The sequence below is a fragment of the Zingiber officinale genome, chromosome 8B, assembly GCF_018446385.1.
Source record: "Zingiber officinale cultivar Zhangliang chromosome 8B, Zo_v1.1, whole genome shotgun sequence".
NCBI classification, from domain to species: domain Eukaryota; kingdom Viridiplantae; phylum Streptophyta; class Magnoliopsida; order Zingiberales; family Zingiberaceae; genus Zingiber; species Zingiber officinale.
The window spans coordinates 47,113,691-47,185,779 of record NC_056001.1 but is presented as its reverse complement, the minus strand read 5'-3'; the positions used below and the strand labels follow the sequence as shown (position 1 = coordinate 47,185,779).

The 72,089-nt window shown below is 38.5% G+C and overlaps 1 protein-coding gene and 1 non-coding gene across 2 annotated transcripts; both read right to left on the bottom strand.

Moving 5' to 3' along the window:
* Window positions 1-22,343: 22,343 nt before the first annotated feature.
* Window positions 22,344-22,449, bottom strand: LOC122018243. Its single transcript, XR_006121671.1, has one exon. It is a non-coding gene; the product is annotated as a small nucleolar RNA R71 (small nucleolar RNA).
* Window positions 22,450-49,385: 26,936 nt separating this feature from the next.
* On the bottom strand, window positions 49,386-50,546 carry LOC122015886 (probable glutathione S-transferase GSTF1). Its single transcript, XM_042572968.1, has 3 exons — window positions 50,336-50,546; window positions 50,202-50,250; window positions 49,386-49,994 (listed from the first exon to the last, which is right to left on the bottom strand). The coding sequence occupies exons 1-3, from the start codon at window positions 50,483-50,485 to the stop codon at window positions 49,534-49,536; spliced, it is 660 nt and encodes a 219-aa protein (XP_042428902.1). The 5' UTR covers window positions 50,486-50,546; the 3' UTR covers window positions 49,386-49,533.
* Between the last annotated feature and the right edge of the window lie 21,543 nt (window positions 50,547-72,089).

Here is a 72,089-nt window from a genome sequence, read left to right as displayed (position 1 = left end):
AGGTAAATTAACCAAGCTAGGGCAGCAAAAAGGAAATTAACCAACAAAGGTGAATTATCACTGATAACCTAAATTCGAATCTGTTCTTCATGCTTACTGCCTAGAACAACAAAAGACCGAAATCCAGCTACAAAGCTTAAGGTAACTACCCACATACTTGAACTTACCACTCATGATCCTTCTGTGAAACTCACGGCAGCAAACCCAGCACCATATCTTTCACAGAAAAATTCGAAATCAAGAACAAGCACAGTCCAAAATCTAATCCAATCAAAAACCCCTTCCATCTTCCTTAACAACTCATGGCAGCAACTCAAGGACACCCTCATAGTGGCATATATCAAAGAAAACAACAAAAAGAAGAAAGAATTCGAGAGCTATCCTTACCGCAGGTGAGTAAGCGACTTACCTCGGTTCCTTGGACTCACAGCCGAAGAGGGAGAGATCTAGGGTTCGGGTGAAGCTTCAAATCTCGGCTCTTCTTCGTGCTCACAGCTTCTCCTTGACAAGAAGTGGAGAAAACCCCTCGGAGAACTTTGGCTGGCCGCCGGAAAACAAAGCCCTAACCTTGCTGCGTTTCCGCCCGAGACCGTCGCGCGCCGTCGCGAGCGTGAGAAAGAGGAGAAAAGGGTTTCGGGTCGGGAGAAAAAACCTAAACCCTTTTCTTATGACTAGGGTTTTTTATTAATTACTACACCTTAAATATTATTCACTCTTTCCTTAATTAACAAAACTCTTGCAGAACAGTTGGTTAACCTCGATTTGACCGAGTCAAAAGTAGTGGTTTCGAATCCTCAGCCGAGCGTTTTATTCCCCTTTTATTTTAACTATTCCTAACTACTGCTTAAATGTATTTCATTCCATATTCATTTACAAACATTTGCAGCATAGTTGCCTGGCTGGATTTGGTTAAGGCTCAGTTCAGGTCCGAGGTCCACGATTCGAATCTCGGCTTGGACGTTATTTTTTTGTCAAAACTTCTTTCGTTTAGTAAAAATACCAAACGACCTCCAAAAATTACATAAAAATACTCTAAAAATTTCTAGAATATTTTAAAAGCATTTCCAAATATTTTTAAGGACATTTAGAAATTGAAATAGGGAAAATTGGGTCGTTACAATTTCTCTTTTGGTCTCTTACTTTGTCGGTATTGCTTTAATTTTTCATTGGCATTTCTCTGTACTTAGTTTGTAATAACTTTCAAATTATTAGTGAATTGCCCATCGAAAGCACCCTTGTGTGAGGGCCTTGGAGTAGGAGTCGACACAGGCTCCGAACCAAGTAAAAAGACCTGTGTTAGCATTGGTTTTACGTTTCCGCTGCGTACTTTACTCAATAATTTTTTGGTATCGATATTCACCCCCCCCTCTATCGATTCCTCACGATCCAACAAGTGGTATTAGAGTGGGTACCGCTCTGACTTGGTGCAACCACCAGTCAGACAAGGGGGTGACATTTCTTTCCATTTTTTTCTTCCGGATTTTCAGTTTCTTTTCGCATAATTCCAAACTGGTATTATTACCTTTTTGGGAAGTTGTTTTCATTGCAATTAAATCTAAATTGGTGCAACACCAATTTGGTTCTTTTTTTATTAATTTTTCCCGCACTACTAATCCAAGACCAAGTCTTGGGATTGTGTTTGTTGCTGCTTTATTGTGTGCAAGGTCATCATGTCTCAGATCGAAGGTTTTAGTACGGTGCGTCCTACCCTATTCAACGGAGACGACTTTCCGTACTGGAAGAAAAGGATGGAGGTTTACTTGAAGACGGATTTCGACCAGTGGCTCAGCATCACGAAAGCCTACAAAACACCCGTTGACAGCTCCGGGGTTCCGCTAGACCCGAAACAGTGGACTTTGGACTTGAAGAAGAAAGCGTCGACGGAGAATAAAGCGATCAACACGTTGCAATGTGGACTAACAAGGGAAGAGCTGAACCGGGTAGGACCGAACCAGAACGCTAAAGAGCTATGGGACAAGTTGATCGAGCTGCATTAAGGGACAAGTGACGCAAAGGTAACGAAACGAGATTTACTATTAAATAGAATATTTAATATAAAAATGTAGGAAGGAGAAACGACGAGTCAGCTTCACGCGAGGATCAAGGACATCCTCAACGGGCTCCACAGGATAGGCCACCAGATGGATAACAAAGACTTGATAAGGTACGCGTTAAACGCATTTCCACGCAATAGTTTGTGGGCATCCATCGTGGATGCCTACAAAATTTCTAAAAACTTATCTAAACTAAAATTAGATGAACTTTTTTGTGAATTAGAACTACACGAACAAACTAATGCTAGATCCGAGAAAGGTATAGCTTTGTTTGCAGGTTCCTCCAAGGAAAAGAAGAACAAGCCGGAACCTAAAGAAGATTTTGACCAAAACTCCGAAGATGAAGAACACCTGGTGAACCTGGTAAGGAAGATGTTCACCAGGAATAAAAGGAGCTTCATCAAGAAGGATCTTAAGAAGATCAACACTCCAACCGAATCGAGGAACGCGACGTGCTTCGGATGCAACAAAAAGGGGCACTACAAGAATGAGTGTCCGAGATCGAAGAATGACAAAATGAAGCCGACCAAAAAGATGGCCCTCAAAGTAACGTGGGACGACTCATCTTCGGAAGAATCGGAGGACGAAGACCAGAAGAACCAGAGATACCTCGCACTGATGGCCCACGAAGTAGAGTCGGAGGACGAATCGGAAGATGGGTCCGAACCCGAATCGAGCCACGAGTCCGTACTCGTTTTCGAAGGTTCTGAAGAGGTATACTTTAATTTGAACAAAAAGTTTCTTAAAATTATTTCATGTTTAAATAATAAATTAATGAAAATTGAAAAAGAAAATAAATTGCTCCTTGAGGAAAATCAAAACCTCAAGGAACAAATCACAAATAACAAACCAACTCAAGATCTAACACTTGAGGAGGAGAATTCATCATTAAAATTAGAAATTAACAATTTAAAAGGTATGTTAGAAAAATTTACTACAAGATTAAAAAATTTAGACTTAATCTTAAATAATCAAAAAGAAAGTTACAACAAAAATGGATTTGGCTATAAGTCAAGTTCAAATAAAACATTTAATTCATTAATAACCCAATACAAACCAACAAGAAAAGCTTGGGTTCCGAAAGCGTGCTTAACCACGCAAGTAGAACTTAACCAATACTACATACCTAAAAATAAAATATATTACGTAAAGTCAAATAAACCAAATCAAAAACCAGAATACAAACCTAGACAAAAAAACTCAAAATCTAAATATTCTAAAACTCACCAAAAATTAGACTATCATCAAGTAAATTATAACTATAAAAGAAATAGACATAAAGCTAGAATGAAAAATTAAGGCCAATAATTCAGGGGGAGACTCCAAAATAGCTGGCATTTCCAAAACTAATCTACTCGGCAGGGTACTTAGGACCAATTAGGAAGGGGACTCAAGTTTAATTTGAAAAATGGTACTGGTGAAATTTTGGATGATAATATGTTAGGGAAGCTTAGTCTATGCATGTCTAGGAAGATATGGCTTCGACCTGGTGCATTTGGCTAAGTGGAACTGACCGAAACTACCCTTTATGGATCCTAACCAGTTAGACCAAGGTTTTGTACTAAGTCTAGTTGATAGGACTATTTAGAAAACCTCGAAGGCATGCTTACTCTAATGATGTCCAAGTGACTCACCATAGCCCAGAAGATTATCCAGAGAATGTCTATTTGTTGAACCCAAAGCTAAACCTAAATCTAACACAAGTTAAAACCAAACCGTAAAATTGAATCTAATTCATCTCACAAAATTATAGGATTCCCTGATTGAAAACATAGATTAGGTGAGATGGGTAAGGAATTAAAATTAAAATTAAAATTAAATTAAATTAAATTAAAATTTAATTAAAATTTAATTAAATTAAATTAAAATTTAATTAAATTTAATTAAAATTAAATTAAATTCAAATTCAAATTCAAATTCAAATTAAATTAAATTCAAATTAAATTAAAATTAAATTAAATTAAATTAAAATTTAATAAAATTAAAATTAAAATTAACTTAAAATTAAACTAAATTAAAATTAAATTTATTTTAAAAATTAAACTTATTTTAAACTTAAAAATGTATTTTAAACTTAAAAATTTATTTTAAAAATTAAACATAATTTTAAAAATAAAACTTAATTTTAAAAATTAAACATAATTATAAAATTAAACTTAAAAATTTATTTTAAAAATTAAACTTATTTTAAAAATTAAAATTAAAATGTATTTTAAACTTAAAAATTTATTTTAAAAATTAAACTTACTTTAAACTTAAAAATGTATTTTAAACTTAAAAATTTATTTTAAAAAATTAAACTTACTTTAAACTTAAAAATGTATTTTAAATTTAAAAATTTATTTTAAAAAATTAAACTTAAAAATGTATTTGAAACCTAAAAATTTATTTTAAAAATTAAACTTACTTTAAACTTTAAAATGTATTTTAATTTTTAAACTTAAAAATCTATTTTAAAAATTAAAGTTAATTTTAAAAATTAAACTTAAAAATTTATTTTAAAAATTAAACTTATTTTAAAAATTAAATTAAAAAATGTATTTTAAACTTAAAAATTTATTTTAAAAATTAAACTTAAAAAATATATTTTAAAAATTAAACTTAAAAATGTATTTTAAACTTAAAAATTTATTTTAAAAATTAAACTTACTTTAAACTTAAAAATGTATTTTAAACTTAAAAATTTATTTTAAAAAATTAAACTTAATTGTAAAAATTAAACTTAATTTTAAAAATTAAACTTAAAAATTTATTTTAAAAATTAAACTTATTTTAAAACTGAAACTTAAAAATGTATTTTAAACTTAAAAAATTATTTTAAAAATTAAACATACTTTAAACTTAAAAATGTATTTTAAACTTAAAAATTAATTTTAAAAATTAAACTTAATTTTTAAAGTTAAACTTAAAAATTTATTTTAAAAATTGAACTTATTTTAAAAATTAAACTTAAAAATGTATTTTAAACTTAAAAATTTATTTTAAAAATTAAACTTACTTTAAACTTAAAAATGTATTTTAAACTCAAATATTTATTTTCAAACTTAAATTCCTTTTACTTAAAAATTTATTTCAAAATTAAACTTAAATTTAATTTAAAAAAAGGAAGGAAAATCTGAAGTCAAAAACCAGGGGCGGGCGCCCCTGGTATTCCCTTCCGGGGCGCCCGGAAGGGACTCCGGACGCCCCACCCCAATTAACCCCGAGCGCCCGGGAACAGTCTGGGTGCCCGGAGCCCCCCATAAATAGGGGGGCAGGGGCGCCCTCAGCCTTTGCACCACCTCCCCTCACTCTTGTTAAGGCTCGTTTTGAGCTTTACCGCGAGAGTGATCAAATTTAAAATTTTACTCTACGGCTATTCCGTTGTTGCGAATCAACCGAGGTCGTCATCTCTAAAAATTCTTGTCACGATGCCTCGGTTAAACCTTTTTCTCCTAAGCCTTTAAATATTTCGTTGAGTTATGCTTATTATATTTTCTTCTTAATTATTATGGTAGAAAATGTTCTAGATCTGGTGCTGAGCCCTCGACTGACAGTATAGACCCTAGGTTCCCCACTGATGAACTAAGGGTTAAGTTTGAGTCAACCATTTACATAGCTATTAGGACTAAGTGTCGAGATAGAGCGTTCTTCTTACGTTCTTGTGTTTCAGTTATAGAGGTTATTAGCCACTATAACTTACGGAACCTTGTTTACTGTACCAATTTAGTAAATATAGACTTATGTGCTGAATTCTATAATAACTTAGTTAGGGTAGATGATCTCACTTATGTTACTAGGGTAGCCGGTACAGATATGACACTATCCCCTACCATGATCTAGGACTTTTTAGGACTACGACCATCTACATGTCGTTTTCAGTGTTACCCCCTAGGGATCTACCATTTGATGATCCCTACTCACACATCACCCTGGATACGATTTATTTGTATTTTTTCGGAGGGGAGCGTGTACCCACCTTCACTATGTTTAGGTCAGTTGGCCTTCGAGTTCATGACTATGCACTCTATAGGGTCTTAGTTTACTGCATATTACTACTATCCACTCGGGACATAGCGATGATGCGTCCATTCCACTCCTTTCTATTGTACACACTTTCCCATAGATTAGATATAGATATTAGTCTACATATATTCCAGACCATTATCTACGCAGCTGGATATGTCACCAGTGCTAGAGTTCATATGTCGTACTGTCATATTTTGACGGCATATTTTGCTCACTACCAGATTAACGTCACCCGAGGTAATATTCGGGCCATGACCGAGTTCAACGTCATAGGATCTAGGAGCTTCACATTAGCGGGTGTCCACATAGATGAGCATGATGGCATCATGTCTTGGCGGAGGGGGCCACAACATCGGCCAGACCCAGATGCCCAGGAGGCAGCAAAGCATGATGAGTTCATGATTGCGTTGTTCGGCGACGACGCTCCAACTCCGACACCAGCTCCACCTCCAGACCGAGCACCCCATCCTGCACATCGCACCATAGGTGATCGAGTTACTAGACTTGAGCTATCCATGACGAGTCTTCGGCAGGAGGTTTCGGATCTAAGATGAGATGTATCCAGTTCCCGAGAGGATGCCCGGACACGTCACGCTGAGTTGATTGAGATGTTCCATTCCCTTGGAGCTAGACCACCCGGATCACACCCCTCCTCCTCATCCTGACAGACATCCTCACCACTATGTACATTTTATCATGACTATTGTACCTTGACTATCAATTGAGTTATGACATTATGGACTACATCCACTTAAGTATACAGTAACTTTGGAAATTAGGGATGTGCCTAATAGATTATGAATTTTAAAATTGTTTTCAAAAAGGCTTACTTTCAAATTCTAAGATAAAATACGTGTATGTTTTCAAAATTTCCTATTTTTAGAATTTCAAAAATAGTTTAGCCTTAGACTAGAAAATTTCCTAGAAATCATGTTCCCCTAGGGCTAGCATTTGAGCATCTCACCAACACCCTAGGTTTACCTTGCTTGTGCTTGACAAACATAGAAAGGGGTGAGATGCATAGGCCAATTGCCTGGACTTAAGATGCTTATTTCAGTGCATCGACGTAAGTCTGGGCGTTAAATACCAAACATATATTAATCAAATTAAGTCATTCAGTGTAGCCAAACACTAACTAATACTTAGACTTAACTTGACTAACCAAGTGAAAGCTGCTATCCTCTGAATAGTCAGTAAGTAACTAACTGGTTAGACAGATTTTGTATATCAAGTTCAGGGGGAGAAATTATTTTTTTTTAAAAAAAATTCTTAAAAATATTTTTTTAAACTAACTTTTACAAAACTTAGTTCGTTTCTTTTAATCTTAAAAGTTTTTTTTTGTTTTAGAAAAAAAAATTAAACTTGAAAATTGGATCTACCTTAGTTAAATTTTGCGTTGAAAATTAAATTTTACGAACTATGTTTTTGGAAATTGAAATTTAAAGATTACTTTTAACTTAGGGTTTGAAAATTGGAATTGAAAATAGAATATTGAAAATTTGGTTTAAAAGCTAAAATTTTACAAAGTTAGTTTTTTTATAAAAAAAAATAGATTTTTCAAAACCTGATTTTACTTAGTTGGATCCTGTAAACTTGAGTTTAAATTTACAAACTAAGTTTTCTTTCAAAATACTTTTCCTTAAAACTAGAATCGTGTCAACCTACAAAATTATTTTGAAAATTAATAAACTCATGTTTTAAAGGTTTTGAAAATTTGGTTAACTTTTTAAATTTTATCTTTAAAAAAAATATATTATAAAAAGTTACTAAATTATCTTTTTAACTTAACCATTTTTAACATTTTTTTTAACTTAGCTATTTTTGAAAAGGTTAAGAGATACTTTTAGAGTAAAATATTTAATTAAACTCTTCTGAGTCAATCTAATTTGTGTTTGCATCCTTTTTGCAAAATTTTTGCATTTATGTTTATTTCATCCATGTTTACATTTGATGAATGCCAAAGGAGGAGGGTTACGTGGTTAAGTTAGCTAAAACAAATTGAAAAATGAAAACTAACTTAAAAACCTGTTAATGCTTGTTTTAACTTGCATTTTACACTAACTTAACCAAGTTGTCATTCCATCAAAAAGGGGGAGATTGTTGGTGCGGTTAGCACTAACGGTCTAACCCAGGTTTTGATGAATGACAAAATAGGTTAAGTTAGTTTTGTTGTTAATCTAACACTCTGACCGAGTGTGCAGGAGAAGCCCAGACAGGTCGACGGGCTGACCGGATGTCTGATACGAAGCCCAGCTAGGTCAACGGGTCGACCGGATAGTTGGCACGAAGTCCAAACGGGTCAACAGGCTGACCGGACGTTTGGCACGAAGGCCAGCTAGGTCGACGGGTTGACCGGATAGCTGGTGAGAAGTCTAAACCGGTCAAAGGGCTGACCGGACGTTTGGCAGGTAAGTAAAGGTAAGTCACTGCAGGGGAGTGGCTGTGAAGACGCGTTCTCGGGAAGGGAACTTAGGCGTTGATCCAACTTAGATCCATTTCGGAAATCTAAGTTGAGATCGTGACTAGATTCCGGTCTCGGAAAGACGGAATCTAAGTCATACTCATTTCTATTAAACAATGAATTGTGATAATAATCTGTTTTGCAGGGTATAATTGCCTCAGACTAACGTGTTTCTTGCAGGAAGGTGTCTGCTGGAAAACGTGGGTCCGGGCGCTCGGGAGGTACCCGAGCACCCGGAGGTAAAATTTTATCCCCTTCGCGTCAACGCCACATGGAGGCTCCTGGTTGGGTTAGCTACGTCACACCGGGGCACCCTGAAGGTTCTAGGCACCCCCAAACCTCCTGTATAAGGAAGGTCAAGGCTGAAGCTCCAATACAACTAAGAATTCGCTCTCCTATGTCCCTGCGACGCTACGAAGCTCCGACAAACACGCTGTTTCTCTTTTGGTCTCTTACTTTGTCGGTATTGCTTTAATTTTTCATTGACATTTCTCTGTACTTAGTTTGTAATAACTTTCAAACTGCTAGTGAATTGCCCATCAAAAGCACCCTTGTGTGTGGGCCTTGGAGTATGAGTCGACACAGGCTCTGAACCAAGTAAAAAGACCTGTGTTAGCATTTTTTTTATGTTTCCGCTGCGTACTTTACTCGATAATTTTTTGTTATCGATATTCACCCCCCCCCCCCTCTATCGATTCCTCACGATCCAACAATGGGATCATCCATCACTTCCTAGACAAAGTCTTTCAAAGAAATTGAATATTTAACTTCTTACAGTAACCCTAGGATTAACTACAGAGACCACAATAGAGACATAAGATCGAAACGTAAAATCGAAATACAAAATCGATAGCATGAAATTGAAACATAAAATCACTAGCCTCTTGTGTTGGTGTTTCAGAATCCATGCAAAGAAAACTATCTAATTAATTCAAAGCGGAAACCATTAATTAGTTATACCTTTGTTTGTAGCTAAAGACCTCTTGATCTTCTGTTGTATTCCTCTCCTCCTCTTGGACATTGTGTGGGCAATGATCTACCAAGATGAAATCCACCTGAACCACTTCTTCTCCTCCAAGACTCTCGAGCCACCAAGGGATGCCAAAATAGGAAACTTTCTTCCTCTTCTTCTTCTTTAAGCAACCGGCCACCAAGTGATTCTCCTCTTCTTCTTCTTCCTCTCCAAGCAACCGGCCACAAGGACTTTTCAATCCTTGATACCACCCGGCCCTAAGGAAGCAAAAGAGGAGATAAATGGGGCGCCGGCCTAAGAGAAAGGGAGAAGGGAAGGGGTCGGCCACACCAAGGAAAAGAGAGAGGGCTTAAGGTTGTATATATCATGAGGCACCCTATCCTTCTCTTTTATAATCCTTGGTCATGGAAAAAAAAGGAAAATTTTAAACATTATTAAAACTTCCTTATTTGTGGCCTCCCCTTAAAAAGGAAATTTTAACAACAATTAAAATCTCTCTTTTCTAAATTTCCTATTGTACATGACAATAAAGGAAAATTTTAAAATTAATCTCTCTCTTTTAAAACATGTAGACAACTACAAAAAGGAAAGATTAATTAAAACTTCTCTTTTTAAATCATGGTTACAAAAAAGGAAAGTTTTATCAAAAATTAAAATATCTCTTTTAAACATTATAGATAACTACAAATAAGGAAAGATTAAAAATCTCTCTTTAATCTTTTGTAGATAGCTATAAAAGGAAAGATTTTAAAAATTTAAAACTCTCTTTTAAAACCATGAGGATGACTATAAAAGGAAATTTTAAAATTAAAATTTCTCTTTTAAATCCCTTCATGAATGGCTACAAAAGGAAATATTTTAACAAAATAAAATCTCCCTTTAATCCTAGTGGTGTGGTCGGCCCCATGCTTGGACACCAAGCATGGTTTGGTCGGCCACCTCTTGGGCTCCAAGTTGATGCATGGCCGACCCCCTTGCTCCAAGCAAGGATGCGTTTGGCCCATTACTTGGGTAAGAAGTGGACTTGGTGGATATAAGATTTTATAGAGGCTACAACAGGGACCGAGAGGAGAAATTGGTTTTGGTCTCTCGATGGGCTTGAGTTTCCTGTGTTCGCCCCGAACATCCAACTCAAGTTCATCAATAATAACTCATACCACAAAAAAGTAATTATTGAACTACCACACCAATCTCATATTACATTATGAGCTACTTCTTATTATGAGTGCGTTAATCTCCCTGTGTTTAAGATATCGAATGTCCATTAATCAAATGAGTTAATGATACTCACTTAATTAACATCTTGCTCCAAGAGTAGTACCACTCAACTTCATTGTCATGCCGGACTAGGTCCACCTGCAGGATTTACATGATAATCCTTATGAGCTCCTCAAGGGGACATCACCAACCTAGATTACTAGGACACAGGTTCCTTCTATAATCAACAACACACCATATAAATAATATTATTTCCCAACTTATCGAGCCTATTGATCCAATTGAATAAATCTCACCCATTGATAAATTAAAGAAATAAATACTAAGTATATGTGTTTGTTATTATATCGGGATTGAGACCCCACACTTCCATAATAATCGAGGTCCTGTTCTTTTAAAAAGAACAACCTCAAATGGTCCTGCTCAATACACTCATAGTGTACTAGTATAATTTTATAGTCAAGATAAACTAATACCAAATTACACTACAACCATTCCAATGGTTTGTCCCTATCCATCTTGGTTGTGAGCTACTATTTATAATTTATAAGGAACTGATAACATGATCTTCTGTGTGACACCATACACCATGTTATCTTTAATATAAATTAAATGGACAACTACATTTAGCATAAATGCAGACTTTTGACTAATGTGATTCTTATTTTAAAATAAATGTTTATACAAAAGGCTAGGCTTTTAGTATACATCCTAACAGCTCTCACGCCTCCAGACTCTTGCCCTAGTGCGAGTTATAAGTGAGCCTGTTCTCACGCCTAACGACCTCTCGGCCGGATTCCAGACTCTCGTCCCAGTGCGAGTTATAAGTGTTGGATCGAGAAGCACTAGAGGGTGGGGGGGGTGAATAGCGCTCGTGGCTATTTCATTCGATTTGTAAAACACTAATCGAGTAAAGCAGCGGAAATAATAAAAACAAGCAACACACAAACACAAGCTGTTTACTTGGTTTGGAGTCTGTGACGACTCCTACTCCAAGGCCCACGCTCATTGAGCGTTTACGTTGGGCAACAACTATAATCTCGAAGAGTATTACAAACTAAATACAATTATGAATTGAAATAAACTTTATATCGACAACAACAAAATCGAAACTGAATCACCGGGTCATTGGGATGTCGATACAGCACTTTGGAAGCAATTCTTGAGTAGAACACAGGAGAAGGAAAGCTTTGAATTGATGTTCTCGGTCGCTGCTCGAGATGTCCTTTTATTGGGTGTTTAAGGCGCCTCTAATGCTAGCCTAAGGCTCCTCAAACCCAATTCTTATCCCGGATAGAATGCTGAGATGAGCTTTGGATCGCTGCCTCTTATCCGCTTGGAGGCGCCTTCAACGCCACTCCAAGGCGCCTCCAAGCAGCGGTCCAAGGCGCCTCCAAGTCCCATGGAGGCACCTCTAGCTCCACTTTGCAGCCAACTTCCACCTTGTACCTGAGGTGCCTCCAAGCTCCATGGAGGCGCATCGGGTACCGTTCATCCGAGGTGTAAGTTGCTCCTTTGTTCCTACAAAATGTGTTAGTCCCAAACACATACCCTGCAAAACAAAGTTAGCACATAATAGACATAGTAAATAAAATATTAACAGTCTCCGGACTGTCCGGGTCTGACTTCGGATTTCCAACCGGAAATCCTAGGTCGACCCGACGCCTACTGTTCCCTCTGCGGGGAACGCGTCCTCACCTACTCCACTCAGGAGAGTTACCTGATGCCAACACGATCCTCTAAATCGACTAGACTTTTCACCTAGGGTTACCACCCCCTAGGACCTAGGGTTACCGCCCCCTAGGGTTTTTCTTCACCTAGGGTTACCACCCCTAGGACCTAAGGTTACCCCCCCTTAGGATTTCCCTCCACCTAGAGTTACCACCCCCTAGGACCTAAGGTTACCGCCCCTTAGGATTTTCCTTCACCTAGGGTTTCCACCCCCTAGGACCTAAGGTTACCACCCCCTAGGGTTTTTCTCCACCTAGGGTTACCACCCCCTAGGGTTTTCACCTTGCCTAACCGCAGCTAGTATTTTTTCCTAAGAACACTTAGGACTTTCCTGCAAGATCAATCAAGCACATTAGATAACAAATAATCTTAACTTTGAATCTCATTGCCATTATCAAAACTTGGGTTCGATCGTCGGATGCTTCCCACACCAACAATAAGTGAGCATGCTCTCATGCCGCTAGACTCTCACCCCAGTGTGAGTTATAAGTGAGCCTGCTCTCACGCCCAACGACCTCTCGGTCGGGTTCCAGACTCTCACTCCAGTGCGAGTTATAAGTGAGCATACTCTCACGCCTCCAGACTCTCGCCTCAGTGCGAGTTATATGTGAGTCTGCTCTCACGCCCAACGACCTCTCGGTCGGGTGTTGACTCTCCACAAGTGTATGGAAATGTTGTAAGTATTAATAAAAGATATCGTATTCACAGGGACTGGAATAACCACTAAAGATGTCTCAACGCAAATTAGCTAAACAACTAATCAATTGGTTTTCAAAAGCTAAGTGTAACTATGAAAGGTAAACAAATAAATGAAACAATAAGAAACAAGAATAAGGGCAATGATAAGGGATGTTCTAGGAGTTTTGGTTTCTTTGTAAGGTTATCAAATGTAAATGATCTACCAAATCTTATTCCTCAATTGCCCATTATTTGTAGAAGGTTGCCGATTCTCTCTTGCAATAGACAATCGGCCTAGGACTAAAATATATACCTAAATGTGATCAATTAGGTATGAATCTATGTTGTCCTTACACGGGCTTGTTCCTGTCACGAACGCCCCTCGGATAATCAACATAGGAATTCATAATTAATCAACCATATAAAGATACAAAGATTAATGCATACTATCTATCCTTGATATATATATGGAAGCAATACTCCACTACAAGCAATCCACAATATGTGGGAGCAACGCTCCACCACAAACGATCCATAACATGTGGGAGCAACGCTCCACCACAACAATACATAAGTGCCCAAGGCACCTAACTATCCAGCTAGAGACTGCACGAGATCTCTCTACCACAGATCACTGTGGGTAGCCTAGGGTATAACAACCTAGTAAGAAAATCAAATCCATAGTCAACTCTATCATCATCCTAGTGGGTCGGTCACCCACTAATAGGAGAATTAGTTGACAGGGTAATACCACCAATAACATAATGTAGACACTCAACATTCTATATTCAACATAGGTAGAATCATCATGATGCTACCAACCATACATCTGGCATACGTGCACACACAACATATGTATGATCGACATAATCCTCCAATTAGTACACACCAAACATACTCAACATAGGTATAAATCATCGTGATACCCCCAACAATGCATACCGAACCCATGTGTATATATCAACATAGGTATAATCGACAATACACCTCAAACAACACTCACATGACATATATACACATATGCCAAGAGTATAATCAACGTAATACTTCCAACAAATCATAATAGACATGAGTGTACACTTAGAACAATCATATAATGAACAAGATACCTCGAATATTACACCGAACACATCTGCACATATCACAACTCAGATTAAATCGATAAGATACTCCAATAAAACACTCAAACACATGTACACATTTCACAACATAGATTTAATCGACAAAATACATCCAATAACCAATCAGACCACTCGAGTATAATCTACTAGAAATCCCATCAATCATAACTGGAAAAGTATACACCCACTACATACAATTAGACCGTCCATCATAACACTCCTACTACGCATAATAATCATATGTACACACCACATAGATATGCAGAATCAGTATCCAATCAACCTGATATTCCCTATGCTACCTTCTATTTTATCCAACTAGGTACATACAGTCTAAAATTAACGTACCCATGGAATAGGATACATCGATCCTCTATAGATTGACATAACCGACAACGGTATATGGCTAATTCAGTCTTTCCCCACGTCAGTACAAGCCATGTACTCAATGTAATCCAGATATTCAACTAAGCACGAATCACCCAAAGATCAGCATTTTTATAAAATAGAATAAGTCGATCCCCTGCTGATCGAACCAACCAAAACAATGAATCGGTGATCGACTATCTAAATCTAACAAATGTATGTTAATCCTCCGCAATCACAAAGGTATATCGATCTACGACTACCCAAGTCGATAAACGTAAATCAGTCTTCTACTGACCAATCTAACAAGAGTAAATCAATATTTACTGATGAAATTAACTAAGATAAAATGGTATACTACTGGCTAGGTCAACATGAAGATAAAGATACTATCCACTACCCAGCTAATAATAGCAGAGGCTGGTATGTGCCACAATCTACTAACCAACTAGTAGTAACAGAAGCTAAAACTACTGGTGTATGATATGAAAAATCACCAAAAACTGTAATCCTTGATCTCTAATAAGGTCAATCATCATCAGTGGCTAACCCATCACATGTAATATGGGCTACAACATCAGACAGATACCAAATACAACGTGCTAATACATGTCATAACTATCATAGTCAACAATGCATACACTAACAGAAGTATATAATAACAATATACCAACATACCTCCTATAGCTTGGAGATATCCTGCCGCTGCCAGGTCCCAAAACCTGAAAAGTCACATCGAGAAGACTAAAACACGAAATCCGAAACACGAGAAATAAGACTTGTAAACCGAGCTTTGATACCAATAAATTGGTATCAGATAAATCTCGAAAATCCAGAACACATAGCAAGTATCGTAAATCTCGCTCTGATACCACTAAATTGTCACGCCCCGGGGAAGTCCCTGTCCGAAGAAAATTTCGGCAGCACCTCCCCTGTATGGCTGACAATCTGAAGTATTTCTACAGACACAATATACATCAGCCACATGCGGCTGGAATATATACACAACCACGCAGTTAATAATCTCAACCTACACGACTGGACAAATATAACAACAACCACGCAGTTATATATATTTTTATCAGCCCACTCGGCTGTAATCAAAACCAACACAGCGAAAAAAAAACATAAAGACAAGCCTATACAAAACAAAACAAAAGAAAACACTGCTAGCCGGCTAGGCTTACACCACACAACAACACAAAATACTACGTAACAACAACAACACTCCAGAAATAAAACCGGAGCACAAAGCTAAATACACTGACACACAAATCAAATAAAACATAAAGGAAAACTGTAAGTCTTCTGATGTGACGTGGGGACCGGCAGACAGGATACTCCAAGCGACTCCATAACGACCTGGTACCTGAAAAAGATAGTGTCCACGGGGGGTGAGTTCAACAACTCAGCAGATACCAATTGACATGTATAGTAAGATATAACAGAAAGTAATAACTATAGAGTACAGTCTCCTAGACAAAAGCTGGTAATGCATAACAGAAAGGGCTGAATAGAAATGTACTCACCAGGGTCTCCTATCAGAATAGTCAGGTCGTTAAACCGAGAATGTCATAAATCCTGTATGTATGTCAAACATATGCATCCATACAAATGCAGCATATAAGTGCAACAAACACAATCAGTAAATGCATCAATGCATATGATGCCAATGACATGGTCACCCCTAACGCCAGTTAGCCATCTCACACACAATGGTGAGACTGAGTGGGTAGGGCTGTGACAACCATGCACTCTGCCGTCACTGCTCCTGAAGAGTGACCGAGTGGACGGGATGCTGTCGGAGTACACCTATCCTCCTACCCCAAATCATAAATGGGGGAGCTTAATGCTCTCATCTCCCGGTACACGATGACGGGGAGGAATCTCTACCGGCTCCCACGTTGCGTCACACTACCCATGAGCGGACCAACGGAGCCAAACAGAGTCCAACTGCCTGCCGGCTACCACGCTACTACACTAAACCAGCGGAGCAAAACAGAGCGGAACTGTCTGCCGGCTACCACGCTGAGTCACCAGACCAACGGAGCCAAACAGCAGAACTTCCATACACTTGTCTGATATACCACTAACCCATGAGTGATGGTGTGTACATATACATGTAACTGGCGATGTGCTCAATAATAATGGAGCAGACTATCGCACAACATGCAATCATGCGAGATGATGCATGACACTAAACATGGCAATATCCTGAACAACATAGTGATATCCATATATAAATATAAAATGTGTACCATAGGACAATGAACCAAATCAAAGGTACACATATCATATAAGGTATCAAAAACCTAGGTCCTGAGCACAATAAGGCATGGTATGTCACTACCTCTATGAGCATATATATAATCATGTGGGTACTAACATAAAATGCATAACAGGGGAGCAAACAAGCATGTAACAAATCAGGTAGTGACCAACCAAAACAAGGATGAACATAATTATTACTAAAGGCTATAACCTACTAAACATATCAACATGACTTAATCAAAGATAAGTCAAGGTACCCGCCTCCAATAGGAAGGTCCAATCAAGTCCAAATCCAACGTCGAGATGCTCGTCTCGCGTCAAAGTCCTATAATATCAAACATATACGGATTTAGCTAATACCCTTATGCATTTAATTAGCTAACCAACCATTAATCCAAATCCAACTAGGTTTAACTTAACTCATTTCACCATTACAAGCCAACTCCAATGTATAAATGAAATCACCTCTAAAACTTACCTAATTTACCCTCCTCTATTGAATCACAACCAGTGAAGTTACTGCCAGAAATATGTTCCCGACACTGCAAACAAAACTACCATCAGAGACATCCATCTTAGTCAACACCACATCTATAAGCCCTAAACTATACGAATCCAGAGCTCAAACCAACTAACTTACCCACTTCAGTATTTAGCTTAACACAAAACCTTACCCAAATTTTTTGATGCCTCAGCATTGCTCAAATCATGAAGAACTTACTGCCGAGATCCGGAGAAGCTGCTGTGGGAAAACAGTGACAAGTACCACAGTTATCAGCCAACAAGTTCAGCACATAATCCAAATAAAAAATCCAAATACCTCTTTTTGCCTTACCTAACTCGATACCCCTCGTTTTCCTCTCTACCGGTGGCTGGTGGCGAAGAAGGAGGACCCGGTGGTGAGGTCTAGGGCACGGGTGAAGCAACTAGGGCTTGGATCTTTGCCTCTGGTTAAATCCCAACTTGTGCAGAGGTGTGCCTCTGATCGGGAAGACCAGAAAAAGGTCGGCACCACGAAATGGATCTAGGGCAGAAATGTTTGGCCGACTAGGAAAAATCTCAGTGGCTGGCAACCGGAGATCGGCAGGGGCTTATCTAGGGCTTGTTTCTTCCATGCAGAGGGTGACTCCGAGAAAGGGAGACAAGGCCGGCGGTGAGATCAGACCTAGGGCACGAGTGGAGGTGATAAGAAGAGAGGTGTCGGCTGTAAAGGCGTCGGCGCTGCTCCTTGTTGCTACGGCAACGCGATGTGAGGGAAGAGAGAGCAACACCTAGGGCACTCTCGCTCGACTGTGGCTGTCGGTGGCGTCGACGTGCGATAAGGGGAGATTGCGAGAGGCAAGGAGTCGGTGTCGGCTTTGATGGTCGGTGGCAGCACAGAGAGGTGGAGATCGGGTGAAGGAAGGAAGAGGAAGAGAAGTGCCGATTTTCTCTTGGTCACGGCTTTATGCAGCGGGAGGAGAAGAAGAAGAAGATCCTCGGCTGGATTGAGAGAGAACAGGAGAAGGGATGAGAAGAAGGAAGAGGGATCGGCGAGGGAGAAGTAGGGAACCGCACGGTAGAGGAAACGGGGAAAAAGAAATAAAGAAAAAGAAAAGAAAAATAAAAAGGAAAATCAACATTTTCTCATTTAAATGGGGTAGCCTAAACAGGCTTTCCCGGTCCCAGTTTTTATCCCCATAAACTCATCCATACGATCTTCGAAAAATTCTAGAAAAATTTCCAAAAATTTAAAAAAAATTCCCTTATCATTATTCACCATTTTTCGGTATTTTACAATTAAAATAGGGGCACCTATAAAAATACCATAAAATAAGAGTAAAGTATTTTTGTCATTGAGAAAATTAAGAAAAGTTATCTGCACAATATAGGAGTGAACTCCAAAAAAACATGCACCAGCAAAAGAAAGTGCTTATGAAGAATTAAAGTCTTAGATGAATAAACAGAAACTATACAGAAGTTGTTCTTGTGATGAAGATAAAATATAGCAAGTAGTTTCCAGAGGATAATGGCTCTAATATAACAGTCTTGTAATGATCCAGATTGAAGATCAGAAGAAGCTAGTTTTGTAAAGATTCAGATTGCAAAGTAACTCGTTTCCAATGGCAATCGATCAAGGATGGAAGGGCGCTTGGGCACGGGGAGAGAGAAGCTAGGGCTATCATCCATTGAGTGGGAGGTGATGACAAGGAACTAAGGCGAGAGAGGTGAGCGAGGGAGGGAGGCCCGACACAACATTCACAGGCGAGAGAGGGAGGTACTGCGGCTGATCGTGGTGAGAGAGGCGGGCAAGTGAGGGAGGGAGGCCCCGCAATGTTCATAGGTGAGAGAGAGAGAGAGGTGCGACAGGCAAATCGTGGCGAGAGAGGTTTGGTTTGATGATTTAGAGTCTCGCCACTAGGGGTTTTCGGAAGAGGGGAGATATGCGGCGTTTTTTATGCATCTTGTTTCGGAAGAGCTAATCGTAGTGATTTTTTGTTTAGCTTCCCTGCATTTTTTTTGTCTTAATGCATTTGATGTGGCGTCTAGCTCATCTCCACCGCACCAAACCGTAGGAAAATCACCATAGGCGAGCTCCTCTCTCTCTCTCTCTCTATATATATATATATATCCGCCCAAGCCATCAAAGTACAATTAAAATCTTGCTAAATAAATTTAGAAGTATCTTATGATATCATTCATAAGATGCTTTTATAGAGATTTTGGGTTTGTCTGAGTTGGTTATTATATAACATATTTATAGAATTAAGTAAACATTAAATCTTGATAAAAATTAAGGAATTATCCTCTCATGTGATGACTAATTTTGATTTCCTAATTTACTCTCTCTCAATGATATAGGACAGTTATAGAGGCTAGCAGGGAAATGAATTTTACCTTTTATAGAATTTTATATTGATTTTGGGCGAACTCTGGAGTTACGATAAGAAAAGGGTGCTAAGTTATCACCCATGTATCACAGTTTGATTCCAGCTATAGTACATTTGTAAGGATTTTTTTCTCCAAATAGGGTACGTAATTACGAGATGTTCGGCTTTTGGACCGCCCACTACTAGCGCTTCTCGATTTATCCTAGCAGTCAATGAGAAACTTCTATAGGACCGGGTCGATTGCCCAGATTCGATGTTACTTGATTGATGTGCATAGATTTTATATACTTGTTTAGCATGTTTTGACGCACATTCTTATGTTTTATACATGCTTTATCTATGCACTTTCATGTTCCTTGCTTTGATTTTAGCATAAATACTTTTCTTTGCTCGGAGATATGCTTTTGTGCATTTTATGATTTCAGGAGTCGAATTTGGAGAAGAATTGATGTCTGTGGCTGATTCTACAACCAAATAAAGGAAAAACGACTTGGGCAATGAGTGCCACACAGTCTTGCAAAGGGGAATGACCCTGGCCATGTGGTCATGACAAGGCCGTGTAGCATTGGCAGCAAGGGAGAATACCTGGGTTGTGTGAAAGGTACACGGTCGTGCCACCCTCTTCAGCCAGCCAGTACACGACCGTGTATAGGTACACAATCGTGTAGCCTTTCCAGTGATAGAGATTGCCCTGGTCGTGTATGATTACACGACCGTGTGGCCTTTCCAGAGCTGAAGGGTGGCATGGTCATATGTGCCACACGGCCGTGCAACTCTTCCAGAGACAAGAATTGATCAGGCTGTGTTGTTTCACACGGCCGTGTATGCATGTAGAAACGGAACATGGCACGACCATGTGAGGGTCACACGGCCGTGTGACCTTGGCCAAGAGGAGGAACGCCCTGGCCGTATGAATCTCACACGACCTTGTCTTGGGTCGTGTGGCACCCAAATATCCTCCTCTATATATAGAGTTTCTTCCTCTTTGAAAAGGGGAAGCTCTCCCTTTGGGGAGATCTATTCTTGGGCGAATTTCCAGTGTTCGGAAGGAGATTTCTATCCAAGATTCGACTCCAAGAGCGGAGGATTGGTTTCTAGGAATGAGAGAGTATTTGTGATGTAAATCGATGTAAGATTCATGGATTTGCCATCTTCTTGATTCAAGGATATTGTTATGTTTTGTATCAATCAATCTTGTATGAATTGTTGTGTTTTGTGTCTAATTACCATTCTTGATTGGTTGTTTGTATTTCTTGTGGAATCTTATTGAGGAATTCGTTGAATTGTATGACAGAGGGGCGTCGTGACAAGGTTGCCCCGCTAACGGACTTTTTAGGGAATCACCTTTAGGGGTAAAGCAAGAACATACAAAGAAGTAGGATGGATTGATATGCTTAATTCTATATCTTAAGATGAATTGATTAGTGATGTGTTTCTATGTCGTATGACCGAGGGGCATTGTGACAGAACTGCCCCGCTAACAGACTTCATAGGGATCATAACTTTTTGATTACTTAAGGTTTAGATTTGAGTCATTGACCGATGTTTTCTGCATAAGATAACTGGTGACTTCTTATGAATACATTACAATTGAGGACAAGGTTTGGTAGATTGCATTACATTGATGAGTATCACAAAGAAACCAAGACTCTTAGAACCTTATTAAAACTGAATTTCTGTATTTAACCCTTATATCTAATCTTTAGTTGTAAATGATCTTTTAATCGTTTGTTTAGCTAATTCGCTATTGAGACAACTTTAGTGATTATAACAAGTCCCTGTGGATACGATATCTTTTATTATTATTAACAACGTAATCGTACACTTGCGGTTCATAACAAGTTTTTGTCGTCGTTGCCGGGGATTGCACTTATAACATTAGAGATTATCATTTGGGTTAGACTAAACTTTTCTTTTCTTTTCTTACATCTGACTTTTAACTAGTTTTCTTGTTCTGTTTTGCATTCTTTCATTACATTCTTTCATTGCATTCATTCTTTCATTCATTCATTACATTGTTCTTTAATTCTTTTTGTAAATTGAATTCTTTTTATTCTTGTATTTTTTTCTTTCCTTAGTATCGAATTCTTTAATATTGTTCTTGTATGTGAAGATCTAACTTTGTAGGAAAATTACTTCCTCTTGATCTCGAAATTTATAGAACATTTCATAGAAGGAAAATCTTGCAAAGACATTAAGAAGAGCAAGAACAATCAACAATGGCTAATAGACCACTTAAGGATTATGCAACACCTTATGCTAGAGGGGTTCATTCAAGCATTACAAGACCCTCTGTTGAAGCAAATAATTTTAAGATCAAGCCTGCAATAATCAATATGATGCAATAAAATCAGTTTGGAGGTGGACCACATAAAGATCCTAATCAGTATTTGGAGGTCTTCTATGAAATCTGCGGTACCATGAAAATAAATAGTGCTCCTTCAGAAGCAGTTAGACTATTACTGTTTGGGTTTTCTTTAAGGGATAGAGCTAAACAATGGTTGAATTCCTTACCCCCAAATAGCATTACCACTTAGGAATAATGTGAGCAGCAATTCCTAGATAAATTCTATCCTCCTAGTAAGACAACTCATATGAGAAATCTTATCGCAAGCTTCAGACAATCCGATTCAGAATCTTTATTTGAAGCATGGAATAGATACAATAATATGCTCAAACAATGCCCACATCATGATTTAGAGAAATGGTTGGTGTTGCACACTTTTTATAATGTCATTAACTATCATACGAAAGTGTCCCTAGATTCAGCAGCTGGAGGGACACTTATGAACAAAAGTTTAGATGAAGCTGAGGAAATCATTGAGAGTGTAGCGCAGAATTATCACCAATGGGAAACAGAGAGAAGTGGAGGTTATTCTTATTCAAACCCAACAAAAGTATCAGGAAAATTTGATGTAGATGCAGTCACTCTAATGACTGCAAAGTTGAATACTCTTACAAAGAAACTAGAAAATATGGGGACTAGCACTAATACAGTAAATGTCATAGTATGCTGTTGTGAAACATGTGGAAGTTCTGATTATTCTCAAGACTCATGTCCTTTGGGGGCTATCTCTGCACAAATAAATCAGTTAGAGCAATGTGACGCTATCATGAGTTTTAATCAAAGGTAGAATAATCCGTATTCCAACACATACAACCCTGGGTGGAAGAATCATTCTAATTTCTCTTATAGAAACAATCAAGAATAAGGACCATCCATGGGAGACAAATAGAATTTCCAATCCGGGCAATAGAATTTTCAGCAACATTAACAATCTTGTCAAGGTTATCAGTTTTCTAAAATTGAGAAGATGCTTGAGGAAATTATCTCCAATCAAAATGAAATAAAGCAAGACATTTTGAAGCTAACTCAGAGAATAGATAATTCTGAAAAGCATCAAAAGATTCAAGATAGCCAAATTGCCCAGCTAGCCTCATCATCTTCAAGAGCACCAGGGCAATTTCCTGGAAAACCTAATGTTAATCCAATAGAGCATTGCAATCGAATTGAGCATAGGAGCGGATGGACCTTGGGGGATCCTCAAGTGATTGCTCCAAAAGGGATGAAAGCTGAAGAAGAGCTCTCTCCTCCAGCACTTGAACCAAATCAGATTCAAGAAAATGAGGAGAGTACCATTAAGGTTGAAGAGACTCTTCCACTAAACCAACAGAGTCAACTAATCTCTTTTCCTCAGAGACTAGTAATGCTAAAAAAGGATGAAGAGTTTGGCAGATTTTGGATAAAGTCAAAGAAATTTATGTTGAAGTGCCTTTAATTGATGCAATCCTACAAATGCCAAAGTTTTCCAAATTTTTGAAGGACATTATGTCAAATAAAAGAAGAAGAGGAGATATTACGACCATTGCACTTACCGAGGAATGCAGTGCATTATTTGAGAAGAATATGTCCCCAAAGCTTAAAGATCCAGGAAGCTTTTACATTCCTTGCAACATAGAATCTGAATTCATAGAAAAAAACTTTTTGTGATTTGGGAGCAAGTGTTAGCCTCATTCCTTATTCAATCTGTAATAAGTTAGGTCTCAAAAATATGAAACTTACTACCATGACACTACAATTAGCTGATCATTCTTGCAGATATCCTATGGGCATTATTGGTAGAGGTTGGTGGGATTACAATTCCCACAGATTTTGTAGTTCTGGACATGGTAGAGGACCCGAAGATTCCAATCATATTAGGAAGACCCTTCCTTACAACTGCTGGAGCAATAATCGATGTTAAAAATCATAAGCTTTCATTGGTAATCGGTAAGGAAAGGTTGGAGTATGATTTGTCTAACTCTTCTAACCATGTCTGTTCTTTCTTATTAAGTGTTCGCAGCGGGGCGGGCGCTTATCAACTTGAGGAGTGGAATTTTCATCCTCATGGGAGGCCACCGGATGAGGAACATGATTCGGCGAGTAATATTGGGAGGAGGCCTCCCAATAAAAATGAGAAATATGTCTTCCCTCCTGGGGTAAGGAAAAGAGAAGGGAACTAAGAAGATTGATCGAGCTAAAGATCTTAAACAAGCGCTTCCTGGGAGGTAAACCAAGGGTTCATTTAGTATTTTTCAGTTTTAGTTTTCTTTAGTAGTACTTTTAAATTTGTGTTACTTTTGTTTTCAGGTTGAAATCTTACTTCCATGAGCTGGCCATGACTACTTCATGGGCATGGAAGCATTGGAGAATCAGGGAAGGAGTAGAACTATCCTTTGGAGCAAAACAAAGCTCGGGCGTGTGTCAAACATGGTCGTGTATGACCTGCAGAGGAGGAGGATGCATGGGCCGTGTCTCTAAGACACGACCGTGTAAGGAGTCCCGAGAAGAAAAACTGCCCGGCCGTGTACCAGACACGACCGTGTGATAATTCTAGAAGAGGAAATATGCTCGGTCGTGTCCCACACACGGCTGTGTAAATATTCAGAGGAGGAGTTTGCACTGGTCATGCCATCCAGCACGACCGTGCAAGGCTACCCAAAGAGGAAAAGGACGAGGTCGTGTCTCACACACGACCATGTGAGTTAGACCAAGAAGGAGATGGATGTGGCCATGCCAATTGGCACGACCGTGCTGATCGACCTGACAAGGAGAGGGTCGGGGTCGTGTAGATCTACACGGCCCGTGTAGAGCCATTTACTTTGGCCGTGTCTAGAAGACACGGCCAGACCTAGGCTGTGTCGGCCATATACACCCCTCATCCTCAAGACATTCATCTCTGTTGGTTAATCCTAGGAAAACGTACCGGTTCCACTGTACAAAATTTTTTTTACAAGTGTCGAACCTTTCCTTAAATAACCTATTATGTTCTTTAGAAGTTAAATTAGGAATCATAGACGGAACTTAACATCGTTGATTCCAAATTTAACTTATCTGTTTTTAATGGTTTAGATTTGAATCGCAAGCGGAACTTAACACTATTGATTCAAATCTACCTAAGTTATTAATTCCATAAATATTAATTTCCAAAATTGGCTTCCAGGATTGCATGGCGAGGCACATGACCTTCTTGGATATGGGAGCAACTACCACCGCCTAGGCAAAGCCTTTTAAGAAAAGCTAATATTTATTTCCTTAAATAACTCTAGGTTAACCAAAAAGAATAATCGAATCACAAATTCAAAAAAGAAGAAAACACAAACTCAAAAAATAAATTCGATAAACTAGATCTAATTGCCTCTTGTATTTAGAATTCTTACAAAGAAAATAACTAGTATGATGTGGAAGAAAACTACTAGTTATACCTTATCTTTTTAAGCTAATAACCTCGAGATCTTCTGCCATATTCCTCGCCTCACCTTGGACGTCGTGTGGGCGACGATCCTCCAAGATGAAAACCACCCAAAAGAGTCCTTCCTCTTCCTCTAGAATTCGGCCACCACCACCACCATGGAGAAGAGAGCAAAGGGAAAGGGAGAAGGGAGAGGGCCGGCCACCAAGAGATCTCCAAGCAAGAGAATAAGAGTTATGTCTCATGAAACGCCCTCACCCCTTCTTTTATATTACTTGTCCAAGGCAAATAAGGAAAAACTGTTTACAAAAAATAAAATCATCCAAGAGTTTTTTCCTTTTTCCTTTTAATTTTTCCTTTTCTTTCCTCTTGATTGAATCAATCACTAATTTTAATTTTGTCATGATTTTAATTAAATTAATATGGCCGGCCACTTGCTTGGGCACCAAGCAAGGTGGTCGGCCACCTCATCAAGGGGAAAAAGGAATTTTATTTTTATAAAATTTTATAAGTAAAATTCTTATAAAATTTTACAAGCTCTCTTTCCTAAAGTAGAAGTTAAAAAAGGAAAGTTCTAAAAATTAAAACCATGTTTTAAAATTTAAAACTTCTCTTACAAAATTTCCTTTTTTAACATGATGATAGAAAATTTTAATTTTAAAACTTATCTCCCTTTTTCTTAAACCATGAGGATGGTTAAAAAAGGAAAGTTTTAAAACTTTTAAAAAATCTCTATTAAAACATGTGGCCTAATTCAAATAAGGAAAGTTTTAAAAATTAAAATCTCTCTTTTAAAACTTATAGTTTTCTACAAAGAGAAGATTTTAAAAATTCAAAACACCCCTCCTATTTGAATTAATCTTGGTCGGCCCCTACATGCTTGGTCACCAAGCAATAGGGTCGACCCCTATAAAGAGGATGTGGCCGGCCCTTGCTTGGTCACCAAGTATTGGACCAGCCCACTTCTTGGACACCAAGAAGAGTCTTACATTTGGATGAACTTGAGGCTATAATGAGGCTACGACAGAGACCTAGAGGAGAAATTGATTTTGTCCTTCTGATGAGCTTGGGTATCCCGTGTTCGCCCCGAACACACAACTCAAGTTCATCGATAATAACTCATTCCACTAGAGAGTTATTACCGCACTACCGCACCAATTCCAAATTACATTATGAGCTCCTTCTTATCATGAGTGTGTTAGTCTCCCTGTGTTTAAGATTACGAATGTCCACTAATTAAGTAAGTTACTAACAACTGACTTAATTAATATCTAGCTCCAAGAGTAGTACCACTCAACTTTATTGTCATGTCAGACTAGGTCCACCTGCAGGGTTTAACATGGCAATCTTATGAGCTCCTCTTGGGGACATTCTCAACCTAGATAACTAGGACACAGATTCCTTCTATAATCAACAACACACACTATAAGTAATATCATTTCCCAACTTATCGAGTATATTGATTTATCGAGCTAAACCTCACCCTTTGATAAGTCAAAGAAATAAATATTAAATATATGTGCTTGTTATTATATTAGGATTAAGAGCACACACTTCCATAATAACTAAGGTCTAGTTCTTTTACTAAGTCGGTACAAAAAGAACTTACCTAAATGATCCTACTCAATACACTTAAAGTGTATCAGTGTAATTTATTTGTCAAGATAAACTAATACTTAATTACACTACGACTATTCTAATGGTTTGTTCCTTTCCATCTTAGTCATGAGCAACTTGTTTATAATTTATAGAGAACCGACAACATGATCTTCTGAGTGTGACACCACACTCCATGTTATCTACTATATAAAGTAATTGAGCAATTACATTTAACAAATAAATACAGATATTGACCAATGTGATTCTTTTATTTCAACAAATAAATGTTTACAAAAGCTAGGCTTTTAGTATACACTCTAACAATCTCCCACTTATACTAAAAGACTAAACTGCCATATCTGTTGCCTTACATCTGATTCACATCCCCTCCACATGCCGATCAAAAGTTTTCGCCGGAAGGGCCTTTGTGAAAGGATCTGCTAGGTTATCTTCTGATGCAATCTTGGTGACGACAACTTCTCCTCGCTTGACAATGTCTCGTATCAGGTGGTACTTGCGCTCTATATGTTTACTTGCCTTATGAGCTCGTGGTTCCTTCGAGTTTGCAACTGCACCGCTATTATCACAATAAATTATGATGATCTTGGGCAAACCAGGAATCACATCTAAGTTCATTAGAAAGTTCCTGAGCCATACAGCTTCTTTAGCTGCCTAAGAGGCTGCCACATACTCAGCTTCCATGGTTGAGTCCGAGACGCATTTCTGCTTAACACTCCTCCATGCAATGGCTCCACCTCCTAGAGTAAATACATAGCCTGATGTTGACTTACTATTGTCCCTATCTGATTGGAAGTCCGAATCCGTGTAACCCACAGGGAGCAAATCATCTGCTTGGTAAACTATCATATAATATCTAGTCCTTCTCAGGTACTTTAATATATGCTTTACCGCAGTCCAATGCCCTTGTCCAGGGTTACTCTGATATCTGCTTACCATGCCCACGGTAAAACAGATATCAGGTCTCGTACACAGCATTGCATACATAAGGCTTCCTATAGCAGAAGCATAAGGAACTGCTTTCATGTCCTCAATCTCCTTTGATGTCTTCGGGGACATCTCTTTAGATAAGGCTACTCCATGCCTAAAAGGTAAGAAACCTTTCTTGGAGTTTTGCATGCTAAAACGAGCAAGGATTGTATCTATATATAAAGCTTGGAATAGACACAACATTCTTTTCTTGCGATCCCTTATAACTTTGATCCCAAGAATGTGTGCACATTCTCCTAAGTCCTTCATATCAAATTGTTTGGATAACCATACCCTTACGTCCGATAATACCTTGACATTGTTGCCAATTAACAAAATATCATCTACGTATAATACAAGAAATACCACCACGTTTCCATTACACTTCTTGTATACACAAGACTCACCCGGACACTGAATAAATCTATATGACTAGATTACTTCATTAAACCGAATGTTCCAAGATCTTGAAGTTTGCTTCAGTCCATAAATGGACCGATTGAGCTTACACACTAGATGCTCTTTGCCCTTTTCAATGAACCCTTCTGGTTGCTTCATATGGATGTTTTCTTCAAGACTTCCATTAAGGAAAGCTGTCTTGACATCCATTTGCCAAATCTCATAATCCATATGAGCAGCAATGGATAAGAGTATCTGGATAGATTTAAGCATGGCTACCGGTGAAAAAGTCTCCTCATAGTCGATTCCCTCTTTCTGAGTATACCCTTTCGCAACAAGCCTTGCTTTGAAGGTTTCTACCTTCCCATCTATCCCTCTTTTCCTTTTGTAGATCCACTTGCATCCAATGGCTTTTACACCATCAGGTGGTTCTACTAGCTCCCAAACCTTATTAGAGTACATAGACTCTATTTCAGAATTCATTGCCTTTTGCCAAGATACTGCATCTATATCTTGGAGTGCTTCATCATATGTTCGGGGATCAGGTTCATGTTTACCCGGGATCAAGTTCGAAGACTCTCCCAAAAACATGAATCTCTAAGGCTGCCTTACAACCCTCCCAATACGACGAGGCACCGTCTGTGGTTGTGTATCATGTGTAACACGTGTTGCAGTCTCTTGTGGTACTTCATCTTGTACTGTTGGTACTGAAGTAGACGTGTCCTCTCTAAGTTCTTCTAGAACAATTTTGCTACTGGGCTTGTGATCCATTATATAGTCCTCTGATAAGTAATTCTTAAACTCTCCTAAGAGGTATTCGCCACCACGATCAGACCGTAGTGTCTTGATACTTTTACCTAGACGTTTCTCCACATCAGCCTTATACTCTTTGAACTTATCAAAGCACTCAGACTTGCGGCGCATCAGGTAAATGTATCCATATCTTGAATAATCATCAATAAAAGAGACAAAATATTCAAAACCACCTCTAGCCTGGATAGACATAGGACCACACAAATCAGAATGAACCAATTCTAACGTTTCTTTGGCTCTATACCCCTTGGCCTTAAAAGGTCTCTTGGTCATTTTACCCTCCAAGCAGGATTCACATGTTGGAAAGTTTTCCAACTCTAATAGACCTAAAAGTCCATCAGCTACAAGCCTTTGAATCCTACTTAAGTTAATATGACCAAGCCTTAGATGCCAAAGATGCGTTTAGTTCATTTCCGAAGGTTCTTTTCTCTTATTAGAATTAGAAGATGTGTTATTAATTTTCATATTTTGCTTCGTGGGAGAAATTAGATTTAAAGTATATAAATTACCTACCAATGCACCAGAACAGATAATCACCTTATTTCTCTTTATAACCACATTGTTATTAAAAGAAACTGAATATCCATCCAAATACAGTTTAGAAACTGAAATTAAATTCTTTCTAAAACTGGGTACATAAAGACAATTTCTTAAAACCAAATTTTTATTCCTATTAAAAGATAAGTAGACGTCTCCCACTGCAACAGCCGCCACCTTAGTAGCATTGCCCATATAGACGGTAATCTCTCCTTCAGTTAGTCGTCAGGTTTCCTGAAACCCCTGCAAGGAATTGCAGACATGATCAGTGGCTCCTGTATCTACACACCAGGTGTTGGTAGATAACACCGCTAAACATGTTTCAACAACTAGAGTATGAGATATACCTTTATTGTTTTGATTCCTACGAGGACAGTCCGCCTTCCAATGCCCTGTCTGCTTGCAAATGAAGCACTTGCCTTTCGGCTTCTTCATTCCAGCTTTTTGTCCCTGAGGTTTATTCACTCTCTTCGCTGAAAAGACCTGTTTCTTCTTCTTCTTGCCTTTCGGCTTAGAAGTAGAACCATTTTCAGCATAGTGAATCTGAGAACTTTGACGAAATATACCTTCTACTGCCTGTAGTTCTGTCAGAAGTTCCGCCAACGTATACTCTCTTTTGTTCATGTTATAGTTCAGGCGGAACTGCTCAAAACTTTTGGGTAGCGTTTGGAGAATTATATCGACTTGGGTTTCCCCATCGATTTCTCCTCCAAGGACTTGTATTTCATTCAGATAAGCCATCATTTTGAGGATATGATCCCTTACTGGTGTCCCCTCAGACATGGTGGCTGTCATTAGCTTTCTCATTGCCTCTTGCCTAGCAGTCCGACTCTGGTGCCCAAAGAGTTCTTTGAGATTGTTCATTATATCATAAGCTGTTGGTAAATCTTGATGCTGATATTACAATACATTTGACATAGATGCCAAAATGTAACACCGCGCAATCTCATCAGCTTTTACCCATTTCTTATGATAATCAATCTCCTCTGGGGTAGAGTCACCGTCAGGTGCATCAGGGCAAGCCTCAGTCAGTACAAACTTATCTTCTGCAGTAAGGACAATGTCGAGGTTTCTTTTCCAATCAATATAGTTGGGACCAGTAAGTTTGTTCTCTTTCAGTATAATGGCCAGTGGGTTGAAAGTCATCCTAAGAATCACAAAAATAACTTTGGTCAGGACTCTAAATTTAGAATAATATTGATTCTCAAACAATACTATTTTAAATTAACCAACACCTCAAAACACCGTGAATTTTGTATGCCACGATAGTGTGGATGTATACAAATTCATCATTTGTAAAAAGAGGGTGTAACCCATTAATTTTATTATCTTGTCAACCTAACTTTTTGACAAATAAAATTAATAGTTGGTTTCCTTCGGTCACATAAATAATAGCAGTGACTCCAATGGGGAGGATACTATTAAACATGCCTAAGTGTATACCATTTCTTGACACTAAGTCCATTAATAAGATTGTGCCCCTTCCGATGGGGAAGATCACACGCTCTTAATTAATTTCCTATAGTCATCCTAAATGGAAGTTTGATCTAGTGATCCGCAAACAAACTCATCTGATATGGAGGAAGGCACTCAGAGCCAACGCGCAAGTTTGCTTGCATCACTTACAAACCAGTAATGGAGACCGTGGAATTTATTAAAATAAATCTCTCTCCCACTTAGTTATTTAAAATGAGGAATTTTAAACTATCCTAGCATACATCACATGCATATAAACATCACAGTAAATAAAAGCAATAAATTTGGAAATTAATTTTCCAACTATTATGGCATTTTCCATCACTATCTTCAGTATGTTCCAACCCTAGCTGCTGCCATCTTTAGCCATCGCCATCAGGTCGAGTTGTCGCATCCATCTTGCTTCTTATTCTGCTGTGCCTCTGGTGCTCCAAAAGTACCACGCCTCACAAGAATTCGATCCGCAACAAAAATAAAATTTTACATATATCGATCTTATATTCCACGAGGGAATGTACATGTATTCTAGATCGAAAAAATAAAATTTTAAAAATAATACAGCTCCTGCTGTATTTTATACATAAAATCATGCACACAAATAATGCCCTTAACATGTCCAAGGGTCCAATCATACACAATATCAATAAGTCATAATAGTTGGAACCTACAACCAAAGAGTTAGCACATCCTACTATTTTTCTGCCTAAATTATGTATGACATGTGCATAACCTATTTGAATTCTAAACACACAGAGGCAACCCCTAGCTCTGATACCAATTGTTGGTTAATCCTAGGAAAACGTACTGGTTCCACTGTACAAAATTTTTTTTACAAGTGTCGAACCTTTCCTTAAATAACCTATTGTATTCTTTAGAAGTTAAATTAGGAATCACAGACGGAACTTAACATCGTTGATTCCAAATTTAACTTATCTGTTCTTAATGGTTTAGATTTGAATCGCAAGCGGAACTTAACACTATTGATTCAAATCTACCTAAGTTATTAATTTCATAAATATTAATTTCCAAAATTGGCTTCCAGGACTGCATGGTGAGACACATGACCTTCTTGGATATGGGAGCAACCACCACCGCCTAGGCAAAGCCTTTGAAGGAAAGCTAATATTTATTTCCTTAAATAACTCTAGGTTAACCAAAGAGAACAATCGAATCACAAATTTGAAAAAGAAGAAAACACAAACTTGAAAAATAAATTCGATAAACTAGATCTAATTGACTCTTGTATTTAGAATTCTTACAAAGAAAATAACTAGTATGATGTGGAAGAAAACTACTAGTTATACCTTCTCTTTGTAAGCTAATAACCTCGAGATCTTCTGTCGTATTCCTCACCTCGCCTTGGACGTCGTGTGGGTGACGATCCTCCAAGATGAACACCACCCAAAAGAGTCCTTCCTCTTCCTCTAGCATTCGACCACCACCACCACCAAGGAGAAGAGAGCAAAGGGAAAAGGAGAAGGGAGAGGGCCGACCACCAAGAGATCTCCAAGCAAGAGAATAAGAGTTATGTCTCATGAAGCCCCCTCACCCCTTCTTTTATATTACTTGCCCAAGGCAAATAAGGAAAAACTTTTTACAAAAAATAAAATCATCCAAGAGTTTTTCTTTTTCCCTTTTAATTTTTCCTTTTCTTTCCTCTTGATTGAATCAATCACTAATTTTAATTTTATGATGATTTTGATTAAATTAATATGGTCGGCCACTTGCTTGGGCACCAAGCAAGGTGGCCGGCCACCTCATCAAAGGGAAAAAGGAATTTTATTTTTATAAAATTTTACAAGAAAATTTTTTATAAAATTTTACAAGAAAAATTCTTATAAAATTTTACAAGCTCTCTTTCCTAAAGTAGGAGTTAAAAAAGGAAAGTTCTAAAAATTAAAACCATGTTTTAAAATTTAAAACTTCTCTTACAAAATTTCCTTTTTTAACATGATGATAGAAAATTTTAATTTTAAAACTTATCTCCATTTTTCTTAAACCATGAGGATGGTTAAAAAAGGAATGTTTTAAAACTTTTAAAAAACCTGTATTAAAACATGTGGCCTAATTCAAATAAGGAAAGTTTTAAAAATTAAAATCTCTCTTTTAAAACTTATAGTTTTCTACAAAGAGAAGATTTTAAAAATTCAAAACACCCTTCCTATTTGAATTAATCTTGGCCGGTCCCTACATGCTTGGTCACCAAGCAATGGGGCCGGCCCCTATAAAGAGGATGTGGCCGGCCCTTGCTTGGTCACCAAGCATTGGACCGACCCAGTTCTTGGACACCAAGAAGAGTCTTACATTTGGATGAACTTGAGGCTATAATGAGGCTACGACAGGGACCTAGAGGAGAAATTGGTTTTGGCCTTCCGATGAGCTTGAGTATCCCGTGTTCGCCCCGAACACACAACTCAAGTTCATCGATAATAACTCATTCCACTAGAGAGTTATTACCGCACTACCGCACCAATCCCAAATTACATTATGGGCTCCTTCTTATCATGAGTGTGTTAGTCTCCCTGTATTTAAGATTACGAATGTCCACTAATTAAGTAAGTTACTGACAACTCACTTAATTAATATCTAGCTCCAAGAGTAGTATCACTCAACTTTATTGTCATGTCGGACTAGGTCCACTTGCAGGGTTTAACATGACAATCCTTATGAGCTCCTCTTGGGGACATTCTCAACCTAGATAACTAAGACACAGATTCCTTCTATAATCAACAACACACACTATAAGTAATATCATTTCCCAACTTATCAGGCATATTGATTTATCGAGCTAAACCTCACCCTTTGATAAGTCAAAGAAATAAATATTAAATATATGTGCTTGTTATTATATTAGGATTAAGAGCGCACACTTCCATAATAACTAAGGTCTAGTTCTTTTACTAAGTCAGTACAAAAAGAACTTACCTAAATGATCCTACTCAATACACTTAAAGTGTATCAGTGTAATTTATTAGTCAAGATAAACTAATACTTAATTACACTATGACTATTCTAATGGTTTGTTCTTTTCCATCTTAGTCATGAGCAACTTGTTTATAATTTATAGAGAACCGACAACATGATCTTCTGAGTGTGACACCATACTCCATGTTATCTACTATATAAATTAATTGAACAATTATATTTAACAAATAAATGCAGATATTGACCAATGTGATTCTTTTATTTCAACAAATAAATGTTTACAAAAGCTAGGCTTTTAGTATACACTCTAACAGTCTCTCCCAAACTCCTCTATTCTTTAATCTTTCTTCTAAATCTTTTCAGATCTTGATCTCAAACTCGTTTCTCTCCATAAACTTCATCAAGATCTGGATTCTAAGAACACCTCTCTCTCCTCCTATCTTCAAGATCCTTAATACCTAGTCCCAAAGATCTTGTCTCTCAAGATCTATCCTCACAAGAACTTATTTCTCCAACAAAACAGCACCTTTCCTTACTCAAGCTTGACAACATGTCCAATATTTTGAAGAGACTTCGCAAACGAAGCGGTGGATCAAGCGGAGGAAGGGAGCCTACCAAAGAAAAAGGGAAGCAACCAACAAAAGGCAAAGAAAAGAGGATAGCACGCGACGAAGGTAACGACAATGAATCCAATATTATTTTTAGAAATGAAGATCATAAGTCTAGATTTGAAATTCTTGTCAATAGAAATATTGTGTGTACACGATATATGGACGCAACTATTTTAGACATGTTAGGAATTAGGGACGATATAACTTGGATGATTAGGTCCCTTGATTGGAACGATATTATGTATACACACCTATCTACATATCCTCGTATCATACTGGAGTTTTTGAGCTCACTAGATGTTCACTTTGCTAATGAAGATGATTTTGTTGGCAAAATAACTTTTAGACTTATGAACTAAGAGTTTTAGTGGACATTTAGCGATTTCAATAATTGTTTTGGATTGTCTATCAGCAACTCTCACAGGTTTGACTTAAGATTTAATTGGGATCATTTTTGGAATTTGATTACTAGATTAGATCAACCTTATGAGCCCTCTAGAGCTAAAGCTTCTCATATGCAAAACCCAATTTTTAGATACTTGCATCGTGTTATGAGTAAAACTATTTTTGGTAGAGGGGAAAGTGATGGAATCATTAAGAAAGTAGAACTTTATGCTTTGTGGGCTATGATACATAAGGTTGACTTTGATTCCAGTTTTCATTTTTTGCAAACCTTGGTGAGAGCTAGGAGGGCATCCTCGGGATCAATTGTTTTTGGTGGATTGATTACTCAAATAGCTATAAATTTGGAACTTGATCTAGATGGGTTAGAGGTCATTCATGACAATGACATGATTGATATTGATGCATGTCTTGCTATGAAAATGATTTGTCGGGATGAGAATGGTTTTGTTTTCCCTAGGAAGAATGATTTTCTTTTACCCCTTTCTTATCTCGAACGCACTTCTATCCGCGACCTTGCTAATTGGGTAATCACTGATAGAGATCCTGAGAATGTTCCTTCCATATCCGAAGACACGGAGCCCCACCTTGAGCCCTCGTCATCTGGACATCTACAGCCTTCCGATCATCTAGAACCTGCTAGACACTCTTTTGCCTATGGTATGGGTAGTTCTAGATTTGATTTTTCTGACTTTTGTGCATCTCTAGACTCACTTCATGAGAAGCAGGATGCCCAACGAGTAATGTTGGAGGGTCACTTTTCTTTATCAGATGACCAGTTTAGAGAAGTACGGAATCATTTTTAGTTCACGAGAAATTTTCAAGGTCAAATGGTCAATTTGTTCAGGACTATGATACTGATCAAGCTAGAATGAGAGAATTTATGTAGGGTATAAGTATTACTAGTCAACAAGTAGATGCCCTCTATGAGTATCATAGGATCTTGAGTGAGACTCCAGGTTTTCCTAGCTTTCCTATTGGACGCCCACACAGACCTCCTTTCCCTCGTCCACCTCCACCACCATATTGATTTCATCGGGACGATGAAAAGTTTAAGTCTGGGGGGGGGTGGTTTGTAACCTGAAAATTTTTGTATTTTTTTCTGCACTTTCAGTTTGTTTTTGTTTTGCACTTGTTTTGCTTTGTTTGGATTGTTTTTGATAGTCATTTGACTATCTTTTGAAAAATTTTGTGGCATCCCCATTGAAGAAAACATCAATCCTCACTTTTATACTCACTTGTTCAAAAGCAAAATTGTTGGCACGTTCTCTATCTTGATTCCTGATATTGTAAATGATGCTAGTATGTTTAGTGTACCTCTTTTCTCTATCTTGAGTAGCATGATGTGAGCTAAGTATCATATAGAAATAAGTTTGAGTTTTGGATTAACCTTAAGGATCTTACATTCACTTCACTTTACTTTAACTTGAATAGTTGATATAATTGAAATAGTCATGATTCATCCTATTTGTTTAGTACTTGGTTTCCATGGTGATTTCTCAAACTTCATTTTGGTTACTAGATGAGGCTCGAATCTTGAAAGCTCATTTGGAAAAATTTAAATATCCCAACTTTTGTGCTTATGAACTTATGTGTTTAAGTGTTGCACAATGCAATCACTTAGTGAAAAAAAGGTACATGATGATGAAAAAAAAGGAAAAAAAAGTCTTGAAAAAAAGGGGATATAAAAACAGTTGTCGTGAGTGGAAACTAGCAAGTCACCCCATTGAAACCGAGTTAAGTTATGGGGGAAATGACTTCTATGGTTCTCCTGATATCGAGCACGCCTTTGAGACCCTGGGTTGATTGAGAAATATAAACCAAGTGTGTGGCAGGTAAGTTCCTATCACCGGAAACATTAAAAACTCAATTGGATGACGACTTGACTAGGACAAAGATTGAAAGTTGAAGGGTTTTTGAGTTACTTACTTGCACCGTGCACAGGAGACTTATGCTTAAGTCATACTTGGTTTGTTTCTATGATCATGCTTATTAATAAAACTTTTAGATAGAGTTAGGAAAGTGCATTAAGGATTATGATGCATTATTGAATACATGAATCTTGATTGTAACATTTTGCTTGAGGGAAAGCAAAAGTCTAAGTCTGGGGATGTGATGTGCGTAGATTTTATACACTTGTTTAGCATGTTTTGACACACATTCTTATGTTTTATACATGCTTTATCTATGCACTTTCATGTTCCTTGCTTTGCTTTTAGCATAAATATTTTTTTTTGTTCGAAGATATACTTTTGTGCGTTTATGCTTTCAGGAGTCGAATTTGGAGAAGAATTGATGTCTGTGGCTGATTCTATAACCAAACGAAGGAAAAATGACTCGGCCAATGAGTGTCACACGGCCTTACAAAGGGGAATGACCCTGGCGGTGTGGTCATGTAACGCCCGAAAATTCTCAAAATAAATTTTAGAAATATTCTATTATTTTTCTGGAATTTTAGAATATTTTTATAAAATTTTTGGAGTAGCAGAAGTAGCAAAATTAAATAAAAACATAAAATAGCCGAAGCGGGAATTGAACCCGAGACCTATGGACCCTATGACTTATAGGGTGATTTTAGTAACCAAGGGGCCCTAGTAGGGGTGTACTGAAAGAAGAGGAGAGAAATTATATTTATGGGCTAGTTGGGGCGTATTTACCACTTAATATAAATAGGGAATTTTAGAGAGGAGTTATTATTCTTGAACGACACCTCTCCCTCACCCTCACACGCCGCCCTCTCTCTTCCTCACCCTCTCGGCGCAAAAGCCCAAGAGATCTAGGGTTCCATCTCTAGGGTCGTAGGAGCACCTTCCGGCGACGTCTCCGATACAAGGACGCTCCTCTCCGCGAGAAGAACGCATAGACGTAAGAAGATTGCCGAAAAGATCTTCTTCTCCGGAAACCTAGCGATCGGATTGTAAGAAAACTTAGCGCAGGATGTAAGTAACCCCTCACCTGCAGTATAAGTAGTCAATCGTATGATTTTATGTTCTTAGTTCGCATTTATATTCTTAGTGCAGCCACATGCAGAGATAGAGCACACCAGGTGCTCGATAAAATGACTAGTATAGTTATCTACTACAGTAGGCATTTTAATAACTCAGCTAAATGCCATAGACGCATTTTTAAATAGCATACATAGTCTTGCTTCAGTTTATATGGGACTACGGTCCAATGGGTGGGCTCCCATAGTCGCCTTTAGGTTCAGATAACCTAGTGTTAGGTTCAGATAACCTAGTAAGAGCAAGATAAGATAAAACAGTTATGAATGGTATTTTACTTTTATCAGAGGCACTGTACTGGACTCTCAGTTGTCCTTGGGTTGGGCTCCCACAGTCGTCCCTAGGTTTAGATAACCTAGTAAACCCTAATGGATTCGGGACTAGCTACCTCGGGTCTAGTTAGGGATGCGCGCATAGCAAGTACAGTTGCCGGGCTCATCAACAACATGATTAGTATTTTGATCTATTATGAAAATAGTTTTCAAAACTTTACAAATCAGATATATGAATACAGTTCAGCGACAGCATTAACCTAACATAAGTTTTAGCTTAGCTCATGTATCGATTTAGTTTCCTTGATGATACAGTAATTCGTTTTATGTTCAGTATTTGATTGTCATGACTTACATGTCCATATACCATGCTCTTAGCACTTTCTGTATGATCATTAGCATATATTCCAAATAGCATCTTTTAAAAAGCATGATTTCTTCGAATGCATGTTTTGTGAGGTAGATGGTTCTTACTAAGCTCCCAAGCTTATATTTTTCTTTTCCTTATACTGCAGATAAAGGTAAAGGGAAGATGGATTAGCAGAGGCTGGAGTTCAATGCGACCAGATATGTGTGGGAAGGAACTTGGAATAAAGATTCTTGGGGATTAGCCCATCTAAAGACTTAGTATTTCGGATCTTGTTACCTTTCTGCATTTTTAGGATGTTAAGTATCATGAATGAAAGTATGCACCATGACATGCCTAGACTTCTAGTTACCTTGACGTTAGTGATAAACCATGAACAATGACAGTAGTGGCATGCCTAGAACTCTTGTGATTAGTTTTGAGTTGATACATTTGCATCTTATTTGGATTAGTGGTGAAATGCAGTAGAAATCGCAGAAATCAGAGCTCCAATCGATCAGCTGATCGATTGGAGGGTCCTCAATCGATCAGCCGATCGATTGGGGAGTGATTTCCCGCGTACAGAAAGCTGAAGAATCGATCAGCTAATCGATCGCCCATGGATCGATTAGCCGATCGATCGGGAAGTAATTCCCCGCGTACAGAACGTTAATGAATCTATCAGCTGATCGATTGAGGAGCCCTAATCGATCAGCCGGTCGATTGGACATGACTTCCGCGTACAGAGAGCTGCGGAGTCGATCAGCTGATCGATTGACACTATTCAATTGATCAGCCGATCGATCGGGAGAACTCCCCGTGTACAGAATGCTACTGAATCAATACTTGGATCGATTGGTCAGGCTGGATCGATCAACCGATCGATTCAGACGGTTCTTCCGTGCACAGAAGCACGTGGAATCGATCAGTAGATCGATTGAAGACTTTTCAATCGATTTAGTCCCAACTCAATCGATTGGGGAAGTTTGATTTCAACTGGGAACAGCTGATTTCAGTTCCGTGACTATATGGAGAGTTTAGATTCCATTCCTTAGTATCTGTACAGCAGTGAAAAGATATTTTGAGCATAAGTCACAGATTTCTTTTAAAAAAAATCATTAGCAGGATGAGATTTTAATTAGTTCAGTTTCCGCACAGAATAGTTTAGCATAATGTAACCCCCGGCCTTACAGCTTAGTCAGTATCAGGCGGGGCGTTACAGAGTGGTATCAGAGAAAGTTCCATACTTCCTCCACACACACATCAGCATTGAACCTGCAGCTTCCAAGTAAGAATATCTCTCACTTTAATTATGTTCCTTGCTTTTATGTTGTAGATAACTAAAGCATGTTCATATATGATAGCATCTAACAAGATAATAGTAGTTCTGTAAACATGATTGTATTAGTTATGTATGTCCTCTATTTCTCTAGAAAATGGTACGAGGACGCCCAGCTAGAAGGGCACCAGCTACTGAGCCCCAGCATGAGGCAGACAGATCAGTGCCTCCCCCAGACCTTACAGCAGTAGTGGCTCAGTTACAGAAGCAACTAGCTGAACAGCAACAGGAGATAGCCACCCTAAGGGCTAATCAGCAGAACAATCCCACTGCCACTCCAGAACCTATCCTAGCAACACCAGTAGTAATAGAGGTTCCACCAGTCCAACCTACAGCACTAGCAGCCCCAACAGCAGGGGCGAGAGAAGCCTATCTGATCCAGTGGCAGAAGATCAAGCCAGAGAATTTCTCAGGCACCAGTGAACCATGGGATGCCCAAGCCTGGTTCAAAACACTGGAGAGTACGATGGAGCTTCTGGACTGGCCAGAGTATGAAAAGATGAAATGTGCCTCCTTCTGCCTGGCAGGAGACGCACGAATGTGGTGGGAAAGGATTAGAACGAAGCGCCCAGTGAACCAGATGACATGGGCCAACTTCGAAAGAGAATTCTTTGAGGAGTTCTTTCACATGCGGGTCACAAATCGCCACTACGATGAGTTTACCGAATTTCGTCAGGGCAACCTTTCAGTTGGGGAGGCCGTGAAGAAATTCAACAGACTGGCTCGTCTATGCCCCGAACTAGTCAGCACTGAAAGAGAACGAGTCCGGTTGATGCTCAAAATGCTAATGCCGGAAATATCACTGAACGTGGCCAGCGGTGTTCATCGGTCGCAAACCACTGAAGAACTGGTGAGTAGTGCTCTGATCACCGAGCATTACCAGAACAACATCAAGCAGCAGAAGCAAGCCTTCTCAGAGACCAAAGGCCAAGGAGGCTCAGGTACTCAGAAACACCAGGGCCACAGCTCTACTTGGAAAGGGAACTCTAGTCACAAACGTAAACAAGGGAGTTACCCAAAAGGAGGATCAGTTAGTAAACAACCTAGCTATCCCAAGTGTTCTACTTGTGGGAAATTCCACCCCGGAGTTTGTCGCAAGGGCACACGAGGATGCTTTGAATGTGGCCAGGAAGGGCATATGGCTAAGCAATGCCCGAACAAGACCAGTTTTCCCCCACCGCAGCCGATTCAGTACGGAGACAAACCAGCCCAGTTACACCAGATGCAAGCTGCTTTAGATGGTCCACACATCAGCCAGGGCAGACTAGAAGCCCTCTCAGCCACGACGAACACGAGGATCTACTCACTCACCAGAGAGGACGTAGCGAATGCCTCGACAGTTGTTACAGGTCAAATCAATATTTTACAGCAAAGTGCAACTGTCTTATTCGATACTGGGGCAACCCATTCTTATATATCCAGGATATTTGCCGAAAAGTTAGCAATATCTCCAGAGGTACTCAGTGTTCAGTTTTCGACAACACTACCTTCAGGAGAAATCATGGCATCCACGCACTGGCTCTGAGCGGTGCCAGTCACTATAGCAGACAGAGAGCTTTTTGGTGATCTGATAGTGCTAGATATGACTGACTACGATGTCATCTTGGGAATGGACTTTTTGGTCAAGTACGGTGCCTCCATAGAGTGCCATAAACAGAAAGTTGTATTCCAACCTAAAGTAGGAGTGCAGTTTGGGTACATAGGAGAACCAAAGAGAAAGGCCAAGAAGTTTCTTTCAGCTCTGAAAGCACAGAAACTACTGGATTCAAGATGTACAGGATTCCTAGCACATGTAGTCAGTACCAGTCAGGATAAGAACCAGAAGCTAGAAGAAGTTTGAGTTGTATGTGACTACCCAGCAGTCTTCCCTGAGGAGTTACCGGGCCTAGCACCAGACAGAGAGATTGAATTTGAGATAGAACTTATCCCCGGTACAAATCCCATCTCTAAAGCACCCTACCGCATGGCTCTGACAGAACTGAAAGAACTTCAAGAGCAACTACAGGAGCTACTTGACCAAAGCTTCATACGTCCTAGTCACTCACCATGGGGAGCGCCTGTATTGTTCGTGAAGAAGAAGGATGGGAGCATGCGTCTGTGTATAGACTACTGGGCATTAAACCATGTCACGATTAAGAACAGGTATCCTCTGCCCAGGATAGATGACCTGTTTGATCGGCTAAAGGGAGCAGCAGTGTTCTCGAAAATAGACCTTAGATCAGGATATCACCAGGTGAGAGTTAAAGAAGGTGATATACCCAAGACGGCTTTTAGGACCAGATATGGACATTATGATTTCGTAGTCATGCCCTTTGGCGTGACAAATGCTCCAGCTACTTTCATGGACCTCATGAACAGAGTATTCAGAGAATACTTAGATAAGTTTGTTATCGTGTTCATTGACGACATCCTTATCTATTCGGGAACTCAGGAAGAACACGCAGAGCACCTGAAGATAGTACTACAGACCCTTCAGCAGAACCAGCTGTACGCCAAGTTCACGAAATGTGAATTCTGGCTCGATCAGGTATCCTTCCTGGGTTACATCATCTCCAGAGATGGTGTCATGGTAGACCCCAGTAAGATAGAGGTTGTAAGTAACTGGAAAAGACCTAAGAACGCCAGTGAAATCAGAAGCTTCCTGGGACTAGCAGGCTATTACAGAAACTTTGTAGAGGATTTCTCCAGGATAGCCTCCCCACTGACAGCTCTCACCAGGAAGAACAGAAAATTTCAGTGGACAGAGGACTGTGAGAACAGTTTCATGGAGCTCAAAAGAAGATTGACCAGTGCACCCATTCTGACTCTGCCAGAAAACACTGACAGCTTTGATATTTACAGTGATGCCTCTAAATTGGGACTAGGAGCAGTACTGATGCAAAATGGCAAGGTGATCGCCTATGCCTCTAGATAACTCAAGGACTATGAGAGGAACTACCCTACTCATGGCCTTGAGCTTGCAGCAGTTATCTTCGCCCTCAAAATTTGGAGACATTACTTATATGGAGCTCAGTGCAGAGTGTATACAGATCATCAGAGTCTGAAGTACTTCTTCACTCAGAAGGGTCTGAATATGCGACAGCGCAGATGGCTCAAGTTGGTCAAGGACTATGACATAGACATCCTCTACCACCCAGGAAAAGCCAATAAGGTGGCAGACGCACTTAGCAGGAAGTCCAGTGCCACCTTACTATCCCTAGCAGCCATGTCACCGCCCCTACAGAAGGAGATTACAGATTTCGGTCTCGAACTTATAGTTGGACAGCTCTCTACCATGACCTTAGCATCTACATTGCTTGGTGACATCCAGACAGCTCAGGATCAGGACTCTGAAATTCAGAAGATCAAGCAAGAGTTAGCAGAATCAGAAAGTGGAGAGTTCAGAGTATCCAATAGTGGGGTATTGTATTTTGGTGACAGACTATGCGTTTCCGATCAGGAGGAACTACAGAGGAAGATTCTAGACGAAGCTCACAGGACTCCTTATGCGATGCATCCTGGTTCCACCAAGATGTACTAGGACCTAAAGAAACATTTTTGGTGGCCTGGAATGAAGAGAGACATCGCTAGTTATGTCAGTACCTGTCTGACCTGCCAGAGGGTTAAGGCAGAACACCAGAGACCAGGAGGAGTTCTGCAGCCTATTCAGATCCTAGAATGGAAGTGAGAGGATATTTCCATGGATTTCATAGTGGGACTACCCAGAACCACGAATGGTTTTGATGCCATCTGGGTAATAGTCTACAGATTGACTAAATCAGCCCACTTCTTAGCTATCAAGATATCCTACTCCATGGAACAGCTGGCTCAGTTGTATCTCAAGGAGATTATCAGACTGCATGGAGTCCCACGAACCATTATATCATACAGAGATAATAGATTCATGTCACACTTCTGGGAGTGTGTATAGTCAGCATTGGGCACCAGGTTAAAGTTTAGCACAGCTTTCCATCCTCACACAGATGGTCAGACGGAGCAAGTAAATCAGGTACTCGAAGATATGCTCCGAGCATGTGCCCTAGACTTCAAGGGAAGTTGGTGCAAATATCTGTGCTTAGCAGAATTTGCATACAACAATAGCTATCAGGCCACTATCGGCAGGGCACCTTACGAGGCTCTCTACGGGCGGAGGTGTAGATCTCCAATCTGCTGATATGAAAGTGGTGAACAGAAAGAACTAGAACTTCAAACAGATCTTGTAGCAAATACCACAGCAGCTATACAGCAGATCCGCCAGAGGATAGAGACAGCTCAGAGCCGCCAGAAAAGCTATGCTGATACACGGCGCCGACCCTTAGAGTTTTCAGTTGGGGATACAGTATTTCTCCGAGTAGCTCCCATGAAGGGAGTAATGCATTTTGGGAAAAAGGGCAAATTAAGTCCCAGATATGTGGGACCATACCTCATCACCAGAAGAGTTGGCAAGGTAGCATATGAGCTAGAGCTACCCCAGGAGATGTCAGCTATCCATAACGTATTTCATGTCTCTATGCTGAAGAAGCATATCCCAGATGCCACCCAGGTGATTGAGCCCCAGTCGGTACAAGTCCGCGAAGACCTCAGCTATGACAGTCGGCCTATTCAGATAGTAGACCGAACAGTTAAGAAATAACGGAACAAGGATGTATCATTAGTGAAAGTCATTTGGCAAAATCACACAACAGAAGAGACAACTTGGGAGACAGAAGCTAGTATGAGACAGAAGTACCCAAAGTTATTTTAAATTCGAGGATGAACTTTTTATAAGGTATGGGGGATTGTAACGCCCGAAAATTCTCAAAATAAATTTTAGAAATATTCTATTATTTTTCAGGAATTTTAGAATATTTTTATGGAATTTTTGGAATAGCAGAAGTAACAAAATTAAATAAAAACGTAAAATAACATAAACGGGAATTGAACCCGAGACCTATGGACCCTATGACTTATAGGGTGATTTTAGTAACCAAGAGGGCCCTAGCAGGGGTGTGCTGAAAGAAGAGGAGTGAAATTATATTTATGGGCAAGTTGAGGCGTATTTAACACTTAATATAAATAGGGAATTTAAGAGAGGAGTTATTATTCTTGAACGATACCTCTCCCTCACCCTCACACGCCGCCCTCTCTCTTCCTCACCCTCTCGGCGCACAAGCCCAAGAGATCTAGGGTTCCATCTCTAGGGTCGTAGGAGCACCTTCCGGCGACGTCTTCGATACGAGGACGCTCCTCTCCGCGAGAAGAACGCGTAGACGTAAGAAGATCGCCGAAAAGATCTTCTTCTCCGGAAACCTAACGATCGGATTGTAAGAAAACTTAGCGCAGGATGTAAGTAACCCCTCACCTGCAGTATAAGTAGCTAATCGTATGCTTTTATGTTCTTAGTTCACATTTATATTCTTAGTGCAACCACATGCAGAGATAGAGCACACTAGGTGCTCGATAAAATGACTAGTATAGTTATCTGCTACAGTAGACATTTTAATAACTCAACTAAATGCCATAGACGCATTTTTAAATAACATACATAGTCTTGCTTCAGTTTATATGGGACTACGGTCCAATGGGTGGGCTCCCATAGTCGCCTTTAGGTTCAGATAACCTAGTAAGAGCAAGATAAGATAAAACAGTTTTGAATGGTATTTTACTTTTATCAGAGGCACTGTACTGGACTCTCAGTTGTCCTTGGGTTGGGCTCACACAGTCGTCCCTAGGTTTAGATAACCTAGTAAACCCTAATGGATTCGGGACTAGCTACCTCGGGTCTAGTTAGGGATGCGCACATAGCAAGTACAGTTACCGGGCCCATCAGCAGCATGATTAGTATTTTGATCTATTATGAAAATAGTTTTCAAAATTTTACAAATCAGATATATGAATACAGTTCAGCGACAACATTAACCTAACATAAGTTTTAGCTTAGCTCATGTATCGATTTAGTTTCCTTGATGATACAGTAATTCGTTTTATGTTCAATATTTGATTGCCATGACTTACATGTCCATATACCATGCTCTTAACACTTTCAGTATGATCATCAGCATGTATTCCAAATAGCATCTTTTAAAAAGCATGATTTCTTTGAATGCATGTTTTGTGAGGTAGATGGTTCTTACTAAGCTCCCAAGCTTATAGTTTTCTTTTCCTTATACTGCAGATAAAGGTAAAGGGAAGATGGATTAGAGGAGGCTAGAGTTCAATGCGACCAGATGTGTGTGGGAAGGAACTTGGAATAAAGATTCTTGGGGATTAGCCCATCTAAAGACTTAGTATTTCGGATCTTGTTACCTTTCTGCATTTTTAGGATGTTAAGTATCATGAATTATGAAAGTATGCACCATGTCATGCCTTGACTTCTAGTTACCTTGACGTTAGTGATAAACCATGAACAATGACAGTAGTGGCATGCCTAGAACTCTTGTGATTAGTTTTGAGTTGACACATTTGCATCTTATTTGGATTAGTGGTGAAATGCAGCAGAAATCGCAGAAATCAGAGCTCCAATCGATCAGCTGATCGATTGGAGGGTCCTCAATCGATCAGCCGATTGATTGGGGAGTGATTTCTCGCGTACAGAAAGCTGAAGAATCGATCAGCTGATCGATCGGCCATGGATCGATTAGCCGATCGATCGGGAAGTAATTCCCTGCGTACAGAACGCTATTGAATCGATCAGCTGATCGATTGAGGAGCCCTCAATCGATCAGCCGGTCGATTAGACACGACTTCCGCGTACAGAGAGCTGCGAAGTTGATCAGCTGATCGATTGATACTATTCAATTGATCAGCCGATCGATCGGGAGAACTCCCCGTGTATAGAATGCTACTGAATCGATACTTGGATCGATTAGTCAGGCTGGATCGATCAACCAATCGATCCAGACGGTTCTTCCGTGCACAGAAGCACGTGGAATCGATCAGTAGATCGATTGAAGACTTTTCAATCCATTTAGTCCCAACTCAATCGATTGGGGAAGTCTGATTTCAACTGGGAACAGCTGATTTCAGTTCCGTGACTTTATGGAGAGTTTAGATTCCATTCCTTAGTATATGTACAGCAGTGAAAAGATATTTTGAGCATAAGTCACAAATTTCTTTTTTTAAAAAAATCATTAGCAGGATGAGATTTTAATTAGTTCAGTTTCCGCACAGAATAGTTAGCATAATGTAACCCCCGGCCTTACAGCTTTGTCAGTATCAGGCGGGATGTTACAGGTCATGACAAGGTCGTGTAGCATCGGCAGTAAGGGAGAATGCATGGACCGTGTGAAGGGTACACGACCATGCCACCCTCTTCAGCTAGCCAGTACACAGCCGTGTATAGGTACACGGTCGTGTAGCCTTTCCAGTGACAGAGATTGCCCTGGTCGTGTATGATTACACGGTCGTGTGGCCTTTCGAGAGCTAAAGAGTGGCGTGGCCGTGTGTACCACACGACCATGCAACTCTTCCAAAGACAAGAATTGATCAGGCCGTGTGGTTTCACAACGCCGTGTAAGTATGCAGAAGTGGAACATGGCACGGCCATTCGCCCAAGCCATCATAGTACAATTAAAATCTTGCTAATTAAATTTAAAAGTATCTTATGATATCATTCATAAGATGCTTTTATAGAGATTTTGGGTTCGTCTGAGTTGGTTATTATATAACATATTTATAGAATTGAGTAAACATTAAATCTGGTTAAAAATTAAGGAATTATTCTCTCATATGATGACTAATTTTGATTTCCTAATTTATTCTCTTTCAATGATATAAGACAGTTATAGAGGATAGCAGGGAAATGAATTTTACCTTTTATAGAATTTTATATTGATTTGAGCGGACTCTGGAGTTAAGATAAGAAAAGGGCGCTAAGTTATCACCCATGTATCATAGTTTGATTTCAACTACAGTACATTTGTAAGGATTTTTTTCTCCAAATTGGGTGCGTAACTACGAGATGTTGGGCTTTTGGACCGTCCACTACTAGCGCTTCTCGATTTACCCTAGCAGTCAATGAGATACTTTTATAGGACCGGGTCGATCGCCCAGATTCGATGTTACTTGATTCATCATTTATTTTTTTAAAATTTTTTTATAGAGATTTGGGGTTCCCTAGGGGTATCCAGCTAGTTAGAGAGTGACAGACTTATTATAATTGGGGACAAAAGATCAATTTCTAGCGGGTGCATGCTCTCAGGAAAAAAAGACTCCTCTTATCCCCTAGCCACTTGGTATTCGATTATAAACTGACCGCGTGATATACCTCTCTTCATATAATTCGGGGATAGATTGTGAGGGGTGAACGCAATCAACTTTTACTACAACTTTGTAGTAATTCTGGTCCGTCAAGGATTCGACACTTGGCCAATTTGACACTCGAATGTTCAACAACTAGGTCAACTCAACACTCAGCCAACTTAGACACTCCGTCACTCAACTTAATTGCTCAGCTCAACTCAACTATACCAGGTAACATATTATCCAACCTTTCCTTGTGTATCTCACCCAACTCACCACTTGCCCTCTCGATTATCATGATTTACCTCCCTCATGATGACCTTGGGTTGGATACGACGGGGGCACTGAGAGCGAACGATTTCACCTTTTGCAGCATTATCCAACCTTTCCGGCTTGAATTCAAGCAATTAAGACTATTTCGACAGATGATATAAGTCTGAAATTTATATTCAATAAATTTATTTTACAATTTTATAATTATCTCCGACAAAATTATCTCCTCTTACAAAAATTTTCCATCAAAAGCGAGGGTCATGCATTCTAAAATTTACATCCGTAAAACGTTTGTAAAAAAAATTGACTTCTAAACAAGTATAATGACGGAAGTGATTAAATAATTGTTTTTTTCCTCATAGATCTAGCTAAAACTACTAGAGAAAACTATACTAATTGACTAACCTATCTCTAATTAACTTGAGCAAATAACTTCGACGACCACGAATGTTTATTTACTCTCCAATGTACAGGCCAGGCTACATTATTTGGATTGGATTGCTCGATCTCAACATTCACTTAATCAGTATGGCAGCTCATTAAATACCCCTCTCGATCCAGGGAGTAACGTGGGGAGTGAAGGACATCGATCGGAGAATCAGTCCTATGGATCCAAGTTTCCCGGCAACTATTATTAGAATAGTAAACATTGACACTTTAATTAAAGCAAAGCTCTCAAACTCGTGCACAATCAAATGCTCCAAACAAACTTGAACAACAACTAAAGAAATCAACTTCACGATCAAGATCCATACTCTGAAAATAAAAGAAAACGAGGAGTGAGATCATAAATGCACGCAGCACGCACATCAAAGCGTTGCAGAGCATTGGAATTATTATTGGAATTATTATTGGAAGCAGCTACATGCTTTATGATAACTGAGGGAGTCCGGCGGTCACTTTCTTGGAGGCCGGACGCGACTCCAAGCTCTCCCACCAGGCTTTCACGTGGGGGCGCGCATCGAACAGGGCGGCCACTTGAGGGATTTTGATAGAGAAGTGGGTGACAGGATAGTGGCTGAGATCGGCGAAGCTGAAGAAGTCTCCGGCGAGGTACTTGGTGTGGGACAGACGGGCTTCGTAAACGTCGAGCACCTTCGCCAGCTTCACCAAGTTCTCCTCCACCACCTTCTCGTCCGTCGTACCACCGTAGAAGCGGGGGATAATCACAGCCTGGTAGAAGATGGGGCTGATGGCCTTGTCGTACTGCTGAGCCTCCACTTCCAACCACACGTCTACCATGGCTGACTCCTCCAAGCTACTCCCGTGTAGCAGGTCAACGTCGGAGGATTTAAACTTGCGCAGAACGTACCGTCCGATCGCTCTCGATTCTATAAGGTTTTGAGAGATCAATTAGTCCACAAAAACCAAGTCAACTTCTTTTGATGAGAAAATCTTCCTCAGAAATTCTACAACTGTAACCCAATCATTGAAAAGACGAGCCCATACTTGCTCTACCTCTACGACCCACAGATTTACCGACTCAACATAAATCGCGTGGAAAATTGCAAGATTAAGGATGAATCGAACGAACTCACCAAAAAGAACGAGATCCCCGTCTTGGAAAGCTGGCACTTGACCAAATGGCTGCAGATAACACAATCAAAAAGTGATATAAATCCAATAAAAATAGAGAGATATATGTAATCGAATTCATGCGTAAATAGGATACATTTTTGGCGACGTGAGCAGGGGACTTGTGCTCGCCAGTGGCCATGTCGATGTTGACGCGCTCGTATTCCGCCCCGACCTCCTCAAGGCACAGAATCACACGGATCGACGCGGTTGAGATCGCCGGACAGAATACCTTCACCGCAGCCATTCCTGCGCTCTTTCTCACAAACTCCAAGACAATTAAGGTATGGGGTGAAGTCTCGTGAAGAATCATGTTCAATTTATAGAAAGTGCAAACGTTGCACCAGTTTTTCATTTAATTTTTATATTTTTTTGTAAAGATAAAATAAAGGGAACATGGTTTTTCCTACCCTAACTGCTACATTTATATGGATACATTAAGGCCGCCATATTTGACAATCAATTCGGTAAAAAAAAAAAATCTCATCCATTTGGGGGCAGTTAGACCCAATTTTTTTTTTTAAAAAAAAAACTCTTAATTTTTTTAAAAATTAGGGCCCATTTATATGGATACATTAAGCCTCCATATTTGACAATCAATTCGGTAAAAAAAAAAAAAATCTCATCCATTTGGGAGCGGTTAGGCCCATTTTTTTAAAAAAAAAATCTCTTAATTTTTTTAAAAAATATATAAGATTCATGCAAGCGCCAATGATCTCCCCTTTCAACACCATGACTAGTGTTAGTGTTAGACCGATTGGACCTAGTTCATGGCGTGAGTATAGCGTATCATGATGGGTTAGTAGCTTGCACAGGGTAATGTGAGATAATAAAGGCATGTTTGAGTTGGCTAAGTACATAAAGACTTAACACATTTGAGTGGATGTGTGAAGACAAGTGCTGGAAGTTCAAGACTTAGTGTTGAGGAGTCATTGAACTTTGGTTACTGTATTGATTTGTGTTGGCCAAAATTGAATGAGGGCAATACTTATGGGATTCATTTAGACAGTTTGGGGATGGTTTTGGACAAGACACGAGTTCAATCCTGATGCTAGCAAGCGGTGGTATAATTACTCAACAGTTATTTGTTTTATTCCTTGTCTGCCTGTATTTATGCATAGGCCATGAGCTGCATAGGGTATTCAAAAGTCAGAGCCTTTTTGTGTGCAAACTATGGTTTTCCTTTGTAATATTCAGATTGTGTATGAATGCAAAGGTTGGGCATTGCTCGTAAATTGATGTGCCTCATTTACTGTATGCATGTGTGCTGATTTGTGTTGACTTAGTTAGGGAAGGCCAAAAGTGAGTTGACCTTTAAAGTAAATTTTATTTTATGATTCTTATGATGAGTTTCAACTCATTTATTATTATTCTGAAAAAAATAAATTTATTGATCCCAATTATATAGATTGAAAAAGAAACCTGAATATTGTCTTAACTGCTAAAGGATATAAGTTTATACTATTAGAGGTCTGCCCTAATGTACCTAATAGTGATTCTAGTGAAGAGGAGATTGAGTATCATAAGAAATGGATAAAGACAGATGAGATGACGCGGTGTTTCATTTTGGCTTCTATGTCAAATGTGCCGCAACATCAGCATCAGTCCATGCCTACTGCCTATAACATGATGTACAATCTCAAGGAACTCTTCGGACACCAGGATCGGATTGCTAGGCAAGAGGTTACGAGAAACGTAATGACAACCACCATGACAAAGGGGACACTCGTAAGGGATCATATCCTCAAAATGATGGCTTACTTGAACGAGATATAAATCTTTGGAGCTGAAATCGATGGGGAAACCCAGGTCGATATTATTCTCCAAACGCTACCCAAAAGTTTTGAGCAATTCCACCTAAACTACAATATGAATAAAAGGATTTATTCATTGGCGGAACTACTGACAGAACTTCAAGCAATAGAAGGGCTATTTTGTCATAGTTCTTAAATCCACTTTGCTGGAAATGTTTCTACTTCTAAGTCGAAAGGTAAGAAGAAGAAGAAGAAGAAACAAGCTGGCTCGGCAAAGAAAGTGAATCGATCTCTAGGTACTGGACTAAAAGTAGGAGTGAAGAAGTCGAAGGGTAAGTGCTTCATTTGTAAGCAGTCTGGACATTGAAAGGCAGACTGTCCTCGTAGGAAAGAAAACAATAAAGGTATATCTTACTCTCTAGTAGTTGAAACATGTTTAGCGGTGTTATCTACTAGTACCTGGTGTATAGATACAGGAGCCACTAGTCATGTCTGCAATTCATTGCAAGGGTTCCAGGAAACCCAACAACTATATAAAGGAGAGATAACCGTCTATATGGGCAATGCTACGAAAGTGGCAGCTGTTGCAGTGGGAGATGTTTACTTATCATTTGATAGGAATAGAACTTTGATTTTGAGAAATTGTCTTTATGTACCAAGTTTTAGAAAGAATTTAATTTCAGTTTCTAAACTATTTTTGGATGGATATACTATTTTTTTATGACAAAGTGGTTATCAAGAAGAATAAGGTAGTTATCTGTTCTGGTACATTAGTTGGCAATTTGTATACTCTAAATCCAATAACTCCCACAAAGCAACAAATGGAAATTAATAACACATCCTCTAATTCTAATAAGAGAAAGGAACCTTCGAAAATGAACCAAACATATCTTTGGCATCTAAGACTTGGTCATATTAACTTAAGTAGGATTCAAAGGCTAATAGCCGATAGACTCTTGAGTTCATTAGTGTTGGAAAACTTTGCAACCTACGAATCTTGCTTGGAAGGAAAAATGACCAAGAGACATTTTAAGGTCAAGGGGTATAGAGCAAAAGATGTGTTGGAATTGGTTCATTCTGATTTGTGTGGACCTATGACTATCTAGGCGAGAGGTGGTTTTGAATATTTTGTCTCTTTTATAGATGACTATTCGAGATATAGGTACATTTACTTGATGTGCCGTAAGTCTGAGTGCTTTAAGTACAAGCCTGATGTGGAGAAATATCATGGTAAAAGTATCAAGACACTACAGTCTGATCGTGGTGGCGAGTACCTCTCAGGAGAGTTTAGGAATTATTTATCAGAGGTTGGGATTCAATCTCAATTGTCTGCACTTGGTACACCCCAACAGAATGGTGTGGCAGAATGAAGAAATATGACTCTTATGGAAATGGTTAGATTGATGATGAGTTATTCAGAATTACCAAATTCGTTCTAGGGATATGCTTTAGAAACGATAGTGTACATTCTGAACTTGGTACCTTCTAAATCAGTACCCTCTACTCCCACGGAATTGTGGAATGGGCGGAAGCCTAGTCTGAGTCATGTTCGGATTTGATGTAGTCCAGCACATGTGCTGAAGGGAGATGCTGATAAGTTGAAATCTCGTACAGAAGTTCGCCTGTTTATAGGTTATCCTAAATGAACGAAAGATGATTTGTTTTATAGTCCTAAAGATCAGAAGGTCATTGTTAGCACTAATCCCCAATTTTTAGAAGATGATTATGTAATAAACCACAAGTCTATGAGTAAAATTATTCTAGAATAAATGAGAGAGGACATGCCTACTTTAGTACCAACAATGCAAGATGAAATATCACAAGAAACTGCAACACGTATCACAAATAATATAGAACTACAGACAGTGCCTTGTCATAGTGGGAGGGTTGTTAGGCAACCTGAAAGATTCATGTTTTTGGGAGAGTCTTCGAACTTGATCCCAGGTAAACATGAACCTGATCCTCGAATATATGATGAAGCACTCCAAAATAAAGATGCAACATCTTGGCAAAGAGCAATGAATTCAGAAATAGAATCTATGTATTCTGGGAGCTAGTAGAACGATCAAATGATGTAAAAGCTATTGGATGTAAATGGATCTACAAAAGAAAAAGAGGGACAGACGGGAAGGTGGAAACCTTCAAAGCAAGGCTTTTTGCGAAGGGGTATACTCAGAAAGAGGGAATCAATTATTAGGAAACCTTTTCGCCAGTAGCTATGCTTAACTCTATCCGGATACTCTTATCTATTGCTTCTCATATGGATTATGAGGTTTGGTAAATGGATGTCAAGATAGCTTTCCTAACGGAAGTCTTGAAGAAAACATCCATATGAAGTAACCAGAGGGGTTTATTGTAAAGGGCAAAGAGCATCTTGTATGTAAGCTCAATCGATCTATTTATGAACTGAAACAAGCTTCAAGTTCTTGGAACATCCGGTTTAATGAAGTAATCCAGTCTTATGGATTTATTCAGTGTCCGGATGAGTCTTGTGTATACAAGAAGTGTGATGAAAACGTAGTGGTATTTCTTGAACTATACGTAGATGACATTTTGTTAGTTGACAAGAATACCAAAGTGTTGTCAGAAGTAAGGGTATGGTTGTCCAAGCAATTCGATATGAAAGACTTAGGAGAATGCGGACATATTCTTGGGATCAAAGTAATAAGGGATCGTAAGAAAAGAATGTTGTGCTTATCCCAAGCTTCATATATTGATACTATCCTAGCTCGTTTTAGCATGCAAGACTCCAAGAAAGGTAAAGAGATGTCTCCTAAGACATCAAAGGAGATAGAGGAAATGAAGGCAGTTCCTTATGCTTCAGCTATAGGAAGCCTAATGTATGCAATGTTATGCACGAGACCGGATATCTATTTTACCGTGGGCATGATTAGCAGATATCAAAGTAATCTAGGATAGGGGCATTGGACTGTCATAAAGCATATATTAAAGTACTTGAGAATGACTATACATTATATGCTAGTTTACCAAGCAGATGATTTGTTCCCTGTGGGTTACACAGATTCTGACTTCCAATCAGATAGGGACATAGTAAGTCTACCTCTGGTTATGTGTTTACTTTAGGAGGTGGAGTCATAGCATGGAAGAGTGTTAAGCAAAAATGTATTTCAGACTCAACTATGGAAGCTGAGTATGTGGCAGCTTCTGAGGCAGTCAAAGAAGCTGTATGGCTCAGAAACTTTTTGATGGACTTAGATGTGATTCCTGGTTTGCCCAAAATCATCACAATTTATTATGATAATAGTGGTGCAGTAGCAAACTTGAAGGAACCACGAGCCTATAAGGTGAGTAAACACATTGAGTGTAAGTACCACCTAATACGAGACATCGTAAAGCGAGGAGAAGTTGTTGTCGCCAAGATTGCATCAGCAGATAACCTGGCAGATCCTTTCACTAAGGCCCTTCCGGTGAAAGCTTTTGATTGACATGTTGAAGGGATGAGAATCAGATGTATGGCAGCGTTTATGGCAGCATAGTCTTTTAGTATAAGTGGGAGATTGTTAGAGTGTATACTAAAAGTCTAGCTTTTTGTATTAACATTTATTTTGAAATAAGAATCACATTGGTCAAATGTCTACATTTATGCTAAGTGTAGTTGTCCATTTAATTTATATTGTAGATAACATGGTGTGAGGTGCCAAACAGAAGATCATGTTATCAGTTCCTTATAAATTATAAATAATAGCTCACAACCAAGATGAAATGGGACTGTAATGCCCGAAAATTCTCAAAGTAATTTTAGAAATATTTTATGATTTTTCTGGAATTTTAGAATATTTTTATGGAATTTTTGGAATAGCAGAAGTAGCAAAATTAAGTAAAAACGTAAAATAGTCTAAGCGGGAATTGAACCCGAAACCTACCGAACCCTATGACTTATAGATGACTTTAGTAACCAAGGGGCCCCAGCAGGGGTGTGCTGAAAGAAGAGGAGAGCAATTATATTTAAGGTTTAGTAGGGGTGTATTAACCACTTAATATAAATAGGGAAATTAAGTGGGGATTTATGATTTTTGAACGATAACTTTTCTCACCCTCAAACCCTCACCGTCGCCTCTCTCTCTCTTCCTCACCCTCTTAGCGCACAAGCCCAAGGAAAACCTAGGGTTCCACACTAGGGCCATAGGAGCACCTTCCGGCGACGTCTCCGATACGAGGACGCCCATCTCTGCGAGAAGAACGCATAGACGTAAGAAGATCGCCAAAGAGACCTCTTCTCCGGAAAACTTAGTGATCGGATTGTAAGAAAACTTAGCACAGGATGTAAGTAACCCCTCACCTGCAGTACAAGTAGTTAATCATGCAATTTTTATGCTTTTAGTTCAGCCTTATGCATGATCATTCAGTTAAGGAGATATAGAGCACACCAAGTGTTCGATAGAATTACTAGTGCAGTTAAATGCCACAGTAGGCATTTTAATAGCTTAGTTAAATGTCATAGATGCATTTAAATAGCATGATTAATCTTGTTTCAGCTTACATGGGACTACGGTCCAATGGGTGGACTCTCATAGTCGCCTCTAGATTCAGATAACCTAGTTCTAGGTTCAGATAACCTAGTAAGAACAGGATAAGATAAATCAGCTTATGAACAGTATTTTACTTTATCAGTGACACTGTACTGGACTCTCAGTTGTTCTTGGGTTGGGCTCCCATAGTCGTCCCTAGGTTTAGATAACCTAGTACCCCTACTAGATTCGGGACTTGCTACCTCGGGTCTAGTTAGGGATGCGTGCATAGCAAGTACAGTTATCGAGCCCATCAGCAGCATGATTAGTATTTTTATCTATTATGAAAATAGTTTTCAAACCTTTACAAATAAGAAATATGAATACAGTTCAGCGACAGCATTAACCTAACACAAGTATTAGCTTAGCTCATGTATCAGTTTAGTTTCCTTGATGATACAGTAATTAGTTCTGTTCAGTATTCGATTGCTATGACTTACATGTCCATATGCCATGCTCTTAGCACTTTCAGTATGATCATCAGCATGTATTTCAAATAGCATCTTTTAAAAAGCATGATTTCTTCGAATGCATGTTTTTATGAGGTAGATGGTTCTTACTAAGCTCCCAAGCTTATAGTTCCTTTTTCCTTATACTGCAGATAAAGGTAAAGGGAAGATGGATTAGCGGAGGCTGGAGTTCAATGCGACCAGATGTGTGTGGGAAGAACTTGGAATAAAGATTCTTGAGGACTAGCCCATCTAAAGATTTAGTATTCATGTTTTGGTTACTTTCTGCATTTTTAGGATGTTAAGTATCGTGAATTATGAAAATATGTGACATGTCATGCCTAGACTTCTAGTTACCTTGATGTTAGTCGGTAAGTTATGAATCATGACCTGTTTAGTAAGAGTTCAGTGTTTATTAGTTGATACATTCATGTTGTACACGGAATTTCTGAAATGCAGCAGAAATCAGAGCCCCAATCGATCAGCCGATCGATTGGAGGGTCCCCAATCGATCAGCCGATCGATTGGGAAGCGTTATGCCGTGTACAGTAAGCTGATGAATCGATCAGCTGATCGATCGGCCATGTATCGATCAGCTGATCGATCGGCCATGGATCGATCAGTCGATCGATCGGGAATTTTATTTCCACGAACAGAGAGCCTCTGAATCGATTATCGGATCGATTGGCCAGGCTGGATCGATCAGCCGATCGATCCAGAATTGACCCCGTGCACAGTAGCACGTTGAATCGATCAGGGGATCGATCAGACAACTCCAATCGATCCGCCGATCGATTGGAATGTCTGATTTCAACTAGAAGTGTCTAATTTCAGGTTTTTGGCCAAATAGAAAGTTAGGTTTCCTTCTTTAGCATATGTACAACTTCAGAAGGGTATTCTGAGAATGATTCCCAGATTTTATAGTGAATAGCAGAGAGTTTTAATTAGTTCAGCTTTCCGCACAAAATAGTTTAGCATAATGTAACCCCCGGCCTCACAGCCTAGTCAGTAGGAGGCGGGACGTGATCAGAGTGGTATCAGAGTAAGTTTCATATTTCCTCCATACACACATCAGCATTGAACCTGCAGCTTCCAAGTAAGAATACCTCTCACTTTATTTATGTTTTTGCTTTCATGTTTATAGATAACTAAAGCTGGTTTGTATATGACAACATCTAACATAATAATAGTAGTTATGTACCTATGATTGTATTAGTTATGTATGCCCTTTATTCCTCTAGAAAATGGTACGAGAACGCCCAGCTAGAAAAGCACTAGCTACTGAGCCCCAGCATGAGGCAGGCAGCTCAGTGCCTCCCCCAGACCTTACAGAGGTAGTGGCTCAGTTACAGAAGCAACTAGCTGAACAGCAACAGGAGATAGCCACCTTAAGGGCAAATCAGCAGAACACTCCCACTGTCACTCCAGAACCTAACTTAGCAACCCCAGTAGTGATAGAGGTTCCACCAGTCCAGCCTATAGCACCAGCAGCCCCAGCAGCAGGGGCAAGGAGAGAAGCCTATCTAATCCAGTGGCAGAAGATCAAGCCAGAGAACTTCTCAGGCACCAGTGAACCGTGGGATGGCCAAGCCTGGTTCAAAACACTGGAGAGTACGATGGAGCTTCTGGACTGGCCAGAATATGAAAAGGTGAAATGCGCCTCATTCTGCTTGACAGGAGACGCACATATGTTGTGGGAGAGGATTAAAGCGAAGCCCCCAGTGAACCAGATGACATGGGCTGACTTCGAGAGAGAATTCTTTGAGGAGTTCTTTCACATGCGGGTCACTGAAAACGAAGCCTGTCACACTCGTAAATCAAATTAACAATGTATTTCCACTGAACCCCTTAATTTCGCAATAATGTTGTAGTAACGAGCCCAGGATCGAACCTCGAGGAACCAATGGTAGGATGTAATCTAGGATTGTCATTTTATTCCTATTTTTGGGATTTTTAACATGAAAATGGGGGTTTGAACTTTGAATATAAATCTAACAAATGAAAAGCACAGCAAATAAGAAATTAATCTAATGCATGAGTGAAACCTAATTATGTGCCAATGAACAAATCATTACGCATTGTCACACTACGTTGTGATAAATCCATCAACACACATCAAACTAAGAATGAAAGAACAAGACTCAAATTAAACCTAATCTAAAGCATTTAATTAAATCAAGTATGAAATAACAAGAAGCAATTAAATCTAATCTAAACAGAAATTAAACCCTAGCTTAAAACTTAAACACTAAACAATTAACCAAATATCAAATAAACACAAATTAAGCTTCAACTATGAAATGAAATGCTAGATTACTTGCTAAACCATAACAAACATAAAGGAATATATTCTAAGCTGTAAAAATAGTAACAAAATGAAATAAACTCTAACCAATCCAACTCACAACCAATCTATACAAGCTTCACACTCTTGCCGTCACACAAGAGTGCCAAAGTCGAGACCACCCAACTTTGGACCTCAGTGGAGCATCTCAGTGGCGTATCAGTTCAAGGAATGCTCAAGGACACCGACGGACCACCCCCGGCGAGCTAAGAACATCCCAAAACCCCAAGAATGGCCGAAATCTGAAAATATGGTCTCTGGATCTGATGGGAAGCTGTGGAACGCGGATGAACGTCGAGTGGAGCTCAGGAACACCGGAAGACCACCTCTAAATGTTGTTGATGGGAATCGGAGCTCAGATTTGGAGGAACACCTCCAAATCTGAGGTAAACAGAGAAGATGCCGCGAGCCAAATTCCACCGGAGAGAACACCCTCCAATGGCTCAAGAAGATCGGGATGATACCGCCGAGAAGCTCTCCACCAACATTGAAGCTCGAGAGATTGATTGGAGAAGAGAAAGGGGTCGAATCTCGGAGATGAACGCCGCGGGACGCGCAGCTGCGTGAGGAGATCAACACTGGAAAACACTGTAGCTTCTATGTTTTGAATCTGTTCCAGATCTGAACGGACGGCTGTGATTGATTTGGCTCTTGATCAACGGTGAAAAGTCATCCAAAATCTGATCTGAAGGTACTGATCTTGATCTAGGGTCTGGATCTACTCTCCCTTAGGTCGGATTGACCAGATCTTCACTGGATGGTTCAGATCTGTCCAATCTTCAATGAACGGTCCAGATTAATTCAGGCTGGATCAATGGCTAGATGAACTCAGATTTAGATCAAAACTTCTGGATCTTCATCAATGGCTTCGATCTGCTCCTCACTAGGTTGGATCGGCCAGATCTTCAACGGATGGTTCAGATCTCTCTTATTCTTGATAAATGGCTCATAATGCTTCAAAGCTTGATCTTCTCGTTTGAACTCCAATTCGAGCCCAATTTTGGTCCAAATAGATCCAAATCCAAGATCCTTTGATGCCTACAAAATAAGAATCAAATATTAGCATCAAATAACATAAAAATAAGATAATTTGTAATTAAGTCCAAAATTGAGACAATGCATGAAATATGATATAATCATGATTTAAACCTATGAAATCAACATCAAACCATGCATAAATGAATCAAAATAATGCAATGAAATCATGGTTATCAAATCCCCCACAATTAGTCTTGAACGTCCTGTGAAAGTAAAGAAAACTCAAAATCATCTCTATAGAAAATTCCCTAGCAATATCTAAAAGATAGTAAAAAGAATTTAACTAAGACCATCTAAAGATCACAAACAATCATGAATACATTTCAAACAATAATCAGTAGGTATGGTAGTTTCAATCCAATTGAAAAATTAAGCAAGATGCAATCTCACAAGGGATTTACCTATTCTAGCTCTCACACTCAAACATGTGTATAAGTGGAGCTCACTCAATGCAACTCACAGCATTTCACTACCATAAGCTTGCTTATTTTTTAATTCTCCACCACTATAAACATAGCATACATGAATCAAAAGAAATTTATCAACAAGAATTGAAATGGAAGCAAAAAGAACAATAGAAGTGAATGAAATAGACAAAAGAAAATGCATCAATGAAGAGAATGAGAGTATGGAAGGAATTTACTTGATGAGTTGACCCAATTGATGTAAAAAGAAATGAATACCATTTGTTTTTATCAATACAAAAGACCAAGCCAAACTCTTCTTCAATTTGATGGCAAACCGAAATTCTTGATACTCTATCTCCACTCTTGATACTCTTTGTTTTGCTTTTTGTTTTTTTTGTTTTTCCCACTTCAATTATGCTTTAATTCTTCAATTTCATCACTTGCAAACTCAAATAATCTCAACTCAATTAATGAAGAAGAATTCCATCCCCCACACTTAAACTATTGTTCATCTCGGACAATGGAACACATCATGCTCTCCAAAGACTTGATATTCTTCTAACCACTTTTTCATTTGCATTCAGCAAATTCTTTCTGATCCTCTATTCTGTTTCTGTGGTTTTCATTCAAATTCGAATTCATTTCTAGAATAAGCCAATTCCATCAATGAACCAACTAACCAAATCAGAAATCAAATTCGCAGTATCACTTTCAGAAACAGCAAAACCTTCTAACAATTCTGCCATTCAAACTGTTTAATTTGAATATATGATGTGCTGCTATTTCTGTAATCTGCAACAAAGATTCCAGTAACAGGGTATCACAGCTGGATTGCCTCTGACATAGCTCTTGTAAAAACCACTTCTGGAATCATAGCACATAAATCTCAGAATTCAAATACAGCAACAAAAACTGCTAGACAAATTCTGCTGGCCCAGTTTAAGTATTGATTTAATCAGTCTAATATCTGAAAAGTTGGAAGCAAGTCAACCACAAGTGATTCTACAACTTTTTTTCATGAGGAATTTATGATATTGTTTTAATCAACCCTTGTAATAAGAATTTCTGGAATCTCTTTCAGCAGCAATGTTGCAACAGGAAACCAAATCATTTAGCTGAATTCTCCAATCGCTATCTCTGAAATTCTCTACAATATATTCTGATCTTGCCATTTGTGTCATCACAACACATAACTTGATTTGAGTTTTACATTGGTTTTAAGGTTGTTCCGAAATTTTGATACTCCATTGATACAAAACAATTTCAACTTCCTTGTTTCTGCTTTCTGTGTTCTGCAGATTTTTATTACTGAACTTAAGTTCAGAATTCACAATTCTAGGTGATCTCAATTCAAATCATAAAAGGTTTAACATGGAATAAGGAGCATTTCTTAACAGAATTCCACATGAAATTCGATTGATCAGAAAAATGCAAAGACTTGGATCATAACATTCAATTTCATTTATTTCCAGCAACAAATTCTAAAACCAACTGAAACATATATACTCTTCTAACTGAAAACCATTTGATCTAGCCATAAACATAGCTCCTGAAATCACAGCTTCAATAACAGAATTTAAGTTGATTCTACCATTCCAGTATTGCTATTCTGCCAATTTATTCCTTCAGCAACTACATAGCAAGATATGGATCATTATCATGTTCATCTGCAGCTTCCGAGAACAGAACCCATTCCAATCTTCCAGGAACTTCTATAATATAGTAATCCAGAATCCAATTCAGAGTTTAGATCTGAATTCTGGTTTCCAGATTCTAGTTTCAGAATTATGATTACAGCTTTCTTCATTAACAGTTTCCAGTTCAGCATTTCAGAAATATGCTTTTAATTCTGATTTTGACCAATAACATATGAAATTGTTTTCCTGTCAATTTCAGAATTGGCGCAATGCATGAGTGTTAAGGTAAATTGAAACTCATACCAACTTCTTGAATTCTTCACTGCAGTTTCCAGCAAATCTGGATCTGATGTCAGAATTTCAAACATCACTACATTTCTGGCAATCAAAACCCAAATATGCTTTACCTTTACTGAAATCCAGAATTGAAACTCTTTCCTAAAATTATTGTTGAAGCTGAATTCTGGATTCTGGATGCAGGACAATAATCTATTTGTCACAGAATTAAAGCCTCAACAGAAAGTTTTAGAAGCTCAGCAATCTGGTTCAGCATCAAACATGAAGTTACAACATTCTAAATTCAGAAGTTTGATTCAGCATTTACAACTTCATCTCCAGCAAAACATGGCATTTCAGTTAGCACACGGAATGACACATCAACTGGCTTAAATTTCTGCTTAGAAAATTTAAAGAAAAGTTGGCACAACAAAGAGATGCATTCCTTCTTTCAGCACCTAGCATCAAGAAACAGCTTTTCCAGAATTAGATTCCAGGTTTTGGTCACCAGAATTCAAATTCAAATGAAATAAAGTATTGATTCCTGTAAGAATTGGAATTCCTAGAATTGAACACGGCTCATATTTCATTAACAGCAATCATCAATTCCCAACACTTGGTATCCAGTAGCAACAATTTCAGAAATCAGACATGTATGTGGTTGTTGTCTCAGTCCTTCCTCCTTCAGAATGGCTTCAGGCTCTACATAGTCTTGGAAACAATGAAAAAGGCAAAGGTAAAGGACTAGCAACAGGTTTGAAAATAAAAGGGGCCAACGATATGGAGATTGGTACAAAACTGGCACACACAAATCAGACATTTCTAGCTCCTAATCTGTTAACAGATTGTAGTAATCAGCTTCCAACTTCTGAACTTGATCTGTAGTAAGACTTCTTTACTGCAATGGCACAAAACTCCAGCTTGAACTTTATAAAAATTCCCATAACTTAAACTGTCTTCTAATTTTTCAAGGAGCTATGAACTGTGTTGTCTCTGTGTACAAATTTCTATGATACTTCCTTGAAATTCGCTATTGCACACACCATTGCTACTAATTCCAGGAAACTTCAGTTCAAGAGTTTCAGTTTCAATATTAAAGAAAGTTTAATCTCAGAAATCAGAATCTATGAAAAGGAATCAAACTTTAGAATTCAGATTTCTGATTCAGCAGCATCATAATTCAGTTATTTGGACAGACTTCAGAATGTGCCATTTCTGATTCAAAACTGAAGTACAACTGGAAAATTCCAGATTCCGCAATTTTGCATTCTGATCTTGTTGCTTTGTTTTCTGTTCCATTTAATTTGCATCCATCCATGATCCACTTCGAGTCCTTAATGATCAGAAACTTGAGCTTCACAAGTTCAACAACAAAATCAATAACTCAACTCAACAAATCCAGAATTACATGAATCAGATTTTCTGCATTCGTTGATACAATTCCTAAATTCAGAAATCAGATTCAAGAGTCTACTAGCAGCACTAAATCTATTTCAAATTCAGATGTAACTCTTAATGTGCACCACCATTCAAGTAATCAAAATTAGAATTCAAACTTAATAGAGTTCCAAAATCCGAAACAACTTAACACTTCTTCAATAATGTTGCCAATTTCAGTTACGAAGTCTCAAAACTGGATATAATCTCTGCAATTCATGGATTCAAAAATCAAATTCAGAAACTAGGCTAAAGAACTTAGAATTAAATCTGCCCTTTTTGAATTCTGGATTTCTGAACCTTAGTTCAAAATTTGATTTTCAAGAAAAATCTAGCCCGGAATCATGAAAAACTAAGCATAGACATGAACATCATTCAACACTGCATCAATAGGGAGTTGAATTCACCTTGGTCCTGATCAGCAAATGGGTTGAAAAGTTGGCACAAACTAGCACATCTCCTGCATAATTTCACATTGCTGCAGCTAACAGAATTAGACATTTGATTTTCAACCTCAGTATCAGAATCTAATATTCAAAGTGAATTCAGCTTCATTCATCAAAACTACAACTTAAAAGAAGACATCGCCAAGCATTGAATTAATAAAACTGGAATTAAGTTCATATTCTGGACAGGGACAACAAAGTTCTGTTGATATCAAATCTTGGAGTTCACAGTTATGTTGCACAGTTTCAATATGTATTAGCTATTATTTAACTGTACCTACTCAATTGTAATTGGTTCCTAGCCCTTACTTAGCTAGTATTGCACACTCACTTAGTATGATTGAAATCCCAAGCAAAAATTATGCCTAGCAGCAGTAACATCCATAAATCCAGCATCTCAATTCTGCACTCATTTCTGATTCCAGTAAATCTGGATTTCCAGTTATTAGAAAACTTGGAAAAATTAGAATGTCATTTGTTAATGAGATATAAGAATCTTGCTTAAACTTCTTCATGTTTAGAGAACTGCACAGAGAAGTGGTACTCAACAGATTGTAATTGGCACACAACACTTTCAGTTGATACATTTTTCACATTTCATTGCCTGATTTCTGCACTGATTTTTAACCTTCAATTACTAGTAGAATTTTATCAATACTAAATCCCCAATTCTGAATTCCTACATTTCTGATCAGATACCATCTTCATCATCCATACTGCAGAATTAATATCAGTTTACAATTCACAGCTTCCACATTTGTTTCTGCTTCATCTCAATGCTGCAGTATTCTGCAGATGCTCTGGAAAGTAGAATACCATTTGTTTCAGCTCAATACAAAGCTTAACTTGATTTTCTTCCTTGTTTAGATGTTGCTCCTGATTTCTGATACAACTTTGATTCAAAGTTTTATTTCTGAATTGCAATCTATTTATCCAGTATTCTCCTTAATTTCTGTAGATTTTGATCAGTTTCACTTCAGATTTCAAATCTGAAATGCTTCTATGCATTAATGTTAGAATGTGCAGGGTTCTGAAATCATTTGCATACATTAGCATTCCATATCCTTCTTCAACTTAGTATCACCATAGTATCAAACTCCAAAATTCAAAGCTATTGCACTTGCTTTTGACATGATAAAACTCAAGAAATGGAGACATTAAGCATTCAATCTTAAGAACTGAATCCCGTCCATTAACAAATGAATCCAAGCATTCAAAATCTCTATACATCTCTCCCACACTTAAAACTTTGTCCATCATCAAACAATCTAACTCATCAAGATAGTCAACCAAAATCCTCAATGAAATGGACCAAGCAAAGGTACTCAAAGGTTAAATTGCAAGAGAAAGATGTTTTAAGAAAATTATGAAGAAAGGAATTAGAATTCATGAGGGATCAAGAATGAAAACAATCCTTCATCTCCATGCACACATATGCTATTGTGACTTTGAAAAGAAACTAAGCAAGTTCTAGAGTTCAATTGCTATGAGTACATGTCACACAAAAATATAATAGAGTTTAGGCTTGTGGTGGTCCTCACTAGGCATTTTTATGCAATCAAACTCAACTAATCAAATTGAAATCCACCACCAAATTAACTAATATCATGTAAGAAAAACATCCAATCATGTACCATGACCTAAAATTGATGGTCAAATTTAAGAAGCTTTTACCATCTTAAAAGTATTACTAGAAAAATTCATTGGAGAATTTTATTCTAAATGTCATGCTATATACTAAACAAAATGTAAAGTATGGAAGCAAAATGCAAATGTAAAGTATGAAACTAAAGAAACGTAAATGAATTTATTAGAGAAAAACTAAACACAAAGCATAAATTAAAATGCAAGAGCAAGCAAAATTGGAACCAACTCCCCTTTAATTCCCGGTGGTTGAAGAAGATTTAGAAGAAGTAGCCACCCCGGAAGTGGAGTAATCATGGTTCCACTCTAATTCTTCTTATTAATCCTTTTTCCCTTGAAAACTTTTTCCGGAGGTCGTAGACGGTTCAAATTTAGTACCCATTTCAAACATCTATTGTGTCCTGCAAAAGCAAAGATAAGCAACACATTCCGAACACTATCATGAAAAGATAAATGGGTATCACATTCTACAAATTCAATCAATGGTACCTTTATGAAATTTTTTGAAAAATCACAAGAAATACTAACCTTGTCGTGTTGAAAGGTACCTAAAGGTTCTAGAATGGTGTTCATTACTTCCTCTTCATCAACTAATAGCTCAGACTCTGGTTCTGGTGAATGTACATCTTCATGTAGTGATTCTTGAGTGCTTGGCTTCATAGCACAAGTCCCTACACTTACATCCTCATCATAATCAGATCCAGGTGATTCTTGAGGTAATGCTTCCAGTAAGCATTCCCCTACACTTACATTATCTTCTGCAACAATACATGCATCATTCACATCATCTAAAGCAACAACATTAGTAGAATCAAAAGTATTTTCAACTACATCATTATCACAACAATAAAAAGTACTTAAAGAATCTAATGAAGAAGTAGATGCAGTGTCAGGCCTGACAAGAGCTCCACAATCTAACTCCTCACTGGCATTTTGTGTTTGTAATTAGTTGATGGATAATGCAGTCTGATCTAACTGACTCTGAATATTCTGTATCCTTGCAAATTGTTGCTCTTGATGCTCACTCATTTGTTGCATAACTTCATTACATTTCCAAATTGACTTTGCAAATTTTTCTTGTACATCCTCATACTGATATTCAGGCGCATAAATCCCGGTCTGAGGCTGATAATAATGATTCTCCATCCCATCTCCAAAATACGGATAATATGGATCCATGGTCAAATAGAATTTCCTGTTCTTACACAACAACTAGCAAATAAAATCAAAAGACTCAGGAACAAATAAAATCAACACATGGATATATAATCATGAAAGCAATTAAACAACAAATTTTTTAAAGTTTTCCAAAATAAAAACAATCCTAAAATTACCAAACATTGCATATTCTTCCCGACAACGACGCCAAAATTTGATAACGAAGCCTGCCACACTCGTAAACAATTGCTAATTATACCTTCTTTTTGTATGCTAATGACCTCGAGATCTTCTGCCGTATTCCTCGCCTTGCCTTGGACGTCGTGTGGGCGACGATCCTCCAAGATGAACACCACCCAAAAGCTTCCTCCTTCTTCTTCTAAAATCCGGCCACCACCACCACCAAGGAGAAGAGAGCAAAGGGAGAGGAAGGAGGGAGAGGGCCGGCCACACCAAGTGATCACCCAAGCAAAAGAATAAGAGGTGTATCTCATGAAGCCCCCTCACCCCTTCTTTTATATTACTTGCCAAAGGCAAATAAGGAAAAACCTTTTACAAAAATAAAATCATCCAGGAGTTTTTCCTTTTTCCTTTTTCCTTTTTCCTTTTTATTTTTCCTTTTCTTTCCTCTTGATTGAATCAATCATCAATCAATGGTTGAGATCAATCCTATTTGGTTTAGGATTAAGCTTGGTCGGCCCCTTGCTTGGGCACCAAGCAAGGTGGCCGACCACCATGTTTTAGGAAAGGAATAATTATTTTTTTTTTATAAAATTTTACAAGAGAAAAAACTCTTACAAAATTTTACAAGCTCTCTTTTCTAGAGTTAAAAAAGGAAAGTTTCTAAAAATTAAAACCATGTTTTAAAATTTAAAAACTCTCTTATAAAATTTTCTTTTTTAACATGATGATAGAAAATTTTAATTTTAAAACTTATCTCCCTTTTTTTCTTAAACCATGAGGATGGTTAAAAAAGGAAAGTTTTAAAACTTTTAAAACTCTCTATTAAACATGTGGCCTAATTCAAATAAAGAAAGTTTTAAAAATTAAAAACTCTCTTTTAAAACTTATAGTTTTCTACAAAGAGAAGATTTTAAAAATTCAAAACAACCCTCCCTTTTTTGAATTATTATGGTCGGCCCCTACAAGCTTGGTCACCAAGCTATAGGGCCGGCCCCTACAAGAGGATGTGGTCGGCCATTGCTTGGTCACCAAGTAATGGTCCGGCCCCCTTCTTGGACACCAAGAAGAGTCTTACATTTGGATGGACTTGAGGCTATAATGAGGCTACGACAGGGACCTAGAGGAGAAATTGGTTTTGGCCTTCCGATGAGCTTGAGTATCCCATGTTCGCCCCGAACACACAACTCAAGTTCATTGATAATAACTCATTCCACTAGAGAGTTATTACCGCACTACCGCACCAATCCCAAATTACATTATGGGCTCCTTCTTATCATAAGTGTGTTAGTCTCCCTGTGTTTAAGATTACGAATGCCCACTAATTAAGTAAGTTACTGACAACTCACTTAATTAATATCTAGCTCCAAGAGTAGTACCACTCAACTTTATTGTCATGTCGGACTAGGTCCACCTGCAGGGTTTAACATGGCAATCTTTATGAGCTCCTCTTGGGGACATTCTCAACCTAGATAACTAGGACACAGATTCCTTCTATAATCAACAATACACACTATAAGTAATATCATTTCCCAACTTATTGGGCATATTGATTTATCGAGCTAAACCTCACCCTTTGATAAGTCAAAGAAATAAATATTAAATATATGTGCTTGTTATTATATTAGGATTAAGAGCACACACTTTCATAATAACTAAGGTCTAGTTCTTTTACTAAGTCAGTACAAAAAGAACATACCTAAATGATCCTACTCAATATACTTAAAGTGTATCAGTGTAATTTATTAGTTAAGATAAACTAATACTTAATTACACTATGACTATTCTGATGGTTTGTTCCTTTCCATCTTAGTCGCGAGCAACTGTTTATAATTTATATAGAACTGACAACATGATCTTCTGAGTGTGACACCACACTCCATGTTATCTACTATATAAATTAATTGAAAAAATACATTTAACAAATAAATACAAATATTGACCAATGTGATTTTTTTATTTCAACAAATAAATGTTTACAAAAGCTAGGCTTTTAGTATACACTCTAACACTCATGTGGAATAAGCTCAATACCAAGAAAAAAATGAGCAATACCCAAATCTCGAGTAGGAAATTCTTGATTGAGAAGACTTAATAAAGTTGTGATACCCTTGTGATCATTACCGGTTATCAGAATGTCATCCACATAAATAAGAAAAAATGTTAAGTATTCAAAAAAAAAAAAACCACTAACTCACCCATACCTACCCACGTGCACCCCCACCTCCTCCCTTTTTCTCCCTTTTCTTTCTCCTCTTCCCCCACGATTTTTCTTTTCTCTCATCCCTTCTCTGCTCTGTTTCTGTTCAACGGCAGAAGAGAAATCGCAGCAGCTCTTCTTCCTCTCCATCACGAGTCCTCCTCCTTCCTCTTCACCAACAAGCAAGAGGAATGTGAGCAAGAGCCCTCCCTTCTCTTCTTCCTTGTTCTCCTGCATCTGGGCAGCACCACCGGAGCTTCGCCGGAGCTAGCTGTGGTCACGCCGAACTCGCCGAGGCCACTGGTAAAGAGAGAAAGATCATCTATTTCAATGTTCTTTTGCTTTCAGCCTCCCTTCTTCTCCGACAGCTTCAACAGCAGCAACCCTAGCTGCTGTGCTCTTCCAGAAAACAAGAGCAACAACCCTAGTTGCTCTCTTTTTTTTCCCATCAACAACAGCATTTTTGCTGCATTTTGTTTCCTCCAACAGCAGCCCTAGCTGCTGCCCTATTCTTGGCAGTACCGTCGGAGTTCGCCAGAGCTCGCCGGAGCTAGCTGAGGTGGCCAACGACAAAGGGAAAGCAACCCTAGTTGCTGTCCTCATTTCCAGGAGCCACATTAGAAGGTCTACTTTATGCCTTGTATTAATTGGATGTGTAGGTAGAAGGGTTATCTAGATTAGAACAGAGATTTCATTTAGAAATGCGAAGTGGTACGCGATAGCGAGATCAAAAATAATGATCTAATGGCTTCGAGTCGTAAATCATGTTTAGATTTTTGTATCATGAGTTTATTATCATTTTAATTATTCGAGTTATTATATTTTGTAGATACGAGCTCGAGTGGAGCGCGGTGACCTGCCGATACTCGGAGATTTTGTTGTATATAAGGTGGATACATCTACTCTTGTCTATTTCCTTGTGCATGAATAAATATATAAATTGGAATATGTATATGTTGTATTATTGTTTTCAAAATGGGGATTAAACTGATATTATAAATAGCGAAATGGGTTAAAATATTAAAATTATTGGAGGGTAAATAATTAATATTATTTCTTGTTCACATGTGGGTTCATATTGGGATTGATATGGGAAGGGTTGTTTTTTTTAAAATTAAAGAAATATTCTGAATTACTCTTCTATTGATACCTTGTCTCTTTTGACTTGCTTGACCTTTCATACTTCATGCTTTTGATACTCTATCTGTTGATACTTGTAGCTTTTTATCTGTGGACCCTATAATGATAAATTAATAGATTTGATACGAAAATATTACCTTGATTGACCAATCAATATGAAAAGAGAATAATCATGATAAATGGATGAATATAATCATAACGGTGAATTAATAAAGATAGTAAATGAAGAATTAAAAAGTGAAGACCATGAGCCTAGCTTTATACCAGAGCTCTATATTAGAGTACTGGACCGCCCACATGTTATTGTGGTAGCGCGGCAGCCGCGGTCCAGAGTATCTGACCGTACACCCAAGGCGTGTTGGCGTGATGTAGCCATCGGTCAGTGTTTATTATGTCTTCCACCGGTGAGGGCTGATAGCCCGTACGTCAGATGACGTATGCGACAGTTTATACTCTTAGGAGGCTTTTAGCCTATCCATATGATATTTCACTCTGATGATATTGGCTCCAGTGATTCACTTTTTAGTTGATTTATCATATTCAGACTATTGATATACATGTTGATCTTACCATGATAACTTATAATTGAGTGATTAAATAATAAGATTGAAGAATTGATTTTATTAATGACGACAAGTGATGATAAGGTGAAGATCCTAAACTCTATCTAAAAATTTTACCTGATTATAGATAATGAGAAGATGATTATACATATATATGTATAAATGTAGAACTTTAAGAATAATCCTAAAGTTGTAACAAAAGATGATGATTTATTCTACTTCCTTGACTTCTTCAATAAGATTAAATTCATGCACATCTTTCTTGAGTATCCACTTAGACATTTGGCTAATTTGCTACATTCCTTGGTCTCCAGTTTTGCAGACACAGGGATTCTTTTGATATTATAGTTGATTTTGGACTTTCGTAGAGTTGCTCAGAGATTTCGACGTGCTGATTTTCTGGTTTGTTTTACTTTTCTTTCGCTGTATTTACATTTTGCAATTTTGTTACAGATGTCGTTTATCTGTATAGTAATAGTAGTTTATGAAAACTATGACATATACATATAGTTGATACATTTCGTGGTTATGTTGTTTCTATTTTATGTATGTTCCAGCCGTGTGGGCTGATGAATATGTTGTTTATGTTTATATAGTGTGATGTATGTATGTATGCTTCATATTGTCACCGGTACAGGGGAGATGCTGC

Bases quoted from the DNA above. Each gene is read 5' to 3' on its own strand.
- LOC122015886 (XM_042572968.1), bottom strand. From the start codon at position 50,485: ATGGCTGCGGTGAAGGTATTCTGTCCGGCGATCTCAACCGCGTCGATC. The intron at 50,251-50,335 runs GTATCCTATTTA...TGTTATCTGCAG, and splicing joins CTGCTCACGTCGCCAAAAAT to CCATTTGGTCAAGTGCCAGC. The intron at 49,995-50,201 runs GTGAGTTCGTTC...AAAACCTTATAG, and splicing joins CGGGGATCTCGTTCTTTTTG to AATCGAGAGCGATCGGACGG.